Source organism: Helianthus annuus, chromosome 5, assembly GCF_002127325.2.
Source record: "Helianthus annuus cultivar XRQ/B chromosome 5, HanXRQr2.0-SUNRISE, whole genome shotgun sequence".
Lineage (NCBI taxonomy): Eukaryota > Viridiplantae > Streptophyta > Magnoliopsida > Asterales > Asteraceae > Helianthus > Helianthus annuus.
In genome coordinates, this window is record NC_035437.2 from 76,813,846 (window position 1) to 76,885,934 (window position 72,089).

The following is a 72,089-nucleotide window of genomic DNA, read 5'->3' on the forward strand; positions in this document are numbered from 1 at the left end:
GTAGTCAAACTTTCGTAAAAGAGAACATCTGCTGATGATGAAACAACTGTGTATGCTATCCACTGTTTGATTTACCACTGTTGACTAAATGAATAAATTTTAATAGTAATAATCTTTGTTGTTGCATATTCATTTTATTTATTTCAATCATTCCTATTGGTTAACAGATGTTAACGAACAACAGATGATATTCAATCTTAAAATGCTTAACAGAGGAGTTGATACTAACAATGGTTGGACTAATGATGAATAACTATTATTATACAAGGTCTGCTATAAGTATTATTATATAATTTTGTATGTCAATAACAGTTTTTTGGAAGAATTTACGGTATATTTTGCTGTTATAAAAGGTGTGTTGTAGCTAAGGTCTGACAAAAGAGAGCATATGCTGTTATAAAAGGTATGTTTTCAATCTTAAAATGTTTAACAGAGGATTTGATACTAACAGTGGTTGGGCTAATAGTAGATGTTAGACTTACGACTGTTGAGTTACACCGATTGAAAACAACTGTTTTTGAAACTTATCCTTGCCTAAAAATACATCCACTGCTAAATGGTACCGTCTGTTGACATAATTTCTGTTTATCCTAATGATTGTTGATTTACTATACTGCTGACTGTCATCAATTATGACAACAGAGGTTCTGAAGTGGACAGATGTTAGCTAAAAATAAAACAACTGTTGAAAGTTATCATCTGTTCTCATAACTTCTGTTTATCTAACGACTGTTTGACTCACACTGTTCCCAACGACCAATAGAGGTTATGTGTAAATATGTGTTATGCAAGGTTTTCAATGTAAATGTAAATAACAAATTCAATAAGGGGTGTATGTGTAAATATTTTTCATCTGTTGAAAAATATGGGAAAACGAAAATACAACCGTCATTATTTTTTAGCATCATTACACATCAAACATCTATCATCTGACTTCTTTCAAAAATCTCTTCTTCCCAGTCATTTTCTAGGGTTTCAACTTTCTTATTCTTCGTCTTCTACATTTCAATTTCTGGAGGTTTTATTGTTTTTTCTTCAGCAACTGGTATGTACATTCATATTGTAATGAACTTTATATTGTTTAACCGATTTTAATTTAAATTCTATCAAGAAGGGTTTAGTTAGGTGTTTGAATCATTTGTTGAGAATATAATAAAATAGTAAAATTTTAACTCATACTCTGTTTCTATATTAATTTCGGTAGATACTCTGTTAATACAAAAAGTTAATGCTCATCTTCGAAGCCAACTTTTTAATTTCAATCTTTTAACATCTTTACTGATTCAGGTTTATCATGTATACTACATTTGTCAAGTTTCTTGATAACCCAGAATCTTTGAAACTAGTATGACATGTTTTTATATACATAATTTATTTTTATTGAGATATATATTTAACAGTTGTTATGGTTTATATTTTCTTACACTACTTAAAAATTATATACAAGATGTACCTATAGCCTTTGCTAATCAAAAGTGGGGAGATTGTTGGCAAAAAAATAAGTTGCGAATCTATCAGGAGTCTGGTAAAAAATGGGTTATTAGGGTCAGAACAGAAAATTCAACACCAATAATAACTGACGGTTAGGACAATGTTGTTGAAGATCTCAATCTGCCGAGGGATACTTTGTTGGTTTTCAAAGCGTTAGGTGATTTTGGGTTTGAACTTTCATGTTTTGTTGATGGGATGTGTGGTGAATCTTATTTCACGTTTAATCGTTATGCAAGATTTGGTTTTACGGTATGACTATTGATCTTAACTTCAATCCTTTTGCATCTTAAACATGTCAACACTTATTTTCATAAGTTACATACTTCACGTATAGTATTCATTATTTTTAATTTTATGCGGGTAATCGAAGACTGCTTAATTAAACAATTTTATGTAAACAGCCCACCAAGTGGCAAATTTCAAATCTGTTATAAGGGTTCCTATTGGAATGTTGAGGTGTCTAAGGTTGATACAAACTTTGTATTTGCTAGAGGATGGCCTGAAATGTGCAAGGATGTTGGGATACTTGAGGATGATTAACTTGTGTTTAGCAGAATTGATGATGTTGTTTTTGAGGTAGTAGTTTATAGAGATGAGATTGAGATTTGCTTTTCGAAGAAAGGTGAATCTGACGATGATAGTGTACTTGAGATATCGAAGGCTGATTATGTTGAGAATGCATTCAAGGTACGTATGTATTTAGCATTAGCAGTAAAAGTTTTAATTATTTTAGCATTATATTAATTATTTCATTAATGTTGACCAGGACATCTATGAGGATGAAGAAGTTGTGTCTGTAGGTGAAGGAAGAACCATTACTCAGGTACTTACTAAATTATTAAAATTATTTATATTTTTTTAATTTAACACATATAAGAATTTAATGTTTTTACAACTATTAGTAATGCTGTTTACTGATGTTACATTTATCCAATAATGTATTATTTAGAAGAAGTTATCAACAAATGTCGAATGCACGTCGAAGAGACGCATGTCTTCATGATTGAATAAAATACAAGATGTAAGCTTGCCATCTTAAAGATTGTTATATTACTATGGTTATTACAGTTACTCTATGACAACAGGTTAAGAAGAAAGGTAAAGTTACTTCTGAGAGGAAGGAGACGGTCAAGAATAGGACTAAGGGAAATGCTGACTTAGCTGTCGACACAAGTGACCATATTGGATGTTCTTCATCTGCTCACAAAGTTAAGGTATCTATACGCGCCACTTAATTAGTATATCTTATATAAACTTTTTTTTTTGTGCATATATTCAACATTCCTTTAATTTACATGTATATTTTTACCTTTTCATCAAGGGGAAGAGAGCCGCCAACGTTCAGAAAAAGCTTAACTGTAGAAATAAGATTACGAAGACTGCAAAAAAACATTTTGGACATCTTCTCGACCCTGAGTTCTTTCATTTTGATCACAAAGGAGACTATAGGCTGGTATACCATTTTTATAATAAACTAATGATTTATGTTTATTTGTATGACTATTATTTTTTTCTACACAATACATGTAGCGTCTTCCTGTTGAAGTTCCAGACGAGCAGGTCTTTCTGTTGATCTTCATCCTTTGAAAGTTCAAAACATGGTTGGAGTTGTGGAGGTTTCTGATATTAAATCGGAGTTAAATGAATTGAAGCCACGTTATGCGTTGGACGGTTGGCGAAAGTTTATGGCTGAGAATAACTTGAGGTTTGGTGATATGTTGCACTTCACATATGTGTCTTCGCAACAGAAGATCGTATTAAATCAAGTTACCTCACTTTAACAACGACATTTAAGTATGTTCTGATATCAGATATTATAACTATGAATTTTTTTTATGGTGATGTTGTATGTTTTTTTTAATTATTAACTTGTTGTTTTGTTGCTATGTATAGCTAACATGATAAACATTGTTATTATCTCTTTATGTTTTATATATAGATGATATCATGCTTCTTTTTGCTAATAGTAACTGCAATTAGTAGAAACTTAGTTTATTAATCGCAAATGTGACATTCTTCTGCATTTATTGGTTTATGAATTTAGAATAATGGATGGATATGTATGACTGTATTTGGCATGATGATGTTGTGTTTCATGTTTAAAAACCAGGGAATTGTCAGATACTAGATTTCTTTACCCGATTAGATTATGTGTTAAATTATAGATCTTTAAGTCATTGTTTCGTTTTCTTGAATTTTATGTAATTTTGTAAAGAAGTACAATAACAAATAGTGATTTGAACCCATATTTGCCTTTTGGTCAATAGTTAATGGAAACCCATGTTAGGTTCAACAGTGTTTTGAAGAGGAAAATAGTGTGAGAAGACAGTAGATCTGATTAAGTTAAACATCTGTTCAGACTTAAACAGATGTTTGGCCTTAAACAGTTATTTGGCTTTTATATCAGAGGTTTGGACTTAAACAGTTGTTTGATCTTAAACAGATTTTTGGCCATAAACAGATGTTTCAGCTTAAACACATGTTTTGCCTTAAACAGATGTTTAGCCTTCTATATCAGATATTTGGACTTAAACAGATGTTTTAGTTTAAACAGATGTTTGGCCATAAACAGATGTTTGGCTTTAAATTAAACATCTGTTTAAGGTCAACATCTGTTTGACTATTGGTCAACATCTGATTGACTTTTGGTCAACATCTGTTTGAATTTTGGTCAACATCTCATTTAGTATTCAACAGAACTTTGAATAACTCAACATCTATTTAATTCGTTATTTCATTTTCTTGAATTCTATGTAATTTTGTAAAGTAGTACAAAAACAAACGTTTTTACAAAATCCCAAATCACCCTATCATTTAAGTTCATTGAAGTAAAAGTGGAAATGATGTTATTTATGTGGTCCTGTTGTGCTTTTGTTTGACCTCTAATATGGGTTCATGATCTAATGCGGTGATTTGAAGACATTGTTGTTGAATCGAATGAGATGCATGATGTAATGTGGTCCTATTAATAACAAATAGTAATTAATATAATAAGTTTCCCGAGCCCGGGAAACAATCTCGGGTAATAACCTAGCTAAATAATATATTATAAGGAGCATTAAATAAACCTATTGATCATTAATTTATATCAATTTTGTAAGTCTGCAGTAATTATTTTTTTATTCTCTGTCAATATGTGTTATGCATGGTTTTCTAAGAAACGACTCGTGTTTGCACACGGGTCATACCGCTAGTACTATATAATTAAAGAAACCACTTTGGGGACACATGTCGCTTTATGAGATGGTTTCAGTTAAAATTTGTAGAAGAGATTTGAAGATAAAGATAAAGATAAAGATAGGTGATAACCATATATTAATTATTAAAATTAAAAGATGATAAGAATAAGGATAACTGATAACCATATATTAATTAATAAAATTAAAAATTATATATTAACGTTTTTATTATTTACAAAGTTAAAGATAGTTTTAATTGTTCATATAAAAGTTTATAATCTTTATATTTATTTACTATGTAATAACCGATGGGTAATGAAAATTCAAAAAAATAACATTGTTTTCTTTTAATGTTTTCTTTTACTTTTTCTGCTTATTAATACTATTTAATTTAAAATTTCATCGATTTAACCATGTGTAATACTCAAGTTTCTAACTTATTAATAAATAAATAAAAAATAAAGTAAAATGTTAGCTTGTGTAATACACAAGTTTCTAACCTAATAGTAAATAAATAAAAAAACAAAGTAAAATGTTATAATTCATCAAAGTTCATTTGTTTTTCAAAAACATATCTTGACGACCATATGTGTTAAGCGATTATATTATATTTAATCAACACGTGTAATACATGTGTTTATTCAACCCATGCAATACACATTTTTAAAGATGTAACTTTTTTATTATCTATAATAAGGAAAATGTCACACAATAGTAACCAAGTTTTAAAAGTATTTTAATTAGGTCATTCATATCGTTTTTGTCCCAATTAGATAACTTAACATTCAAATCAAGTCATCTCCTTTTTTCCATGTGTCAAGAAAAAAATAGAGCATAAGATGTTGGCTCCGATTATTTTAATATATAAAATTATATTTATTAAAAATAAAAACACTTTAATTACATTAAAAATTAAAAAAAAGAAAACAAGTTACAATCCACGTCATTCGAGTTAGCATCAAATAAAAGGGAAAAAAGAGATAAAAATCTATATCACCATGGTTACCTATGAAATAGATGAAAATACCCTTAATTTAATGAAAAATAAATGTTGAGTGATCTGATTGGAACACTTTTGAAACTTAAGTAACCTAACTGGAACAAAAAAAAATAAGAAACTTGAGTGACCTAACTGGAACACTTTTATTCAACCCGTGTAATACACGGGGTTATAACCTAGTATAATCATGGTTGCAAAAGTCGCTAGGCGCTCCCTAGTCGGTCGACCAGGGAGTTGAGAGTACTCGGTCTACGCGGAGAGTACTCGGGGAATACTCGGACACGTTGAATTATAAAAAATTACTTTTTGGAGATTAAATATATGTCAAATAACATAAATTTACTAATATTTATAACAAAATACGTCAAAATGATATCCATTCTTTAATATGATAGGCATAGATGTTATGTTTTATTATTATTTAGGTCAAACTAGGCTCGAGTTGACCTACTAGATCCAATTCTGGCCGAGGTTGACCGCGTTTGACCGACTCCGAGTAATTAGGCGGAGTTAAAGAAAGTCGCCTCGGCAACTTGCCTTGTAGCGACTACTCGGCCTTGGAAACCTTGTTTTACAACCATGAGTATAATAATAAGAATAAATAAAAAATATTCTTTAACTTTTAATTCATTTTAACTAACTTCCAGAACAAGCCTGGACTTGCATTAAAAAAAAAGAAAACACAGCAACGAAAAAGAAGAGGCCGGGACTCGAAACTGGGCGCTGTTTGTTGGAACACCTTAGCTTTAACCACCACACTGAAACACTGAACTTGCTAACATTTGAAATTAAATATACTTAACCAGTAACTTGTCTGTCATCATCTTCACATTTTAACCCAAACCCCATCCCCCTTTCAACATACAATTAAACACATCACAGTGAAATCAAGGCAATAATCATGCGGCTTTTGCTCTACGGTGAAAAACGAAGAGATTGGTGTGAGTTGCGCCTTCATGTTGTGCAAGGAAGAGGAGATAGATGAATCTCCGACGAGATCCGATAATCCGACCACTTGTAGGTTTTCCGACGCGGGTTTACTGGTTTATAGGGGTTTGTGTAGCGACTGAGGACGGCTGTAAAGTTTTGGGTTTGGCTTGGCACATCGTTATATTTTCAAATTCAGATAAAAAATTTACCGAGCCTTGATTGAACGATTTTCCGATTAAAAGACGCGGAATTATATCCCAGCTGTTTATGACGCGTTTTTGTATAAGCGGAATCACGTCCAGGTTCATTATAGTTGAGTACGGTAATTTTCATCATTAGAAATCAACATCAATAAAATCGAAATAGGAAACACAACCTATGTTCTTGCTGTTATCTGTTTTTTGGGCGGCAAATTTCAGTTTTTAAAGGAGTGTGTGTTTAAGGATTTTCGAAATGGAAAAGGTAACAAAGGTTTGATGTGGTGGAGTGACTCAGGTGGTTTGTTTGTTTGTTAGTTAGACCCGGGTTCGAATCCCTGGTCCACTGTTTCAAACTTCCTTTTAAATTTAAAGTTTTGAAATGTTACAAATCAGCCCCCTTAACTCTACTAACCGAACTAACTTGACTACTAACTCATATTACCTTAAAACTCACTTTAACACCTTACAAAACTAAATAGATTTTAAGAATAATTTTAATCGTGATATTAAATAAACAAATAACTAAATCGATAAATGAATTTAAATTAAAGAGTAAAATCTTTCAACGGTTATTTATTTCTCAAAAATTTTCGAGGTTCAACAGTTAGGATCCGGAGTTCAAACTGCTCACAACACATGGTACTAAAGTTTCATAATATTACATTGTTTTACACAGAATACAAGTAATTGGTTTTAATTTAACGAAGTCTAAGGTCCGAGTCCGTTCCTATGTGTAGCATGTGGCACCCAACTATTTAGAGCTGCACCGTACATATGTAACACGTGTCATGAATAAATAAAAGGCTATATTTTATTGATATTGATGTTTATGTGTGTTATTTGATGTGTTGGTAAATCTAAACTTGGTTAAAAATTATGTTGGCAATAATAAGATAAACGCTTATCGCGTAATGAACAAAATGCGAAACGAACGTCGGTGACCGCCCGATTAATGTTAAAATCCTAAAAATATTACAGTATGATTAAAATAGTATTTTTAATCATGTTCGGAAGGAAAAATAAACTATAATGCTAAGAAACTCTATTTTTCGAGTTTAAGCGCGTACTGCGCGTATCTGACAAAATATTGTCAACGCAGCTAGTCAAGGCAACTGATAATTATTTCACTAATAATTTGGCGAGTTTATTTTTATAAAGTGATAAAAATAATTTAAAACGCCATAAAACGGATTAAAACGCTAGATAAAATTCTCGGTGATCAATAAAATACCAGTTTTTAAGCTTATATATATATATATATATATATATATATATATATATATATATATATATATATATAGAAAGTATAATGTACTTCAAGGCTTAACCTACATTAACATACATGACAAAAAATATAACGTGCGTTATTATCATAGAACGTGCGTGATTATAGTCCCATGCGTGATTATGTGGTCCCATGCGTGATTATGTGGTCCCATGTGTGATTATGTGGTCCCATGCGTGATTATACACCTGATCCAACGGTTACCATTGTCTCCTACGTGATGTATGATAAGGCTTTTTGTATGTTAACCTTACTCTCTATATATATATATATATTATGTATGTATAAGTGATGTATGTGTGAGAGGGCCAAGGTGGCGGCTAGGGGGAGTTCTCTCTCTCCTCTCTCTTACACTTGTTAACATTGGAGAATGCACATGATGATTAACCTTTTGCCATGTCTTCTAATATCTTGCAAAATCCAAGAAACAAATCACAAACCAAATCAATCTCTCTCTCCCTCTCTCTCTCTCTCTCTCTCTCTCTCTCTCTCTCTCTTACTAAGCTTCGGGCGAACACCCCTTTTCTGTGACAACTGGCATTTTTCATGTAATTCCGTACGATGTGAACAGTAATTTTGAGAAATGATTTTTAAACTAATAAAAAGTTAAAAACAGAAAATAAAATAAAAATAGATAGACAGGAAGAATCACTTGGATCCGACTTATCTTTCATGTACCCTTTTGATGATTTCCGTACTTTGGGCATTTTAAGAGATTATCTTGGTTATAGTAGTAGGCCCATCTTTTGAAGGCTACTTTACCCTCAACCTAGTGCTTTGAGTCAGCAAGGATACAATCCCACTAGGTCGGAATATTGAAAGATAATTAAGTAAGTTATTAATGCAAAATGTGGTGGGCCCCCTTCCAGGCAGCGGTCACCCTCAACCCGTTGCTCTGAGTCAGTAGGGATACAGTCTTCGCAGGGTTGGTTTAAAGTTTTAATAGTAGTTTGTAAGTAAGGGGTTCAAGCGGTTTCTTACTCTCAGTCAAGCCAGTCATTCCCGGCCAATCCATGGAGTAGTACTAAACTTGAACCTGGTTCTCATAGGATCTATACACTAAACGAGACATAGAATTACCCAACCACCCTTCTAACCCCTTTTCAAGTAGTTAACATGTTTTATATAGACCGTAAAGACATGAATATGTGAATAAACGACATATGAAGTGTGACATCTGTGCCCCTACGACCATCATACGAATACAAAACCAATGAAATCTTGTGTTTCATACTTGGGATTTTTATAAATATGTGTATCATTTGCACGTATCAATTCTTGTTCAATTTGGAGCTTTAAATCGCTTTCTAGAAAGTTATACGCGAACTAATGAGTGAACGTAATCAGTTTAATGCGACAAACACTCCGAAACAGTGACATAGGCTTATCATACCTTAAATAACCTTTACATAACTTAGAAATAAGTTTTGGAGGGTTTGGTGTGTCGAAAACAAGTTTATTCTATCGCATGGACTATTTACGACAAACTGCGAAAGTATGTCGATTTGTAAAGTAACGAACATTCCGGAACTTGATAATAAGCTAAACATACCCTAAATATCCTTTACATAGCTTAGAAATAGGATTTGAAGGGTTCGTTATGTGAATATACACTTATTTGATCAATAGGGACTAAAAGCGTCAAAAAGTGCATAAGTTTGCATTTACGCGCATATCTTACGTTCTGAACATATCTGGACAACCAAAAACTTTTTTAATCATTAAAATATTTTATTTTAGTGATTGGAATGCAAAAATACCATTCGTCGTGTAATTTGGATCGTTTTCGCGTCCGTTTGAGTTTTCGTCGTAATGAACCGAATAACGCAACCGTACGACCAAACGAACCAACATCCGAGATGTTTTCAAGCATATTTATGTTCCCTATGCTTTAACTTCATTGTAGAGCCTTGAAATGGGGTTAACGGGGGTTAACGGGGCTTAAAAACGTCAGAAACTGAGTTTTACACATACAGGGGTCAAAAGTGTCATTCTGTCAAACTTCTTTGGCCACGTCGCGTAAGACCATGTGTGGGTCTACGCGGGGCGCGACAGAATACCAGACCAGAAACATTGAATCTGGCTTCAGCAGCTGATTTCTGGCAATTCTAACATGGTTTTGGGATACCATTTGATTGTTTTTGAGTTCCCATTGTGTAATAAACTATGTGCCACAAGTGTATGGTTGAGATCATGCTTTGATTTGCTCAAAAACACTTGTAAAGATCTTCTAAACTCAAGACTTCTTGTAAATACCCATCATGTTCAACCTTCATTCTTTGCTCAAATTGATCAAATCTGCTCTAAGTTGAAGCTAAGACTTCATACCTGAGTATTTTAGATCAATTCTTCCTAGCTTGGACCTTTTGTAAGCTTCTTTCATGCTTGTTTATGCTTTTCAAGCATGAAAGTCAAACAGTGTTTGACTTTCTACTTTAACCACGATTTGGTCAAGTCAAAGTTCAATCGAACTTTGCAACGTGAGCGTAATCACGATGGTTATAGTCCCTTGTGACTACACCTACTGATTACCACGTCGATTATTCGAAGTGACGAGTCAAAGTTTCGGTCAAAATACGTGTTTATGCGTATTTTGCGACGAAGCTATTTTTGGGTATCAAAACACTATGTTTTGATATCAAACTTGTTTTCTAACTTAGTTAAACATGTTTTAACATGTTTAACTCGTCACTTTTAGTATAGTGCTTGTATAGGGTCGTAAGTCAAGCGGTCTTGACAACCGCTTAGACTTTCGAACCCAACCCGTTTGGTCGATCGTTAGGATCTGACCAAGCATATTTTGTGACCATAGTTGTATAAGGAATAACCTTCCAAGGTTATACCTTATGGTCACTTAGTTTAGTTAGTTGTATGATAGGTAGTTTATATGCCTTAGGTAAATGACCAAAATGCCCTTTTCATGCATAATTTGATTTTAAGCATATGTAACTTATTTTTTGTCACTTAAGCTGATTATGCGACATATTTAAACATGTTAGGGCATATAATACTTCTCATAGGACTAGTTAGGCGTCTCGAAAGCGCTTTCGCGCGTACGACGCGTTAAAGAAGCGTAGACTACCTTAACGGGTCGTAACGGGTCGTAAGCACTTAGGATAGGTTCCGATTTAGAATGTAGGCTTTGTTAAACCATATCATATGAGTTCCAATACTCATTTGGTTTACGAGACCTCATTCTACCCGATCTCCCGATTTAGGTGTGGATTTATTAACTTAGCGATCCGATTACTAGGTACCACTTGATTTCCTTGGTTTGTCTGAGCTTTGTTAAGTTCATTTAATCAAGGATACTTTGCATTCAAAGTGAGTATATATTCCCCTCGTTTACTGTTTTCGAATGTTTTGGGGTGATTCATATGTGCTAAACGGTTTTCGAGCTTTCGAAACAAATGCTATGGTTTATATTAAACGTAATGATTTCTATAATATGAACAAACTTGTTGGGGCGTCGGTCGAAAGACATTGAATGACATTCATTAACTATTTTTAAGCCGACCAGTAGTATGTTATGGTACCATAGGATATTATGATACCATAGGATCTGATAAACCCCGTTATCATACTTTCACCATGGTTATGGGGGTAATGTGGGTAACGACAGAACTTGATAATTGTTAACTTACCCTTTGGTGGTTTGTTAATACGAGTTGAACGATTAGGACGAGTCACACAGGTTTGAATGTATTCAATAAAACGACCAAAAGTTAGTTTTCACTATTTAAACATGAACCACTGAAACTATTGAACTATGTGAACTATTTGAACTACTTGAACCACTGGAACTATCTAAACTATGTGAACTATTTGAACTACTTGAACCACTGGAACTATCTAAACTATGTGAACTATTTGAACTACTTGAACCACTGGAACTATCTGAACTATGTGAACGATTTGAACTATTTGAACCATTGGAACTATTTGATCAATGTTCACTATTCTAAACTATTTGAACGATTGGAACTAATTAAACTATTGAATGATTGGGTCATGTTAAGTGATTAGGTAATGGGGCGGGTGTAATGTGATAAAAGCATGCTGGATACGCCGTTGGTACTTCCTATATATAAGTGCTTTTAACATGTTACATGTTGTTGCGTTATCTAGATCACTTGGACGAATTTTTTCAAAACGAAATTACACTACAAGGTTTTCTTAACGATCTAAACCATACAATGTTTACTTTCAACAACGATTTACTACTTTGTTTACAAAGACAAATGTTTTCAGTTAAGATTCATGGCTACAATGGTTTTGGTTTACACATATATCAACTTGTAAAGGTTGATAGAAACATACTGCAATATCAAACTCTTTTATTTTCAAGGTATACACTCGACAACTCTCGTAGTTAGACGAGGTATTGCAATATGAACTCAAGGCCATGAATCTGACACACTCACAAAACCTATGTACTCGCCGGTATTTTTATGCTGACGTATTTTCACATATGTTTCAGGTACCATAGTTGATGATGTTTGATGATGATTATGATGCATGCTCACATAGGGATGGACGAGGCCTTAGTGACTCAATAACAATGAAAGACAATTTGTTCATGTTCTGCTTCTGATTTCAATACAATGTAATAAACTTAATTCAATAAAACAAAACTTAAATCCATGTGTTGTGAAACAATGATTCTGTTACGACACTCCCCGACGTTTCCGCCGCGGTTTGTTGTTTAAACATGGTCGGGGTGTGACAGAAGAGTTGGTATAAGAGCTCATGGTTATAGGGAATTAGGTTATTAGTAATGCTTTAACCTAGACTATAACCTTCCTAGGACCCTAACACAAGTTATCTTGTGTTTAGTCTTAAAACAATACCCTTGCCTATCTTTAGGTAACAACTACAACAAGAACACGAATTTCGAATCCGACTTGAAAACTAATCATCTCTTCTTAGATGATTTATTATAAGGTTTTGAACCTTCAAAGTTTTCAAAATCTCGTCAAAGTTTGGGTCTTATTAAGGTGAACACGTGCAATCTGGAAGAGTGGGTGCCTGTATCCCGAGTTTTCTGTCTAAGGCTAGTGCGTTCGTACAAATCCACATAATCGGACCAGTCACTCTTACCTGGGAACTCTTGGGATGAGTGTCCACTTATAGGCTAAAGCCTGTCTTCGCGATACATTATAAGAACCTGTTTACTTTGTTCAGCTTTTGTACGTCGTTTGTTTGTTCGAGGTAACGAACAAATGATCGCCTTCCTATTGTTTTGTCGATATCTTCGATACCTCGTTTGTCCTTAAAAATGTCAACCTCACTCGTTTCTCATGTTTTCTTGTTCTTTTTAGAAAATGCCTCCTAGACGCGATCAAACTGAGAATGTTGCCCTCACAACCACAATCGTTCAGCAGATGGCTATTGTGATTCCGAACCTCATTACTCAGATAAACCAGGCGAATAACAATAACAATAATAACAATGCTTAGTGTGACTTCAAAACGTTCAATTCAGCTAAGCCATCGAAATTTTCTAGGTCTCAAGGAGCAACTGCACTCCTACAATGGTTCGAGAGTCTAGAAAGCACATTCAGACATGTTCAGTGTCCAAATGAGCGAAAGGTTGAATTCGCATCTAATGTTTTTGAGAAACGAGCTTTAACATGGTGGAATGGCGTGATGAGAGATAGGGGTGCCAATGTGGCACTTGCTCAAACATGGGAAGAGCTTCGAGCTCTAATGATGAAGGAATTCGGTCCTCGTCATGAAATCAGGGCATTGGAAAGGGAATTCGACGATCTTAAGCAAGATAGTGGTGAGCATCGAGCCTACATGGACCGATATGAGGAGCTAAGTCTATTATGCCCGACCATGGTTACGCCTTTGGATAAGGCAATTGAAAAGTATATTGATGGCCTCCCCGACTCAGTTCAAGACATTGTTACTGGTAGCAACCGTACTACAGTTAGACAGGCCATCGAACTATCCGCTACCCTGACTGAATCTCAGATCATGAAGGGTAAACTTTTTCGAAAAGGCGACCAGAAACCAATCGATGAAGCAAAACGAAAGGATAAGCAGACCGAATCCTCCAAGAAGTCAAAGAAGCGTAAGGCTTCTCAGAACTTCGCCGTGGTTGCTCAAAACAATCCAGCTGTCCCTAACCAACTAGCTTAACCCCCTACTAAGAAGCCATACAACGGAACTGCACCTCTGTGCAACCAATGTAACCTTCATCATCATGATAGTGTGCAATGCCGCAAATGCCTAAATTGTGGACTTGCTGGTCATACAGCTATGGTTTGCCGAGCTGCAACTACATAAAATCAAGTTGACAATAACCCTGCTCAAGCTCGTTTTCCACCAGGTTCTTGCTTCAACTGTGGCGAGATAGGCCATTTCAGAAACAATTGCCCAAAGCTTGCTAATGCAAATCCAGCACGTGGATGAGCATTCAACTGACTGGAAGACGATGTTGTTTTAAAACAATCGAACTTTATGTATTATTTTCTTTTGTTATCCAAGTCTATGAAACAGTTATTTTGGTTTATAAATAAATCTTTATTTACATTACGATGTACAAATGTGATTACATATCCCCTACAATACCGACGATCAAGGAACCGTGTTCCTTGTAAAACAAACTACTCTCGTAGTTCTTCCATTCTTGTGATCGCTCGTGATCTCTGTGAAAATCCTAAGTACTCGTTTCTTCTAAAGAAATGAAGTACAAGGTGCAAGTTACAACTCTGGACGAATACCCAAAGTACTACTTTAAATCCTTAAAAGGATACCCAAGGGTACTTCCGTAAGCCCTTGATTGGTCTTACGTATCATATCTTCCCAACTTCATGATATTTTACAACAACATATGATTTCAAAAGATTATGCATGTTTTCAAAAACCTCATACATGTATTCAAAATCATCTCACATGGTTTTAAAACATTTCATAAAAATGTTTACCTAATATACTTAGTATATGATTTCAAAAACATTTACAAAAGGTTTTCAAAAACATATTTCTAACGATTCCAAGCATAGCTTTCAAAAAACAATCTGCTCGTATGTTGCCCTAGCATACGTGATACGCGATTTTCAAGAACACCCTGCTTTGTATGCTGACTTAGCATGCTTAGCGTAATGATTTCCAGGATCCATTTGTTTCATATGTTGTCTTAGCATATCTAGCACCTTGATTTCATAAACACTATACTTAGTATGTGGTCTTAGCATACCTAGTACAAAGTTCCTAAACTTTTTCCGCTATACAAATTCCAAATCCTTATAGGATCTTCTTCATAGTTAGATCCTTGTAGATGTTTAAAGTGCAAAATCAAAGTCCTTAATTGGTTTCTTTGTGTGCTTAAATACGAATATTCCGATTCTTTGAGAACGAAATCGAATCCTTATAAGATCATCTTATCTTTACAGATGGATTCTTGAGGATGTTTAAAGTGCTAGTTGAAGTCCATTGATTGGATTCCTAGTGTACTTTGAATGCACACGTACAAATCGAAAACAAGTGAATAACAAGCTAATAACGAATTAATAACCAAGTGGACAATTGTGTGACTATTATGTGCTTACGTGTTTATGTGTTGACCTAATCAAAGTTATCACAAAGTTGTTTGACCGATTCTATTCCCTACACATTATAAAATAAACTGCGCGGACCGTGCAAGGAATTACGTAATTATGGATGCATATATAATTATGGAATTCAGTGCACAGAAACCACATCAAGTTTTGTCATGTGCCAACCTAAACAAGAAACAAAAGTAAACTATATTCAATTCCATTTCTGATGAAGTACCCACTGAGGAAAAATGAACTGGCTATTCATTTTTCGCTTCTGAAAGAAATATCCGCTGAGGGAAATGAATAATCTATACATGAATCGTGTTCATTTTCGGTTCTTTTGAATTACCCACTGAGGAAAATGAATTATCGATTCATTTTCACTTCTGAGAAATATCCACTGAGGAAAATGAACAGATTCATTTTCGTTTCTGATAAAGTAACCACTTAGGAAAATAAACAATACGTTCATTTTCACTTTTGAAGAAATAACCACCGAGGAAAATGAATAAATTCGTTCCATTTTTGGTGAAGTATCCACTGAGGAAAATGAATGGATCATTCATTTTCACTTCTAAAGAAATGCCTTCTGAGGGAATGAATATGTTGGTGCACTGAATGTTTGTTTACTACGTCTTTATCGAGTCTTAGGTCTAGATAGGTTAGATTGGAGCATGGAAATCAAGTTTAGGGTTTTAGAGTGTAATTCCGCTCCAAATGACATTCATGTCATTTGAAGCGAAATCAGGTGAACATGTTAATTCCTCTCCTGATGTAAATGAGTGATTCCGCTCCTAGGGTATCTAGGTGATTCCGCTCCAAACATAATAGGTGATTCCGCCCCTGTTGATCACATGGGGTTTCGCTCATAACGTTTCCAGCGGAATCAGCTCGACTATATAAAGCTGTTGTGTGATCTCATTCTGTATCTGTTAGAGCGGAATTAGAGTCGAGGTGCTGCTTAAATCTTGTCAGAAATCATTGTAATTGACTCGGAAAGTGTTAATAGAAAGGAAATTAAGAGGATAAAGCTGCGTGACTTCATTTACTTTGATTCCGCCTCTGTATATGAAGATGAACTGCCTTACACTAACTGTTTAGGGTCATAACACGGTCCAACAAGTGGTATCAGAGCTCAGGACGAGGAGTTCATACCATAGCAGCTTGATTCTACCGGATTTTCTCATTTCTACTCTCTTCTTCTCATACTTTTCTGATTTGAGCTAGTTCCAACGGTTGAAATGGACTGAATTTCGAGTATATTGTGTAAAACATAGTATTAACAAACCCTAGAAAGAAACAGGTTAAAATTCGAAGTAAAAATGGTAAAAGTAACCTAAAAACCTGATTTCGCTCGAAAAGTTCTTCGAAGGTTTCGCTCTAAAAAGCTAATTCCGCTCCAAACACACTTGGTCATTAGGAGCGAAATAGCTGATTTCGCTCGAAGAGACATAAATTTTCTAATTCCGCTCGAAATCAGAACAAGTCTGATTCCACCTGAAAGATACATCTGATTCCGCTCGAAATCAGACTTTTTCTGATTTCGCTCCAAGCTTATTACCTAATTCCGCTCGAAATCAGTTTATTTTTTATTTCGCTCGAACACACTTTGTTGATTTCGCTCGAAATCTGATTTCTCTCGAAATCTGATTTCGCTCGAAATCTGATTTCTCTCGAAATCTGATTTCGCTCGAAATTACTGTTTTTCAAAACTTTGAAAATTTTCTAAGTGTTTGCTGATTTTTTCAGGAACGTTCAAGATGGATGATATTTTCATGAACCCGTTTAGCGACATGTATGCGTTTGCTGGAAATTCTAGAGACGATACTTCTTCTAGCAACACAAATGAGAATCCTCCGAATGCCAAGAAAAAGTTATCGGATGCTTTGGAAGTTGAAAGCGCGTTTGGAACCTATAACAAACCCCCGAAGTTAATGGCTATCGAAGAATACAATCGGTGGCAAAGAAGTTCGAAGATTGGTTGATGGCTTTTGCTTTTCCCAGCTGGAAGAGTCTCAAAAATGGATACGATAATGGAGGCAAACGTGGCGAAAGCTTAACATCATCTGATGAGATAGAATTGTTTGTTGCTGAGCAGAAATGTGTTGCGTTACTGTTTCAATCAGTTCGAGAAGATATAATTTCTTTGATCGAATACTCTAGTGCTAAAGATCTTTGGGATAAGTTGAAAAACAAATGTGTAGGAAGTACAGAAATCATGAAAAACAAAAAGAAACTGCTTAGAAAAGAGTTTGACATGTTTGGATGTTTAAAGAATGAATCAGTTTGTCAAATGATTGAGAGGTTTTGGCACCTGAAGCTAGAATTGGCGAGACATGGAATTTCTTATTCTCGAGAAGAGCTAGTCAACAAATTATTTGATGCTTTGCCAGATGAGATGGATTGGCAATACTATGCCTTAATGCTGAAAAATACTATCAAGCCACCAGAAGAGTTGACTGTAGATTTGCTGATTGAGAGACTCGAGAGTCACGAGTTGGAGTTAAAGAAGACATACAAAGTTAATCACTCATCGTACCAGCAAAACTTGGATTTGTATTATCCAAAAAGCATGATGCCAAAGAATACATCTCCCAAAACTGCATTTTCTGCTGAGAATTCAAATTCATCAAGCAAAGAAACTCAAAGCAGTGGATTTCATAGTGGATCTTCATCATCTGCAAATCATTCAGATGCAAAGAATCTTTTTCAATGCAACATCGCTGTAGACTTAAAGAACGCTCAGAATTTTAGCGAGGAGTCTGCTAAACAACAGATGGTTTTCCTAGCATCTGTGTTAGAATCTTATGAAAGTCTTGTAGCAGGGAAGATAGGCAACACCAACCAGACGAAGGAAGATTATGATCAGATTGATCCTGAGGAAATGGAACTGATCGACATACGGTGGTGTATGGCCAGTGCAGTTCGTCGAGCACAACGTTTTATGGAGATCATGGGGAGGAAGTCAATTGGTGGACCATCTACCAAGTTGGGGTTTGACAAGTCCAAGGTGACGTGCTTCAAGTGCAAGCAGAAAGGTCACTTTAAACGTGAATGCCGGAATGCGTATGCTGATGAGTCTGAGAATCCATTCAGAGAAGATTACTACAAGAAGGCGATTTATCATCAGAATAAATCTGAGCCGCCAAGATTGAAGCAGCTTGAGGAGAACAAAGAGAAGTCTAGAGCTCTTGCTGTAATTCACGACGATGAAGGTTACAACTGGAGTGAGTTGTTACCTGAAGAAGATGCGGTTGGATATGCTTTCATGGCAAAATCTGAACCTATTCCTTGGAAAGACAACAGAACTGAAGAACAGAAGTATAATTACAGAAAGTTGTTGGCTACGAACAGATTGATCAGAATATCTGGTATCTATTCAGAAGCAAAAAGAGAAAAGAGATGGGATCCAGACAGAGAATGTTATCTTGAGCCATATGGAAACATTGCTATTGATCATAACACTCTGGATTTGGAAACCATAATCAAAGAGCTTAAAGATGATGATGATTATTAGCAGAAGAAATGGTGGGGAAGCGGAGAAGAGAAAGAGAAAGAAGAGAAGGAGGAAGAAGAGAAAGAGAAGTCAAAGAAGATTGACACTGGAATCATTGACACGACACAGGAGTTGAATGCTGAAAACATGGGAAAGATGACTGACAAGGTGTTGGCTGCTAAGGCGCTTGAGGTAGATTCTAAATCCGTTTCTGAGTCTAAAAGCCAGGTCAGTTCAAATGCGTCAACGACTGAGTCAGGTAAGAAAGTCAATGGTGATGTTGACTGCAAAAATTGCATCAAGGAATGCAAAGTTTGTAGCACAGTCACTTATCTCAACGGTAAGAAGGTTGAAGATCTGACTGCTAAAGTCAGAAATGTTGAGGATCAAATTCTTGATCATGATAAAATGGTAAAAGCTTCAACTGAACGGTTAAAAGAATTAACTAACAAAATTGAAAATGATAAAATTGACCATGAAAAGGTTAGGAAAGAAAATGAAAGGTTAGTACTTGAAAATCGTCAGATCACTGAAAAGTTTGAGAAGCTTAAAAGCACAATGAAAGATAATGATGACAGAAATGGTAAAACATATAAAGAAAATGTTCAACTAACAACAGTGCTTCGATTGAAAGAAGAATTAATTAATCAACAATTGGATGAAATCGCAAAATTAAAGCTTAAATTTCAAGAGGCTGAAATTGAAAATGAGCGAATCCAGTTGAAGCTTAAGAGTTACAACTCCGCAAGCTTTGTTTTGCAACACATTGTTCCCAAACCCATCGGGAAAAACAAAGCAGGCGAAGATGTTTACTCAGATGGAACCGGAGTGGGTTTTCATCAAGTTCCACCACCAGTTCTTGACAATTATTCGAAAAAGCAATCTGGGTTGGTTGAAATTGAAGAAGAAAATGAAGTGAAACTTCCAGATACAATTAATGTCACGTTCACATCTTCCGATGACGATAGTGTCCAAACTGATGTTGTAAAAAGTGTTGTTGAAAATGTTCTGAAACGGACAGTGACACTACTGAGGAAGATGGATGTTTCTTGGACAAATACATTCTGAAACAAAAGTCCAAGAACAACTTAAATGATGAACCTACTTTTGTCATGTACAAGATGTCAGGATCTGATAAGTTGTTTTCGGATTTTGAGTTTCCCATTGAGAATGTAAATGTGAAAAAGATAACAAATGTTTTCAAATTGGTTGAAGTTGAGTTGTCAGAAGTGAACAGTTTGAATCAAACAAAGAGACAAATGAATTTTGAGAAAGATAAAGCTTACTACAAGAAACCTATTGTTTCACCACGTTTTTATAATAACAATCGAAACAACTGGTCAGGTGGTTATCAGGGTGGTAAGAGTTATCAAAAGAGAAATGTTCAAAACAAGAAGTTTGTTGAAAAGAAGGTGTTTGTAAACAGTTCAAGTTCACTGTCTGATGAAGAGGCAAAGATTTTTTTTCGAAATCGAATGAAAAATTCTTTGAAAAGAAAGTTTCACAGCCTCAGTCTGAAGGCACAAGTCGAGTAGCTGACACTCGAACATGCTTCAGATGCAATCAGGTTGGACATATTCTTCGAAATTGTACCAACTTGAAGCCTAAGTCTGACGTTGTGAAGTTTCAGAAAAAGAAAATTGATGCTAAGGGCAAAGCTCCATTGGTTGTTGAGAAAAAGGTTTTGAAAAACAATAACATCAAAATCAAAACTGAACCTGTTAAGAAAATGGTGACAAAAAATGACAAATTTTATAAACGGGTCGCGTCAACTCAACAAACATGGAAGCCAAAAGTTGCTGAAAAGAAAGCAAGTGGTTCAAAACCAAAGGTTTCTGAGACTGAAAAACAATCATCTTCTACCACACCGGTGAAGATGGATGTACCTTTGGATTATTATGAAAAACTTGAAAAATCCATGATTTTTGAAAAGAAAAATGTTCAAAAGAAAGACCAACCATCTGGTCAGCCACAAAAAGATGAATTTTTCTTATATAAAAAGGTTGAGTTTGGGTCTGAAGAAAGTTTGAAAATGAATGATAAGAATTTTCCGCCACTTTACACCACAAAATCTCACATTCCAATTGAGTTACCTGAGTCAAAACAGGCTTGGGTAGCTTCCAAATCTAAATAAGTGTGTGTAGTGTTTGCCGGAGCTTCCTTGATCGTGAAGCATGAATCGGCATCCTTATTAAAGTTTTTAAGTCAATTTGTGATATGTGTAGGATCTTCCAAAACTCGTTTCGAGATGGATCATGGACAGTGGAGCTTCTTGGCATATGACAGGGAAGACTGCATTGTTGTATGATGTGAAGAATATCAATGGAGGTTATGTTGGTTTCGCGGGTAATCAAGGTGGTAGGATTATTGGTGAAGGAACGTTATCCAATGGGATTGTAACATTTGAAAGAGTTAATTACATTGCTGAGCTGGAGAACAATCTGTTGAGTATCTCGCAGATCTGTGACAGGATGTATACCACTCACTTCACTGATAAAGAATGTTTGATCTTGAAGCCAGGATTTGTTATCCCTTAGGAATGGATTATCATGAGAGCACCAAGAGTTAATGATCTGTACGTGTTAGACATGAGCGTAGCTACTACAACCACGGGTCAGGCTCATTGTTTTGTGTCCAGAGCAACTGAGAAAGAATCGAGATTGTTGCACCGCAAGATGGGGCATATACATATAAGAAAAATGAATCATCTGGTTCATAACGATTTAGTATTGGGTGTTCACGTCAAAGGTTTTCATCTAGAAGGGGAGTGCATTAGCTGTGTTAAAGGCAAGCAGAAGAAAAAGTCACACCCTACAAAGCAAGTTAATTCAGTTTCAAGACCTCTGGAAAGACTTCACATGGACTTGTTTGGTCATGTGAATGTCAAAAGTATTATAGGAGACTACTACTGTTTGGTCGTACTGATGATTATTCCAGATTTTCGTGGGTAATGTTTTTGAAGTCAAAAGATGAAACTTATGACAGTTTGATGGCATTGTTCAAGAAGATTGAGAATCTGTACCAGTGGCATATCAAAAGAATCAGAAGTGATAATGGTACTGAATTCAAGAACAGCAAGATGGAAGAATTTTGTGATGAAAGAGGTATATTGCATGAGTTTAGTGCTCCGTACACTCCGCAGCAGAATGGAGTTGCAGAACGCAAAAACCGGACGCTAATCGAGACGGCTAGAACAATGCTCGCAGATTCAAAGTTACCAATAAATTTTTGGGCTGAAGCTGTTTCCGCCGCATGCTATATGCTCAACAGAGTTCTCACTGTCAAGAAGTTCAACAAAACATGCTTTGAATTGATCAATAACCGCAAACCTAATTTGAAGTATCTAGAACCGTTCGGGTCACCCTGTACTGTTATAGAGCCTCATGGAAATTTGGTCCGAAGTGCATTGAGGGTATATTTGTTGGTTATGCAAGCCCTATGCGACATGTCTTCGTTCCAAGTGAGAAGCAGATTATTGAAGCTGCAAATGTTGAATGTCAAGGTTATACAATGCCGCCCAGAATCCAGGAGATTCATGGCGCTATCATTATGACAAATTGTGGGATTCGTTTGACATGAGGGAAGAATCAGAGGAAGAAGAAGATTTCTTTGATGAGTTGGATATTTTGCGAGAGTACGAGTCGCAGCAAAGGTTCCCAGCTGAGTATTCTAGAAGACCACGGGAAACTTCAAATGACAATGAAGCAGGTCCTAGACATACTAGTGAACACGATGATGTCCAACAAAATGAAGTTGCTCAAGATAATCAGACGGTTCAGAATGATAATCAAGAATCTGAAAACATGCCGATATTTGACCATGGTGATACAGATTCTGAGGGGGAGCAGATTCAGGATTCAAGTCAAACAAACCAAATTAGTTAACAAGGTGCAAATCAACATGTTACTAATCTGGAAGGCGATGTGGATGTTCTAAGCGAAGTAATGCCACGAACTCTTTCATACCATCCAGAGGAGTTGATCATTGGAGAATTGCAATCGGGCGTTCGCACGAGACGTCAAATTGACCAGGGCCTTACATGTTTTTACTCTACAGTAGCACCTTTACAAACTTAATTTTCATTGAGTTGTTTTATTTCGCAGATCGAACCAAGAACTTACAAAGAGGCGCGTACTGAAGATTCTTGGGTCAACGCGATGCAAGAAGAGTTGAGTCAGTTTGAAAAGTTAGGAGTGTGGAAGCTAGTGGATTTGCCGGATGGTCACAGGAAAATCAATACGAAATGGGTATTTAAATGTAAGAGAGACGACAGAGGAGTTGTTGTACGGAACAAAGCTCGACTCGTTGTTCAGGGCTTTAGTCAACAGGAGGGGATTGATTTTACTGAAGTCTATGCTCCTGTGGCACGACTAGAAGCAATCAGAATTTTCCTGGCATTTGCATCTTGGAAGAATTTCAAATTATACCAGCTAGATGTAAAATCGGGGTTTCTTTATGGGAATGTTAAAGAGGAGGTTTATGTCGGACAACCGTCGGGCTTCACCGACCCAATCCACAAAAACAAGGTCTACTTGTTGGACAAAGCGCTGTATGGTTTACACCAGGCCCCAAGAGCTTGGTACGAGACTTTGTCTCAACACCTACTAGCCAACAGCTTTATTCGTGGAAAAGTGGATGCCACTCTCTTCACTAAAGAGGTCGACAGACATCTTCTGATCGTACAGATTTATGTAGATGATATAATTTTTGGGTTAATGAATGAGAATCTATGCAAAGATTTCGAATCAGTGATGAAGTAAAAATTCGAAATGTCATCAATGGGGGAGATGAAATTCTTTTTGGGGCTACAAGTTGAACAACTACCTGAGGGAATTTTCATTCACCTGACGAAGTACGTTGATGATATTCTAGAGAGATTTGGGATGTCAAGTTCTACTTCAGCTGCTACCCCACTTGAAACAAATCATGGGATTCACCCAGATCTCACCAGAGACAGGGCTGATGAAACGTTCAATCGTTCCATGATAGGTTCATTGATGTACTTAACTGCTTCACGTCCTGATATCATGTACCCAACGTGCCTCGCAGCAAAATATCAATCTAACCCGAGAGCTTCGCACATGATTATCGTGAAGAGGATATTACGCTAGCTGAAGGGAACTCCTACTTTGGGGTTGTGGTATCCTAGAAAAGGCGATTTTACGCTCGAAGGGTATTCCGACTCGGATTTCAGATGCTGCAAAGTCAATGCAAAATCAACAACTGCAGGATGCCAGTTCTTTGGACCTCGCTTGGTTACCTGGCAGTGTAAGAAACAAACGTCTGTGGCGCTATCTACATGTGAAGCGGAGTACGTGTCTTCTAGCAGTTGCTGCTCTCAGATCCTGTGGATACAGCAACAGATGCGCGACTACGGTTTGCAGTTTCTTAACACACCTCTTTTTGTTGATAATGAGGCCGCATTAAATATAACAAAGAATCCAGTACATCACGCTAAAACTAAACATATAGAAATTCGACATCACTTCATCCGAGATTGCTTCGAGAAGAAATTGATTCGAATTGAGAAAATCCACACTGACGAACAGAAAGCTGATTTACATACCAAAGCTTTTGATAAAACACGGTTTAAATATCTTTTACAACTGAACGGTATGAAGCTTCTTTCGGTGTCGGATGGCATTATTGGCGTTGATGAGAGTACTGTTGTAAATGAAGATGAGAAACAATCTGCAATGGTTTGTCGAATTTTTACTTGTTTTGGTATTTAGGGGGAGTAGATGTAACTCAAAAATACAAAAACAATAAAAAATTCAAAAATACAAAAAATATGATAAAATTTCAAAATCCAAAAACATTAAAAAAACTGAAAAAGAGCTTGTGTAAAAAAGGGAAAATGATAGTACATCGGCTTGACAGTTACAGTATGCTAAAGATTTGTAAAGTTTAAAAAGGTTAAACAGTCTCGCTGATGATGTGTCGATAGGTTTTCGCACATTTAGTAGATTTGTTCGGGATATAAACCTTAATTTCAAAACGAAACTTATTTCATGGGGAACACTACTTGGATATATAGGTAACCCCTGAAATCTCGTTTGAAAGGTCCCTTATTATGAGATACTAGGTCTTTATACTCAGTGATATCTGGGGTATTATTCCGGGACTTCTGCTGAATGGAAGTTCTGACCTAGTCCCCGAATAATACTTTCCGCAAATGCTTGAAACACAGCATCACCCTCAGAAAATTGATTAAACAATAAAATTGATAATCATTGCTGTTGAAACAAAAGATCCTCTAAAGGGGACACACTGAAAAGACGAAGCCGTCATCTTTCTGCGTATATGGAAGTATCGACCTGAGCTCTCACGGCCCTCGCATTTAATCCCTTACAGATATCATCTGTGGTATACTCACCTGTAAGATTGAATATTGGGATTCTGGATACGGGAGTATATTCAAGAGGTAGGACACATGAATGAGTTAAGTTCCTAAAATATCTAAATCGTATCCTGAGTAAATTGAAATTTGTGTGAGAATTTAAAGTGGACCAGTATATCGATAATCTACGTGAATTGTTTAATTCTGAATATGAAATTGAAGCTTAACGGACTAGTAATTTGTCTGATAAGCTGATATGATTACCTGACACGCTCACCAAAAATATGTTTGTAAATAGTTTACATTCTGCAATTGAAGTTTCTGTATTTCATTTCCTAGTTTAGAAACTTTATTAAAATCCAAAAAGATTTTGTTTCTGCTTTATTTCCGACAAACCAAAGTGGAGAGTTGATCGTTGGATTCTTGAAAGATGACGCAGATGCAGGAAAAGTTCTGGACTGGAGAATGAGGAGAGCTTATCTTGATGAAAGTATGTTTGTCAAAAGATCAACCAAGGTCATTAAATTGGACTTGGTAGATTAATTGAGTAATCAGGGTCATTAATCTGATAAGAGTTTGTGATTTATTGTTGAAAATCAATAGTTTGTAATGTTATTTGGTTGAGTAACAGGTTGTGGATTTCATTATCCCCATGGCTCATAAAGTCAAAGTTTGAACCAGACCAAGATCCTAGATCCCAGCATACCGAGAGGGGGAGTCTAGAGAACTGGATCAACAATTCAAAGGGGAGATTGAAGATGGAGCTAGGTTGAGTTCCTGAACTTGTGAAGATAGAGCTTTTGCAATGAGAAGACAGAGTTGGAGAAAAGACCAAGACTGAAGACTCGACGCCGAAGACTTCGTCAACATCCAAGGGGGAGTCTGTTGGTGCACTGAATGTCTGTTTACTGCGTCTTTATCGAGTCTTAGGTCTAGATAGGTTAGATTGGAGCACGAAAATCAAGTTTAGGGTTTTAGAGTGTAATTCTGCTCCAAATGACATTCATGTCATTTGAAGCAAAATTAGGTGAACATGTTAATTCCGCTCCTGATGTAAATGAGTGATTCCGCTCCTAGGGTATCTAGGTGATTCCGCTCCAAACATAATAGGTGATTCCACTCCTGTTGATCACATGGGGGTTCGCTCGTAACGTTTCGAGTGGAATCAGCTCGACTATATAAAGCTGTTGTGTGATCTCATTCTGTATCTGTTGGAGCGGAATTAGAGTCGAGGTGCTGCCGAAATCTTGTCAGAAATCATTGTAATTGACTCGGAAAGTGTTAATAGAAAGGAAATTAAGAGGATAAAGCTGTGTGACTTCATTTACTTTGATTCCGCCTCTGTATATGAAGATGAACTGCCTTACACTGACTGTTTAGGGTCATAACACGGTCCAACAGAATAATCCTGCATTAATTTTGTAATTTCCGTTTCTAATGAAGTACCTACTGAGGAACATGAACCATCCGTTCATTTTCGCTTCTGAAGAAATATCCACTGAGGATAATAAATAAATCCATTCCACTTCTGACGAAGTATCCACTGAGGAAAATGAATTATCCATTCATTTTCACTTCTAAAGAAAAATCCATTGGGGAATGAATAATCTTGTATCGATTCCTTCATTTCCACTTCTGACGAAGTACCCACTGAGGAAAATGAATTACCCATTCATTTTCACTTCTGAAGAAATATCCATCGGGGAAATGAATACCCTTTTCAATAATCTTTCATTTCCACTTCTGACGAAGTACCCACTGAGGAAAATGAATCATCCATTCATTTTCCCTTCTGAAGAAAAATCCATCTGGGAAATGAATATTCTTTGTGACAATCCTTCATTTCTACTTCTGACGAAGTATCCACTGCGGAAAATGAATCATCCATTCTTTTCCGCTTTTGAAGAAATACCCATTGGAAATGAATGATCTATTCATCTTTCATATCCATATCTGACGAAGAATCCATTCGAGAAAATGAATCATCCATTCATTTTCGCTTCTGAAGAATATCTTCTGGAGATATTAAATACAAATCCTTACAGGATCTTTCTGTCTTAATAGTTAGATTCTTAAGGGATACCCACAAAACTACTGGTTAGTTTGATCTTTATCATTAATCAAATCACTCGTTCCACTTCCTACCTTATTTAAGAAAGCACCCACTAGGGAACGATAAAGTTATGCCTTATATGGAAATCCTTGATGGGTTACTCTATGCAAATAGATAACGCCCTAGATTCCCTGCAAGACGATTGTTTAACACAACTATACAGACAGACTCCTTCGAATAAATTTCGAGACGAAATTTCCTAAAGTAGGGGAGACTGTGATATCTGTACCTCTACGACCATCATACGAATACAAAACCAATGAAATCTTGTGTTTCATACTTGGGATTTGTATAAATATGTGTATCATTTGCACGTATCAATTCTTGTTCAATTTCGAGCTTTAAATCACTTTCTAGAAAGTTATACGCGAACTGATGCGTGAACGTAATCAGTTTAACGCGACAAACACTCCGGAATAGTGACATAGGCTTAACATACCTTAAATAACCTTTACATAACTTAGAAATAAGTTTTGGAGGGTTTGGTGTGTCGAAAACAAGTTTATTCAATCGCAGGGACTATTTACGACAAACTGCGAAAGTATGTCGATTCGTATAGTAACGAACATTCTAGAACTTGACCATAAGCTAAACATACCCTAAATATCCTTTACATACCTTAGAAATAGTCTTTGAAGGGTTCGTTATGCGAAAATACGCTTATTTGATCAATAGGGACTAAAAGCGGCATATCTTACGATCTGAACATATCCGGACATCCAAAAATTTTTGTAACCATTAAAATATTTCATTTTGGTGATTGGAATGCAAAAATACCATTCGTCGCGTAATTTGGATCGTTTTCGCGTCCGTTCGAGTTTTCGTCGTAATTAACCGCATAACGTAACCGTACGACCAAACGAACTGATATCCGAGATGTTTTCAAGCATATTTTATGTTCCATATGCTTTAACTTCATTGTAGAGCCTTGAAATGGGGTTAACGGGGCTTAAAAACACCAAAAACTGAGTTTTACACATGCAGGGGTCAAAAGTGTCATTTTGTCAAACTTCTTTGGCGGGTCGCGTAAGACCATGTGTTGGTCTACGCGGGGCGCGACAGACTTCCAGAACAGAAACATTGAATATGGCTTCAGCAGCTGATTTCAGGCAATTCTAACATGGTTTTGGGATACCATTTGATTGTTTTTGAGTTCCCATTTTATTATAAACTATGTGCCACAAGTGTATGGTTGAGATCATGCTTTGATTTGCTCAAAAAACACTTGTAAAGATCTTGTAAACTCAAGACTTCCTATAAATACCCATCATGTTCAACCTACAAATCCTTGCTCAAATTGATCAAATTTGCTCTAAGGTGAAGCTAAGGCTTCATACCTGAGTATTTTAGATCAATTCTTCCTAGCTTGGACCTTTTGTAAGCTTCTTTCATGCTTGTTTATGCTTTTCAAGCATGAAAGTCAAACAGTGTTTGACTTTCTGCTTTAACCACGATTTGGTCAAGTCAAAGTTCAATCGAACTTTGCAACGTGAGCGTAATCACGATGGTTATAGTCCCTTGTGACTATACCTACTGATTACCACGTTGATTAGTCGAAGTGACGAGTCAAAGTTTCGGTCAAAATACATGTTTATGCGTATTTTGCGACGAAGCTATTTTTGGGTATCAAAACACTATGTTTTGATATCATACTTGTTTTCTAACTTAGTTAAACATGTTTTAACATGTTTAATTCGTCACTTTTAGTATAGTGCTTGCATAGGGTCGTAAGTCAAGTGGTCTTGACAACCGCTTAGACTTTCGAACCCGACCCGTTTGGTTGATCGTTAGGATCCGACCAAGCATATTTTGTGACCATAGTTGTATAGGGAATAACCTTCCGAGGTTATACCTTATAGTCACTTAGTTTAATTAGTTGTATGATAAGTAGTTTATATGCCTTAGGTAAATGACCAAAATGCCCTTTTCATGCATAATTTGATTTTAAGCATATCTAACTTAATTTTTTTCACTTAACCTGATTATGCGACATATTTAAACATGTTTGGGCATATAATACTTGTCATAGAACTAGTTAGGCGTCTCGAACGAGCTTTCGCGCGAACGACGCGTTAAAGTAGCGTAGGCTACCTTAACGGGTCGTAAGCACTTAGGATAGGTTCCGATTTAAAATGTAGGCTTTGTTAAACCATATCATATGAGTTCCAATACTCATTTGGTTTACGAGACGTCATTCTACCTGATCTCCCGATTTAGGTGTCGATTTATTAACTTAGCGATCCGATTACTAGGTACCACTTGATTTCCTTGGTTTGTCCGAGCTTTGTTAAGTTCATTTAATCAAGGATACTTTGCATTCAAAGTGAGTACATAGTTCATCTCTTTTACTATTTTCAAATGTTTTGGGGTGATTCATATGTGCTAAACGATTTTCGAGCTTTCGAAATAAATGCTATGGTTTATATTAAACGTAATGATTTCTGTAATATGAACGAACTTGTTGGGGCGTTGGTCGAAAGACATAGAATGACATTCATTAACTATTTTTAAGCCGATCAGTAGTATGCTATGATACCATAGGATATTATTATACCATAGGATCTGACAAATCCTGTTATCAGACTTTCGCCATGGTTATGGGGGTAATGTGGGTAACGACAAAACCTGATAATTGTTAACTTACCCTTTGGTGGTTTGTTAATACGAGTTGAACGATTAGGACGAGTCACACAGGTTTGAATGTATTCAATAAAACGACCAAAAGTTAGTTTTCACTATTTAAACATGAACCACTTGTAGGATCGTTCTCGGACCTGTTTGAGTCGTTCAGAGAAGTTCGTATCCGAATTAAGAGGCAGAAACTAATAATTCGGTGCTATTGAAGCTGTATTCACTTTAATATTGCTGTTTTATTGATCTTCAACTCGATTACAAGGATTGACAGCACTTCGGCAGCACTTCGTGGCTCAACCGGAAAATTACACCGTTAACTATGTGTTTTCTGATCGCTCATAGGACCTGTATATAGACTTCCTGGTCCGCTCATACGTACATGTACGTATGAACGGTCCTACATTGACAGAAAAGCGGTCCAACAACATTCCATATGAGCGATCCTGAACAAAACTGACACATAAGCGGACCTAGCCTAGTGACAAATAAGTGATCCTATACAAAACTGCTATTTCTAGGTTTCTGTGCCATGTTTGATCAGTTCAACTTCAAGACTCGATGGAAGACGTAGTCAGCAGACGTAAGTGCACCAACAAACTCCCCCTCGGATGTTGACGGAGTCTTCATAGAGTCTTCGCACAAGTCAATCTACAGTCTTCATCAGTCGACAGTCTGCCTCTGAAATATCTGTCGTTCCAAGAATCCTCGTTGTCTATCTTCATCATCAACAAACTCTTCTCTTTTGAATGTTGACTCGGTGTCTTCAGACTCCCCCTCTCACACAGCTGGGATCGTAGTCTGGAATTCAAACTTTCACTGGTTCTAAGATCGTTAACAGGCTCCCATCAAGTTTCAGATCGATACCTGGCTCCATTCTCTCTTAGGATCAATATCTGGCTCAAGTCCTGCACAATCTCTACCTAACCATAAGTTTCTACAAAGATTAAAACTTTTCAACAATTTAGAAACTATGTTAAACCAATACAGTAATAATTTTGCATTCAAGAGTTTATAACTGGTTCTTATCAAAACAACTTTACCATCTAGTTCTTTCAAGTTTAGCACTTTGAATTTTGAAAATCAATATCTCAACACCAGTTGTCGAAAATCTTTTTGATTTTTCAAAATTTATACTAAAACACACCAAAAATTTTTTTGAATTTTCTGAATAAAAAAATAAATGCAGAAATGAAATATTTACAGACAATATTTTTGTGAGTTTGTGCAAGAGGATCATATCAGTTATGAAACATATCACAAACACCGTTAAGCTTGATTACATATTTAGTTCTAAACAATTTACCTAGATTGTCAGTATGTTTGTCCACTTAAATTTTCACACAGATTTCAATTGATTCGAGATACGATATTAATGTTTTAGAGACTTAAACTTAATTGAGTATCACTCCACTTGAATATACTCCCGTATCTAGATCCCAAATATTCAGTCTTACAGGTGAGTATACCACAGATGATATCTGTAAAGGGGTAGATGCGAAACCGTGAGAGCTCAGGTCAGAACTTCCGTTCAGCAGAGAGATGACGGCTCGACTTTTGGTGGGTCCCCTTTAGAGGATCTTTTATTACAACAGGAAAGATTATCAATTTTATTGTTTAATCAGATTGCTGAGGGCGAGCTTATGTTTCAAAGCAGAAAGTATTATTCGGGGACTAGGTCAGTATTTCCATACAGCAGAAGTCCCGGAATAATACCCCAGATATCACTGAACATAAAGACCTAGTATCTCAGAATACGGGACCTTTCAAACAAGATTTCGGGGGTTACCCATATATCCAAGAATAGTTACCCACGAATTAAGTAAGTTTGATTTAGGTTTATATCTCGTTTCAGTTTACTAAATGTGCAAAAATCTACTGACACATCCGCAGTAAGATTGTTTATCACATTTTGGCTTTACAAATCTTTAGCATGCTGTGATAGTTCACTGATGTACTATCATTTCCTCTTTTATGCAACAAAAACTCATTTTTCAATTTTATCATGTTTTTGGCTTTTTCAGATTTTCTGATGTTTTTGAATTTTCTAAAAATTCTTACTCCCCCTAAAATACAAATACATCTAAAGAAACTAATAATTCGGTGCTATTGAAGCTGTATTCACTTTAATATTGTTGTTTTATTGATCTTCAACTCGATTACAAGGATTGACAGCACTTCGGCAGCACTTCGTGGCTCAACCGGAAAATTACACCGCTTTTCTGATCGCTCATAGGACCTATATATAGACTTTCTGGTCCGCTCATACGTACATGTACGTATGAGCGGTCCTACATTGACAGAAAAGCGGTCCAACAACATTCCATATGAGCGATCCTGACCAAAACTGACACATAAGCGGACCTAGCCTAGTGACAAATAAGCGATCCTATACAAAACTGCTATTTCTAGGTTTCTGTGCCATGTTTGATCTGTTCAACTTCAAGACTCGATGGAAGACGTAGTCAGCAGACGTAAGTGCACCAACAAACTCCCCCTCGGATGTTGACGGAGTCTTCATAGAGTCTTCGCACAAGTCAATCTACAGTCTTCATCAGTCGACAATCTGCCTCTGAAATATCTGTCGTTCCAAGAATCCTCGTTCTCTATCTTCATCATCAACAAACTCTTCTCTTTTGAATGTTGACTCGGTGTCTTCAGACTCCCCCTCTCACACAGCTGGGATCGTAGTCTGGAATTCAAACTTTCACTGGTTCTAAGATCGTTAACAGGCTCCCATCAAGTTTCAGATCGATACCTGGCTCCATTCTCTCTTAGGATCAATATCTGGCTCAAGTCCTGCACAATCTCTACCTAACCATAAGTTTCTACAAAGATTAAAACTTTTCAACAATTTAGAAACTATGTTAAACCAATACAGTAATAATTTTGCATTCAAGAGTTTATAACTGGTTCTTATCAAAACAACTTTACCATCTAGTTCTTTCAAGTTTAGCACTTTGAATTTTGAAAATCAATATCTCAACACCAGTTGTCGAAAATCTTTTTGATTTTTCAAAATTTATACTAAAACACACCAAAAATCTTTTTGAATTTTCTGAATAAAAAAATAAATGCAGAAATGAAATATTTACAGACAATATTTTTGTGAGTTTGTGCAAGAGGATCATATCATTTATGAAACTTATCACAAACACCGTTAAGCTTGATTACATATTTAGTTCTAAACAATTTACCTAGATTGTCAGTATGTTTGTCCACTTAAATTTTCACACAGATTTCAATTGATTCGAGATACGATATTAATGTTTTAGAGACTTAAACTTAGTTGAGTATCACTCCACTTGAATATACTCCCGTATCCAGATCCCAAATATTCAGTCTTACAGGTGAGTATACCACAGATGATATCTGTAAAGGGGTAGGTGCGAAACCGTGAGAGCTCAGGTCAGAACTTCCGTTCAGCAGAGAGATGACGGCTTCGACTTTTGGTGGGTCCCCTTTAGAGGATCTTTTATTACAACAGCAAAGATTATCAATTTTATTGTTTAATCAGATTGCTGAGGGCGAGCTTATGTTTCAAAGCTTTTAGCAGAAAGTATTATTCGGGGACTAGGTCAGTATTTCCATACAGCAGAAGTCCCGGAATAATACCCCAGATATCACTGAACATAAAGACCTAGTATCTCAGAATACGGGACCTTTCAAACAAGATTTCGGGGGTTACCCATATATCCAAGAATAGTTACCCACGAATTAAGTAAGTTTGATTTAGGTTTATATCTCGTTTCAGTTTACTAAATGTGCAAAAATTTACTGACACATCCGCAGTAAGATTGTTTATCACATTTTGGCTTTACAAATCTTTAGCATGCTGTGATAGTTCACTGATGTACTATCATTTCCTCTTTTATGCAACAAAAACTCATTTTTCAATTTTATCATGTTTTTGGCTTTTTCAGATTTTCTGATGTTTTTGAATTTTCTAAAAATTCTTACTCCCCCTAAAATTCAAATATATCTTAAAGAAAATTGAAAACAAACTGTACAGAACATGACAACTGATATCGAAACACTTCAATTCTCCATCCGTTTGGCTTAAACAATCAGAACTCCCCCTCACAACAAACTATTTTCCCATAATGATTTCAAAACACTTAAGTTTGTTTTAATCAGAATAGTTTTTCCGGAAAATAAGTTTAGTTGCTTTTACCTTTTGTAAAAATGGGGCAAAATCATCACATTGTTTACCAATTTCATGAATGATAATTAAATCAAGTTCAATTTAATGACCTTGATTTAACCACTTGTGAGATCAACTATTAAACTTTTCAAACCTGTTTTTCAACCAATTACCATCTTTTGGTTGAATTCTCAAAGTGCCGATTCCTACTCCTCGCTTATAAACCTGGGAGTTCCGGCAAATCCTGCAAAAATCCTCACAAACAGATTTAGAAAGATGCCGATTCATGATCCACAATACCATCTTGGGATCTCCGGCATGTCAGGTTTTTATTCTTGGAAAAATATATCCACCCAAGCCTGACCTTCCTTGGGTGTAACCTCATCGTTTTCATTGTTCCTTTCAACCGACTTGTAAACCCATCCTTTGGAAGCATAAAAATCCTTAATGCTTTGGGCCTCACCACTGACCATTTTTCCAAAGATGCGTTTTACATTTCCGTTAAAAGTTTTTTCAACATCAATTTTCTTCTTGTCAGAATAAAATTGATTTGAAATTTCAAAATTTTTAGCATTCAGTGGCGGAAAATTCACATCGTCCACTTTCGGAACTTTCTTTTCAACCTTTTTCGCAACACGTGGCTCCTCTGATTTTATGGAATCAGATTCATCACCAAACTTTTTACCTGAACCTTTTACAACCCATTTCTGATTTGTAGCATTGTCTATTCTTTTGGAAGCACTCTTTGAACATTCTCCTTTTTCATAAATTGAATTCTCAAAACCTGTGAACTTCCGGGTTGACAGTTCAGTTTTCTCAACAATTTTTTCTTTCATTTTTCTTGAGACTTCTTGTTTTGGTCGAAATGTCTTTGGACAATCTTTCGCAACATGACCCATAGCTTTACACTAAAAAGAAGATCTTTTTTCAACCTTCTTTGGTTCTTCCTTCTTCTTCATGTCCTCCTGCTTTTTAGCAAGGAATTCTTGATTCGTCTGATTTCTGAATAATTTTTCTTTTTCAGCATCTGTAGTTTTTCCTGCAACAAACATTGTTTTTGGTTTATAAACTTTTTCATTTTTATAGTTTTTTTGTGGAACAAAACCAAGACCTTTCTTTTTGAAATTACGATTATGGCTTGGTTTCTGTCGGAAACTATAACCATAATTGTAACCCATTTTCTTGTTGATTCTCTGTTGATCTCTTGAAGTGTATTGTTTAGATTTTCCATTAAGATTAAAATCTTTTATTTCAGAAATATTAATTTCTGTTATTTTGAAAACCTTTTGAATCATTTCAAGTCTGACACTTCTTATTGGAAAACTCTCATCTGAATATAATTTGTCAGAACCTTTCAAAGTATATGCCACTTTGACCGACTCATCATTCAAATTAGACTTTGAAAGAAAAAATTCTTTATCATAAACCCGTTTGTCCTTTTTGACTGTTGGCTTTGACATACTGGACCCAGACTTTGACTCGGGTTTTGACTTCGGTTTTGACCCCTCATTGTCATCGCTGTCTAACACCTGATCGACCATACTTTTTATCAACTTTGACTCATGATCAGTATCTGATGACGTATATGTGACATCAATACTTTCCGGTAAGTTATCCGACAATCCAGACTCCCATTTCAAATTGATTGCTTTATTGACTCTTTCAGAATTCGGAATTCGAGGCATAAATCCATATTCGACCGGGGGTGGACATCTATTGTAGGATACACTCGGTTTCTTACCAGAAGTTTTCACTTTTTCTTCATCTTCAGTCACAATTTTCTCTTCTTCAGACATCTTCACTTCTTCAAAAGTTTTCAAATTTTCTACCACTGGATAAATCCTGTCAACAACAAAAGATGAACATGAGTAACTGTCTAACAACTTTTTAACTTACTCAGTCTCTATCTTCTGTGTTACCAACTCCAACTCTAAATCAGCACACTTTTTGATATGAAAGTTAGCATCATCAAGCTGTCTAAGATATGCTACTTTCAATGTGTTCATCGCCACTGCTTGTTCACCACTCGAATCAGTATATTTGTTAATCTCTCTGTTCATTGTATCATATGATTCTTTCAACTTGTGAATGTTGTGCAACAACTCATTGTTTTATTTGATTAACGAATCACAGTTTAAGCACTTTTCAGAAACTTCAACTCGTTCTGCATCAATCTTCACTTCAAATTCTGGAACTTCTTTGACATTTCTGCTCGGTTGTAAAAACTCAGCTCTTCTCATCTTTTCAGCTTTAGCTTCTTCCTTCAATCTCTCTTCCTCTTCTGCCTCTTCTCTGATCCTTCTTCGTTTTTCTTCAGCAGCTTCCATGACTTTTCTGCACCTTTCTGCACATTTCAAATCATAAGCATTAGCAAAGAAAGCATGAGAAGTGTTTTTAGACATCTCTTTGGCCATAAGATTTTGGTCTGGACAAAAATCATCCCAAGTAAAACCTTCAGCCAACTTCTCGTCATCTTGTTCAGCCAAACACACTTTGCTGTCTTTCGGAAGCTACCTTTCCCAGGTAAAATTATCATATTTTCCCTGACTAACAACACATGCTCTTTTCGAATTATCCATCACATCTCTCCCATGAGCTGTTTGTGCCTGCTGCTGTGCTGGTGGTGTGATTTGATGATAAATGGCCTTCTTGTGATAGTCGTTGTTTCCGAAAGGATTCTGGGCACCGGTAGCTTCACGGTTTTTGCATTCTCTCTTGAAATGCCCCTTCTCTCTACAACGAAAACACGTAACTTTAGATTTATCAAAACCTAAAGCTGAAACGTTTGCATCACGAAAATCATCACGGCCGGTAATTTGTTTAAACTTTTCAGCACGTCTCATCACACTAGCCATACACCATTTAATGTCCATCAATTCCATTTCCTCAGCATCAATTTGATCGTAATCCTCTTTCGTGAGCATTGGATTTCCGATCTTTCCTGCAACAAAACAACTATAAGACTCTAAAATCATCCCTAACAAAGACATTTGATTTTTAGCAATCTCTTCAGTGTAGTCTTGATCATTTTCAAGGCTTAATACAATATTACACTGAAGTTTTCTACCATTCTTTATTACATAGATGTTAGGATCGAAAGATGAAAATCTTGTGCTGTTGCTTGATCCTTGAGATGCCGTCTTCTCAGAAGAATCTTTAACACTGTAAGCAGTTTCGATCTTAGGAGAAAACTTTGTTGAATCAGTAACACCATGCTTGTAGTACAGACTGATGTCCTGTTCTCCATCGTAGTTCTTCATCCTAGCAATCTTTCTCTGCTCCATCTCTTGAGCTTCCAGATGCCTTATGAAGTCTCCTAGCTTCATCTTTTTATATTCTGCTTTGTTGGATTTCAGCATCATCAAAAATGTTCCCCATGTTTCATATGGAAGTGCATCTGCAAGTTTTTCAATTAATTCATCAGTATCTTTCTTAATACCAAGTTTCGTCATATTTCTAACCAAGTTACAATATCTATCAATAATTTGCTTGGTATTTTCATTTTTCAATCCCCGAAACAAATCAAATTCTTTCTTCATGAGAGACATTTTGTTCTTTAACATATCATCACTTCCCGTAAACTTTGCTTCCAATTCTGTCCACATTGAATATGCAGTTCCGTCATGTTGAAGCAGTATCAAAATATCTTCTTTTATCGCTTGCTGAAGTAAACTCACCATCAATTTCTCATCTCGATATTTCTTTTTATCAACTGTACTCATCTCTCTAAGTGATAGCGGAATACCGTTCACAACATCGTTCTTTGTGGGTTTAACATATGGTTCCTCGGTGTGTTCCCACGCATCGAGATGATAAGCTTCGACCCAGTTACCAAAACGTTCAGACCACACATTATAATCATCAATATCCATGAGTTTCGGTGGTTTTTGAGACGTTCCGGTTTTGTTTTCAATCAAAGCACTCTGAGTAATCCAGGTCGGGGTAGCAAAAGCATTATAAAATTCAGTATCCATCGTTCACAATTGTTCACAAATTCACAACAATTTCAAATCTTATATAACTGTTCAAAAGAGCGAACTGTCACAAAAGTGATACCAAACAATGTCGTAAAAACGAACTATAACCAACTGTTTTATGAGCGAACCAGGTGGATCTGATCAAATACGCGAACCAACTATGTCGTTGGAGCGGACCAAACACAATGTCCGTTCGAGCAGACCGACCAATAAGCGAACCAAACACTTTGACCTGATGAGCGAACCAAACAATATCCGTTCGAGCGGACCAGAAGCTATTCGATCGAGCGTACCAGTCAGATTGTACCAATGAGCGGTCCAGAAAACTGTCAAATGAGCGATCCAAGCTTAAATTTCGAGCGAACCTAACCCAAAAATGATCCTTGGAGCGGTCCAGACAAGTAATTTGGAGCGGTCCTGATGCTTACGTCACCTTTTGCGCGAATCTGTATGAACGAACCTCCTAAAAAACAGCTTTCTAGGTCGATTTTAATTCTGAAAACTTCAAGGGTTTGTTAATTCATGATTCCGAGTGCACTGTTTGATTTTGAGCTTGTTTTACCGTGAAAAATTTTGAAAAAGTGAAGAAAGTGTAGAAAATCAGAAGAATTTCAGCTAAAATGGCAAGAACTCCTCCTCCTGAGCTCTGATACCAATTGTAGGATCGTTCTCGGACCTGTTTGAGTCGTTCAGAGAAGTTCGTATCCGAATTAAGAGGCGGAAACTAATAATTCGGCGCTATTGAAGCTGTATTCACTTTAATATTGTTGTTTTATTGATCTTCAACTCGATTACAAGGATTGACAGCACTTCGGCAACATTTCGTGGCTCAACCGGAAAATTACACCGTTAACTATGTGTTTTCTGATCGCTCATAGGACCTATATATAGACTTTCTGGTCCGCTCATACGTACATGTACGTATGAGCGGTCCTACATTGACAGAAAAGCGGTCCAACAACATTCCATATGAGCGATCCTGACCAAAACTGACACATAAGCGGACCTAGCCTAGTGACAAATAAGCGATCCTATACAAAACTGCTATTTCTAGGTTTCTGTGCCATGTTTGATCTGTTCAACTTCAAGACTCGATGGAAGACGTAGTCAGCAGACGTAAGTGCACCAACACCACTGGAACTATTGAACTATGTGAACTATTTGAACTACTTGAACCACTGGAACTATCTGAACTATGTGAACTATTTGAACTACTTTAACCACTTGAACTATCTGAACTATGGTGAACGATTTGAACTATTTGAACCATTGGAACTATTTGATCTATGTGAACTATTCTAAACTATTTGAACGATTGGAACTAATTGAACTATTGAACGATTGGGTTATGGTAAGTGATTAGGTAAGGGGCGGGTGTAATGTGATAAAAGCATGGTGGATACGCCGTTGGTACTTCCTATATATAAGTACTTTTAACATGTTACATGTCGTTGCGTTATCTAGATCACTTGGACGAATGTTTTCAAAACGAAGTTACACTACAAGGTTTTCTTAACGATATAAACCATACAATGTTTACTTTCAACAACGATTTACTACTAGGTTTACAAAGACAAATGTTTTCAGTTAAGATTCATGGCTACAATGGTTTTAGTTTACACATATATCAACATGTAAAGGTTGATAGAAATATACTGCAATATTAAACTCTTTTGTTTTCAAGGTATACACTCGACAACTCTCGTAGTTAGACGAGGTATTGCAATATGAACTCAAGGCCATGAATCTGACACACTCACAAAACCTATGTACTCGTTGTCATTTTTATGCTGGCGTATTTTCACATATGTTTCAGGTACCATATGTCACACCCCGGCCGCGTATAACATGCAACCGCGGCGGAAACGCCGGGGAGTGTTGGGACAGAATTAATTGTTTCAAATCCATGGCAATTGAAGTTTCGTTTTATTAATCAAACATGAAAGTTTACATTGTTTAAACAAGAACCAAAGAGTACATAACATAAATTAACTAGTTCTTGTCTCGTTTTAAGTCACTAAGGCACAGGTCCGCCTAAGTATGTCTTGATAAGTCCTATGCATCATCTCCTGAAAACATATGTGAAAATAGGTATGTCAGCATAAAAATGCCTGTGAGATACATTGGTTTTGTGAAAACGGAATTCATGACTTATGTTTGAGAAAATGTTTAGTCATGTACCTTGTAATTTGCTTTGTCTTGTAAATCATTTGAAAAACGATAAGATCAGATGATATGTATAAATAAGAGAACACTGTATGGTTAAACGGATAACCATGTAAAATGAGTTTGCATAAGATAAGTTCTTTGTAAATCAACGTCTCGTGAAAAGTGTGTTATTTGTATAAAATGTTATATGTCTCAAATTGAAATGATTCAAATAACACTGCAATATGCAATACCATACAAACACTTATATATAGGAAGTACCAGCGGCGTATCCACCATGCTTGTATCATATTACACATGCCTCGTTACTTAGATCACTCTCTCAAACCAAACCATCAAGATGAAATGTTTAACAACGGTAGAAATATTTATGTATAGTCAAATATCTATTGTCAACTGTAAATCATGTCAACGGATACAACTGGTTTACACGGTTCAATGGTTACAAACGGTTCATATAGTCGAAGGGTTAAGACGGTTCACATAGTCAAGTGGTTACAACGGTTCAAAATGTAGTATAATGTGTTCATATGCTGGATGAGCATATGCAACAGAAATACAATGTAAAACAATGTACTAAGTACGCACACAATGGGCATACATAGCATGTAATGTAAAGCAATGTACTAAGTACGCACACAATGGGCATACATAGCATGAAATGTAAAGCAATGTACTAAGTACGCACATAATGGGCATACATAGCATAAAATGTAAAGCAATGTACTAAGTACGCACACAATGGGCATACATAGCATAAAATATGTTGTAATGTGATATGCTAAGTATGCACACAATGGACATACATAGCATAAACACAATGAAATCATGTACTATATATGTACTATCGAACATAGCAAGTATATGATGTGAAAAAACCGAAAGGCATGAAAGTAACAAGTAGGCACATGTGTTTCACCCCAAAACAGTTTGGAAAACAGTAAAAGAGGGGTTCAATGTACTCACCTGAGATTGCTTTGAAGTAATTGTATAACAACGAAATAAAGCTAGGGATCACGGGATATCAAACGGCACCTAATAGGTAGCTATATTAATATACCGGACCAAATCAGAAGGATCGGATAGTATGCGGGTTCGTAAACCAAACGAGTATGGAGACTCATGAAATATGGTTTAACAAAGCCTACATACTAAAATGAAACCTAACCTAAGTGCTTACGATCCATTACGACCCGTTTAGGTAGCTTATGCTACCTTAACGCGTCGTTCGCATAGAACGCGTTTGGAACGCCTAACATCGTGGCCACAAGGCATAACCTCGGAAGGTTATAGCTATGGTCACCTAATGTGTTTGGTCGGATCCTAATGATCGACCAAATGGGTCGGGTTCGAAAGTATAAGCGATTGTTTAGATCGCTTACCTTACGACCCTATATAAGCACTATACTAAAAGTGACGAGCTAAGCATGTTAGAACATGCTTACCTAAGTTTAGAAAACAGGTTTGACATCAAAACAAACGGCTTTGATGCTCACGAGTAGTTTGGTTACAAAATACGCAAGAATGCGCATTTTGGCCGAAACTACGACTCGTCACTGAGCCTAGATAATGTGGTAATCAGTAGGTATAGTCACTACGGACTACAACCATCGTGATCACGCTCACGTGATGAAGTTCCATGAACTTCGTGTTGACCATAGGCTGGTCAATGCAGAAAGTCAACAAAATGTTGACTTTCGGACTCGAAAAGTGAATAAAAGAACGAAAGAATACTTACAGAGGGTCCCCGAATGCTAATCTAGATCAAAGAGCTCAGGTATGAAGCAATGGCATCAACTTAGAGCATTTTGACCAGATTTGTGTGGGTTTTACATCAAAAGGGGGGGGGGGTATTTATAGGAAAAGTAGAGCCGTTAGGATCGTTTCTTGAATATCGTGCCACGATCCAAGCCGTACTCTTGTCACAAAGTTGTGGTGGCTTAATGTGACCCTTGGCTCCTGATTTGGAGAAAGGGCATTGCCCTTTAGGTTGTTTGAAAGGCCAAGTTGTGCAAGAAAGACAAAATTTTGTTACTGAAGTGGCCATGCGGCCCGCTTCAGGATGTGCACAAAACCCAGGCTGGCCGCCTGGAGGTGTAGATCAGGCTACAAGTTTCAGAATTTATAGTTTTAGTCCCTATTGCATATTTAAGCCATTTCCGACACTTCTAAGGCCCGTAAAGCCATCTTTAAGGCCCTAAAATGATGCCTAAACTTTGTGGACATCAAACATGCTCAAAAATATGTCGGATGTTGGTTCGTTTGGCCGTATGAATGTGATGTTCGGTTAATTACGACGGAATGCGCATAAGCGCGAAAAACGATCCAAAATGCGCGACGAATGGATTTTTCTCATGCCAAACACTAAGGCATAATATAAGGATGCTTACATAAATTTTTGGATGTCCGGATGTATTCAGAACGTAAGTTATGCGCGAAGGTGCAAACTTGTGCACTTTTTGACACTTTTAGTCCCTGAATGACCCAAAAGTTTATTTTAGCATACCAAACCCCTCAAAGCCTATTTCTAAGCTATGTAAAGGATATTTATGGTATGTTTAGCTTATGGACATGTTCCGGAATGTTCGTTATAGTTCAAATTGGCATACTTTCGCAGTTTGTCAAGTTTAGTCCCTGTAAGCGAATTAACTTGTTTTTGCCATACCAAAGCCTTCAAAACTTTTTTCTACGTTATGTAAAGGTTATTTAAGGTATGTTAAGTATATGTTGATGTCCCGGAGTATTTGTCGCATTAAACTGAGTACGTTTACGCACCGGTTTGCGTATAGTTCTCTAGAAAGCGTTGTAGAGTTTGAAATTGAACAAGAATTGATATGTGCAATAGATACACATATTTATACAAGATCCCAAGTATGAAATACGATATTTCATCGGCTTGGTGTTCGTTTGATGGTCGCGGTGACACAGGTGTCACAGTCTCCCCTACTTTAGGAAATTTCGTCCCGAAATTTATTCGTAGGAGTCCATTAGTGACTTTGCCAAATAACCATCAGCGATATGCAAAGTAATGTCCTGTCATTTCCTTAACGGTCATTCTTCAGAAACGAAATGAACAGACGGAGTCATTTTCAACGGTTGCTTCATCAGAAATGGAAATGAAGGATTACACAACGGATATTCATTTCCTCAACAGATAAATCTTCAGAAACGAAAATGAACTAACGGAGTCATTTTCAATGGTTGCTTCTTCAGAGTTGGAAATGAGGGATTACACAACGGATATTCATTTCCTCAACGGGTAAATCTTCAGGAACGAAAATGAACTAACGGAGTCATTTTCAACGGTTGCTTCCTCAGAGTTGGAAATGAAGGATTACACAACGGATATTCATTTCCCCAACGGATAAATCTTCAGAAACGAAAATGAACTAACGGAGTCATTTTCAACGGTTGCTTCATCAGAGTTGGAAATGAAGGATTACACAACGGATATTCATTTCCCCAACGGATAAATCGTCAGAAACGAAAATGAATTAACGGAGTCATTTTCAACGGTTGCTTCATCAGAGTTGGAGATGAAGGATTACACAATGGATATTCATTTCCCCAACGGATAAATCGTCAGAAATGAAAATGAATTAACGGAGTCATTTTCAACGGTTGCTTCATCAGAGTTGGAAATGAAGGATTACACAACGGATATTCATTTCCCCAACGGATAAATCGTTAGAAACGAAAATGAACTAACGGAGTCATTTTCAACGGTTGCTTCATCAGAGTTGGAAATGAATAGAGTTAACTCTAGACACATGACAGAACTTGCTGTGGTTTCTGTGCACTAAATTCCATAATTATGTATACATCCATAATTACGTAATCCCTTGCACAATCCGCACAGTTTGTTTTGTAATGTTTTGGGGAAGGATATCAAACTTGTGACAAGGGTGACTAGACTTCCATCGGTTCCTTTTAATTAGATCGACAAGGGATCTTCTTGGTTAGGCCACCAAGGAGTCCTTTCAGCTATATCATCACATGATATCCCTAACCAGATTTTTGGATGAATCTGTTTAACTAGACCACTCAAGGGGTCTAATTATGAAGTAGTACTTTATAATCCAAGGGACTTAACTATAACGTAGAAGTCTATTGAGGATTTTAAGTATTACCTTTGGGTATCCTACTATGAATCTCTTGTACAAGGATATGTGAGATCCTACGAAGATTTGGATAACATAATAACACATAAGGGAACACATAAGCACAAAGTCACATAATTGTTTAACTTGATTATAATTTGTTATTAACTTGTTATTGATTGAATACGGATATGGAAACCAATCGACGGGTCTCAATGTTCACTGGAATCTATCTGAGAAGATAGAAAGATCTCCCAAAATTCGATTTTTGATTACAAGGAATCACCACATTCGAATGAAGGTATACATCAATTAAAGACTTACGGGAAATCCTTAGGCACCCTATTAAGGATTTATAGTGGTACTTTGGGTATTCGTCTTGTGTTGTAACCTGCGCCTTGTACTTTGTTTCCTTAGAATAAACAGGTACTTAGGAATTTTGTGGAAGACGCAAGTGATTATAGAATGGGAAAATTTTGGGGGTAGTTTGTTCTTCAAGGAATACGGTTTCTTGATTGTCGGTATTGTAAGGGATATGTCGTTTATACATGCAACCACAGATAATACATTGCAATGTAAAAAGATTTATTTATAAACAACGATAACAACTGTTTCTTGGACCTTGACAACAAAAGAAAATAATACATAAGACGTGATTATTTCTAAACGACGTTGTCTTCTAGTCAGTCAGATGCTCATCCATGTGCTGGATTTGCATTAGCAAGCTTTGGGCAATTTCTTCGGAAATGACCCATCTCGCCACGGTTGAAACAAGAGCCTGGTAGAAAATGACCTTGAGCAGGATTGTTGCCAGCTTGGTTTGGCGCAGCTGCAGCTGGGCAGACTCTTGCTGTGTGGCCTATAAGTCCACAAGTTTGGCATTTGCGGCACTATACATTGGCGTGATGATGGAGGCTACATTGGTTGCACAAGGGTGCAGTTCCATTGTATGGTTTTCTAGCAGGGGGTTGAGCTGGTTGGTTGGGGACGGCTTGACCATTGTGAGCGACCACGACGAAGTTCTGAGAAGCCTTTCGCTTCTTTGACTTCTTAGGGGATTCAGTCTGTTCATCCATGGTCTTTGATTCCTCGATTGGGTTCGATTCCCCGACCGGTTTCTTGTCACCTTTTCGGAAAAGTTTACCTTTCCTGATCTTTGATTCAGTCAAGGTTGCAGATAGCTCAATGGCCTGTCTAACTGTAGTAGGGTTGCTACCAGTCACAATGTCTTGTATTGAGTCAGGGAGGCCATCAATGTACTTTTCGATTGCCTTATCCAAAGGTGTAACCATATCCGGGCATAACAAACTTAACTCCTCATAACGGTCCGTGTAGGCTCGATGCTCACCGCTAACTTGTTTAAGATCGTCAAACTCTGTTTCCAAGGCCCTGATCTCGTGACGAGGACAGAATTCCTTCATCATCAGAGCTCGAAGCTCTTGCCATGTTTAAGATCGGCACCCCTATCTCTCATCACACCATTCCACCATGTCAAAGCTCGTTTCTCAAAGACACTAGATGCGAATTCTACCTTTCGCTCGTTTGGACATTGGACATGTCTGAAGGTGTTCTCTGAACTCTCGAACCATTGTAGAAGTACAGTCGCTCCTTGAGACCCAGAAAATTTTGATGGCTTAGCTGAGTTGAACGTCTTGAAGTTACAGGGGGCATTATGGTTGTTGTTGGCTTGGTTCCATTGAGCAAAGAGGTTTGGGAATTGAGCAGCCATTTGCTGTGCAATGATCTTTGCCAGTTCGGCAATCGCTATCTGGTTTTCGCGTCGAGCAGGCATTCTAATTGAGAGACAAGAAAGAAAACAAATGAAATGGAATTGGGTAAGAATAGGATGTTATAATTACCGGCCATAATCATGGTTGATGGTCATTTGTTTGAATCCACGAAGCACACAAACAACACCAAGGCTGAGTCAAAGCAAATAGATCCTCATAGTGTATCGCGAAGACATGCTCGCCTATAAGTGGACACTAACCCCAAGAGTTCCCAGGTAAGAGTGACTGGTCCGATTATGTGGATTTGTACGAACACTCTAACCTTAGACAGAAATCCCAGGGTACAGGCATTCACTCTTCCAGTTCGCACGTGTTCACACTATTTAGGACCCAAAACTTTGACGAGAGTTTTGAAAATTCAAAGGGGTTCAAAACCTTATAACAGAGGGTTCAAAACCTAGTAATAGATCATCCTAGAACAGATGATTAGTTTTCAAAGCGGTTTTGAAATTTATGTTCTTGTTGTGGTCGTCGCCTAAGGATAGGTGACGGTATTGTTTTGTGACTAAACGCAAGTAAACTCACGTTAGTCCTAGGAAGGTTATAGACTAGGTCAAAGCATTACTAATAACCTAATTCCCTATAACCATTGGCTCTGATACCAACTTTTCTGTCACACCCCGGCCGCGTATAACATGCAACCGCGGCGGAAACGCCGGGGAGTGTTGTGACAGAATTAATTGTTTCAAATCCATGGCAATTGAAGTTTCATTTTATTAATCAAACATGAAAGTTTACATTGTTTAAACAATAACCAAAGATTACATAACATAAAATAACTAGTTCTTGTCTCGTTTTAAGTCACTAAGGCACAGGTCCGCCTAAGTATGTCTTGATAAGTCCTATGCATCATCTCTTGAAAACATATGTGAAAATAGGTACGTCAGCATAAAAATGCCTGTGAGATACATTGGTTTTGTGAAAACGGAATTCATGACTTATGTTTGAGAAAATGTTTAGTTATGAACCTTGTAATTTGCTTTGTCTTGTAAATCATTTGAAAAACGATAAGATCAGATGATGTGTATAAATAAGAGAACACTGTATGGTTAAACGGATAACCATGTAAAATGAGTTTGCATAAGATAAGTTCTTTGTAAATCAATGTCTCGTGAAAAGTGTGTTATTTGTATAAAATGTTATATGTCTCAAATTGAAATGATTCAAATAACGCTGCAATATGTAATACCATACAAACACTTATATATAGGAAGTACCAGCGGCGTATCCACCATGAGTGTATCATATTACACATGCCTCGTTACTTAGATCACTCGCTCAAACCAAACCATCAAGATGAAATGTTTAACAACGGTAGAAATGTTTATGTATAGTCAAATATCTATTGTCAACTGTAAATCATGTCAACGGATACAACTGGTTTACACGGTTCAATGGTTACAAACGGTTCATATAGTCGAAGGGTTAAGACGGTTCACATAGTCAAGTGGTTACAACGGTTCAAAATGTAGTATAATGTGTTCATATGCTGGATAAGCATATGCAACAGAAATACAATGTAAAACAATGTACTAAGTACGTACACAATGGGCATACATAGCATGTAATGTAAAGCAATGTACTAAGTACGCACACAATGGGCATACATAGCATGAAATGTAAAGCAATGTACTAAGTACGCACACAATGGGCATACATAGCATAAAATGTAAAGCAATGTACTAAGTACGCACACAATGGGCGTACATAGCATAAAATGTGTTGTAATGTGATATGCTAAGTATGCACACAATGGACATACATAGCATAAACACAATGAAATCATGTACTATATATGTACTATCGAACATAGCAAGTATATGATGTGAAAAATCGAAAAGCATGAAAGTAACAAGTAGGCACATGTGTTTCACCCCAAAACAGTTTGGAAAACAGTAAAAGAGGGGTTCAGTGTACTCACCTGAGATTGCTTTGAAGTACTTGTATAACAACGAAATAATGCTGGGGATCACGGGATATCGAACGGCACCTAATAGGTAGCTATATTAATATACCGGACCAAATCGGAAGGATCGGATAGTATGCGGGTTCGTAAACCAAACGAGTATGGAGACTCGTGAAATATGGTTTAACAAAGCCTACATACTAAAATGAAAAGTAACCTAAGTGCTTACGATCCATTACGACCCGTTTAGGTAGCTTATGCTACCTTAACGCGTCGTTCGCGTAGAACGCGTTTGGAACGCCTAACATCGTGGCCATAAGGCATAACCTCGGAAGGTTATAGCTATAGTCACCTAATGTGTTTGGTCGGATCCTAATGATCGACCAAATGGGTCGGGTTCGAAAGTATAAGCGATTGTTTAGATCGCTTACCTTACGACCCTATATAAGCACTATACTAAAAGTGACGAGCTAAGCATGTTAGAACATGCTTAACTAAGTTTAGAAAACAGGTTTGGCATCAAAACAAACGGCTTTGATGTTCACGAGTAGTTTGGTTAGAAAATACGCAAGAATGCGCATTTTGGCCGAAACTACGACTCGTCACTGAGCCTAGATAACGTGGTAATCAGTAGGTATAGTCACTACGGACTATAACCATCGTGATCACGCTCACGTTATGAAGTTCCATGAACTTCGTGTTGACCATAGGCTAATCTAGATCACGATAATCACAAAACGTTGACTTTCGGACTCGAAAAGCGAATAAAAGAACGAAAGAATACTTACGGAAGGTCCCCGAATGCTAATCTAGATCAAAGAGCTCAGGTATGAAGCAATGGCATCAACTTAGAGCATTTTGATCAGATTTGTGTGGGTTTTACATCAAAGGGGGGGGGGGGTATTTATAGGAAAAGTAGAGCCGTTAGGATCGTTTCTTGAATATCGTGCCACGATCCAAGCCGTACACTTGTCACAAAGTTGTGGTGGCTTAATGTGACCCTTGGCTCCTGATTTGGAGAAAGGGCATTGCCCTTTGGGTTGTTTGAAAGGCCAAGTTGTGCAAGAAAGACAAAATTTTGTTACTGAAGGGGCCATGCGGCTCGCTTCAGGATGTGCACAAAACCCAGGCGGGCCGCCTGGAGGTGCAGATCAGGCTATAAGTTTCAGAATTTACAGTTTTAGTCCCTGTTGCATATTTAAGCCATTTCCGACACATCTAAGGCCCGTAAAGCCACTTTAAAGGCCCTAAAATGATGCCTAAACATTGTGGACATGAAACATGCTCAAAAATATGTCAGATGTTGGTTCGTTTGGCCGTACGAATGCGATGTTCGGTTAATTACGACGGAATGCGCATAAGCGCGAAAAACGATCCAAAATGCGCGACGAATGGATTTTTCTCATGCCAAACACTAAGGAATAATATAAGGATGCTTACATAAATTTTTAGATGTCCGGATGTATTCAGAACGTAAGTTATGCGCGAAGGTGCAAACTTGTGCACTTTTTGACACTTTTAGTCCCTGAATGACCCAAAAGTTTATTTTAGCATACCAAACCCCTCAAAGCCTATTTCTAAGCTATGTAAAGGATATTTATGGTATGTTTAGCTTATTGACATGTTCCGGAATGTTCGTTATAGTTCAAATTGGCATACTTTCGTAGTTTGTCAAGTTTAGTCCCTGTAAGTGAATTAACTTGTTTTTGCCATACCAAAGCCTTCAAAACTTATTTCTAAGTTATGTAAAGGTTATTTAAGGTATGTTAAGTATATGTTGATGTCCCAGAGTATTTGTCGCATTAAACTGAGTACGTTTACGCACCAGTTTGCGTATAATTCTCCAGAAAGCGTTGTAGAGTTTGAAATTGAACAAGAATTGATATGTGCAATAGATACACATATTTATACAAGATCCCAAGTATGAAATACGATATTTCATCGGCTTGGTATTCGTTTGATGGTCGCGGTGACACAGGTGTCACACCATAGTTGATGATGTTTGATGATGATTATGATGCAAGCTCACATAGGGATGGACGAGGCCTTAGTGACTCAATAACAATGAAAGACAATTTGTTCATGTTTTGCTTCTGATTTCAATACAATGTAATAAACTTAATTCAATAAAACGAAACTTAAATCCATGTGTTGTGAAAAAATAATTCTGTTACGATACTCCCCGACGTTTCCGCCACGGTTTGTTGTTTTAACGCGGTCGGGGTGTGACAGAAGAGTTGGTATCAGAGCTCATGGTTATAGGGAATTAGGTTATTAGTGATGCTTTGACCTAGACTATAACCTTCCTAGGACCCTAACACAAGTTATCTTGTGTTTAGTCTTAAAACAATATCGTTGCCTATCTTTAGGTAACAACCACAACAAGAACATGAATTTCGAATCCGACTTGAAAACTAATAATCTCTTCTTAGATGATTTATTATAAGGTTTTGAACCTTCAAAGTTTTCAAAATCTCGTCAAAGTTTGGGTCTGATTAATGTGAACACGTGCAATCTGGAAGGGTGGGTGCCTGTATCCCGAGTTTTCTGTCTAAGGCTAGAGTGTTCGTACAAATCCACATAATCGGAACAGTCACTCTTACCTGGGAACTCTTGGTATGAGTGTCCACTTATAGGCTAAGGCATGTCTTCGCAATACATTATAAGAACCTGTTTACTTTGTTCAGCTTCTATACGTCGTTTGTTTGTTCGAGGTAACGAACAAATGATCGCCTTCCTATTGTTTCGACGATATCTTCGGTACCTCTTTTGTCCTTACAAATGTCAATCTCACTCATTTCTCATGTTTTTTTTTGTTCTTTTTAGAAAACGCCTCCTAGACGCGATCAAACTGAGAATGCTGCCCTCGCAGCCACAATCGTTCAGCAGATGGCTGCTGTGATTCCGAAACTCATTACTCAGATAAACCAGGCAAATAACAATAACAATAATAACAATGCTCAGTGTGACTTCAAAACGTTCAATTCAGCTAAGCCATCGAAATTTTCTGGGTCTCAAGGAGCAACTGCACTCCTATAATGGTTCGAGAGTCTAGAAAGCACATTTAGACATGTTCAGTGTCCAGATGAGCGAAAGGTTGAATTCGCATCTAGTGTTTTTGAGAAACGAGATTTAACATGGTGGAATGGCGTGATGAGAGATAGGGGTGCCAATGTGGCACTGGCTCAAACATGGGAAGAGCTTCGAGCTCTAATGATGAAGGAATTCTGTCCTCGTCATGAAATCAGGGCATTGGAAAGGGAATTTGACGATCTTAAGCAAGATAGCGGTGAGTATCGAGCCTACCCGAACCGATATGAGGAGCTAAGTCTATTATGCTCGACCATGGTTACGCCTTTGGATAAGGCAATTAAAAAGTATATTAATGGCCTCCCTGACTCAGTTCAAGACATTGTTACTGGTAGCAACCCTACTACAGTTCGATAGGCCATCGAACTATCCGCTACCCTGACCGAATCTCAGATCAGGAAGGGTAAACTTTTTCGAAAAGGCGACAAGAAACCAACCGATGAAGTAAAACCAAAGGATAAGCAGACTGAATCCTCCAAGAAGTCAAAGAAGCGTAAGGCTTCTCAGAACTTCGTCGTGGTTGCTCAAAACAAGAATCTTACTAAACCATTCCCTTAACCCCCGACCAGGTAGCCAAAATATCTCTATATAGACCGTAGAGATATGAATGGTGTAAATCTTTTATTTTATATAGACAGTAAAATAACACCAAGACACCACGGATAAATGATAAGAAAGTTTCACCTTCAACATAAGAAACTAGTTATTAAAGTCATTAATACAAAACCAAATAAAAAGTGCGAAAAAATTAAAAATCAAAAGTATTACATTAAATGCTTGTCTTCACCAAGTGATGTAAGAGACTTTGGCAAACATGGCCTTGATTGTCAAGAACTCTTACTATCAATCTTGGATCCCGAGACTACTACACACACTCTAAGGTGGATGATGGATGATGGTGGTGGATGTGGGTGTTATAGTGGTGGTGGAGTGTGGGTGAAGTGGGAGAGAAGTGGTTTGCCAAGGGGATGCCTTTGAAGTGAACCAAGCACCCCTATTTATAGCCTGCACAGAAGCCCGGACACGGCCCCGTGTCCATTGGACACGCCCCCGTGTCCATCATCTCTCTCTCTCTCTCTCTCTCTCTCTCTCTCTCTCTCTCTCTTCCTCATTAACTGCTTGTCAGATCTTATACTAACACGACCCCGTGTGTCAACGACACGACCCGTAGCTAAAGTACTTGTTATACTATTGCAGATTCTGAAAATCTTAAAGTTGACCATGCCCCGTGTTGGCTCTTTTCTTCTGCACAACATCCATCTTCAGACACGACCCGTGTCTGATGGACACGACCCCGTGTCAAGTCTTCTGTTCTTGCTATTTTGTTGTTCAGATATGAATCGGGGCTTGGCGAGTTGCGGCAATTCCTCCTTCTTTACATTTATATTGGTTTTTGCTGTCTTTTTGCTCCTTTTACATATTTAAGCTCTTTTATCCCTGAAAATAAAAAAGAAACGAAAACACGAGCTTTTTCCAACATTAGTACTAAAAAAGGGTTGCTTTTACGCCGTATTTGATATAATTTATATGTTGTATTTTAAGCACATCAGTATACATACAATAAACTATAAACTAAGACTCGATACATGACGTAAGCTACAGACATATGCATTCACAAAAATCATGCGAAAAAATGAGAAATTGTATAAAGTTGAATCAGGGTTTTTCAGAGAACTGAAGAACAAGTTGATTAGTCAGAAATTGTATTATAGTTGACCCACCCTATTTCAAACAAAACTTCTATTAAAATGTAGATAAAATTAAGCACGTCACAACCCTATATTTGGAATTTTATATAGCATAACACTATATTATTAAAATAACAAAAAAGATAAACAACGTAGGTTTAGAAGAAAAAAAAAGCTAAATGCATGATAGCTTTGATAACAAAAACACTTTCAGTTATCATGTATGACAACTGAACAACTGCTACACCTACTGATCTCAGTTGGATAAGAAGTCATCATGATCATAAATACATACATAGTTTCGATGTTCTTAATCTGAATAACCCGTCCCAACGGACGAGTAAACTGCTAGTTATTATATAGCTAGGGGCCTAAAATCCTTTAAAAAATTTCCACCTCTCGAAATTTTTTTTGAATCCGCACTAAGAGGAAATAACTTTTAAATCATTTACAAATAAGCATTTTTTGCAAGAAGTAAACTTAGAAGGTTTTCTAAAACAACGTATTCACCCTAAATGTATGGATAAACATAAACAAATTGTTATTTCAAACACTTAAACTAAGTGTATATATAGAATACGCAATAAGTTGGTTAATTATATAGCCGGGTGTTGTTTCTTTTCTATAGTTTTGATGTAACTTAAATATCCTCTTCATATTTTGGCTTAGCATGGTTCGTTTCCTTAGGCGTTTCTCAAATAAGATTCCTTTTTTTTAATATATAAGAAGTCTCAGACACCTGAATCATAACTTGGTAATGCTTGGCTCAAATGGTTAAGCAATCGGGTTAACATTGGCTCTATCATGGGACGAACGAACTTTATGAGCCGGCTCATCTTGTTTATGCCTTTTGTAGTAGTGATCTTGGTTGTATGACGTTTGGCAAGAACATAAAGCTAAATGCGTGGATAACTAAGGAAAGTCGTCTTTTTGATGTTAACTAGGTTAAGCAATTAAAATAATACAAATGAAAGATCCCCCAACCCAACAATCTTATTCCACTATTTAAAGCGGCCCATGAATCTGTTGACACGTCAACTTCTTTTTTTTCAAAGAGACCACAAGATCTATATGATTTTTATGTCACCGATCCCTTTGAAATTTATGAATACGTACTTTGGCAGTTGGGTCAAACTAACTTTAAGACTAATAATAGGGTTGGGTAGTTTGGCTTAGACCATCGGGTGTGTGGGGGTCGTCCCCTCCCCGTCTCGGGTCGTCGGTCACGTCGCACACCGGCCCCTTTTGGGTCGTCGCGGCACTCCCGTCTTCACCAAGACGTTGGAGACGAGGCAATGATGTGGGCCCCTCTCTGACTTCTCTCTCCCCTTTATTAATATATTAATATTATATTAGAGATGAGGCAATGATGGGTAGTCATTCACACCCTTGGGTAGTCCCAAGGGGATGGTCCTCCACCCTTGATGAGGTGGGGCCTATGTGGTGGGTGGTCCCTTTGGGGACTAACCTCACCATACCCTATGGTCTTAACGCCCCCGGTCACCTTACTCTCTTTGGCGCTTTGATAAAAATGTTTTTAGCCCCTGACAAAATTTAAACCACATTAATATAGTAATAAAACTTTTAGATCAACAATAAACTTACATATTTTATGGGTTAAAAGATTAAATACATAGCTTGAAAACTATAAGGCTTTACTGATGTTATTGAATCATATGCAAATTGGCTTTACTTGGATTTGGAGCAATGACAAAGGAATTGGGAATTAGGAATTGAGTGGAATGAGAAACCCTTTTCCCCGTCTTTTCTACTTTTGCTTTTAATAGAAAATATATATGTGTTCGCACTTTGTCTCCTTTAAAAGATAACAATGTGAAACCAAAGTAAATTACTTTAGTTTAATGCAAAAGTAAAGAATGATAATATCAAGGTTACTTTCATTTGCTTGTATGGATCCATTGATGCAAAAAGTTATTAAAATTCACATCAACTAACATCTTTATCTCATTATAAGGTAATCAAAATTTATAATCTTTGTCACTTTATCTAATTATAAGGTAAAAAATTTATCGTCTTTTGTTTAATATAGAATAATTGCTTTATTTCTTACTTGTGATCGGTCTTGTCCATTGTCTACCCTAATAAACCGAGTGAGTGTGACAAGGATGAGGGTTAACAACTTTAATTTGATTGAAAAATCAGAAAATCACCCACAAGTGTTGACAACAAGACATGTGTATTGTTTGATAGCATGGGATTATATTTATTCCAATAAAAAGTAAGAATCACAGTAAAAAGTTTCAAAAACACCTAAAATATACTTAGTTAGCTGTCACATCATAAATAGATATATTTATTATTTTTACAAAATAGTCAATCTATATAAGTTATTTATACAATAACCCATGCAAAGGTGAAATGACAAGAATGTACTCATGTGCAAGGCACATGGTCATACTTAACCAAAAAAATTAACTAAGTTAGCGCTAAATATCTAAAGGTGCAAGATTTTGAAACATAAAGTACAAAACTTGCAAAGTTTTGCGCTAAATGACACCGCCTGAAAAATGGTATAAACATAAAGAACAAAATTTGTAATTTACTCTAAAAAATATATATATAAACAAGAATTGGACTTCATGTGTTTGAGCACCTTTAGTGATTGAGTGCAAAATAGGAAGTGGAGAGGAGAATTGACATAGCATGAGGTGATTGGTTAAATGAAAAGTTTACCACTCCCTATGCGTTTGAGCACCCTTTCCACACTTATGGGTTTAGGGTTAAGACTATTATTTTGTAAATTTGTAGGGTTGTTTGTTGGTTTTGATCGCGGCTTTGTGTTTAATGAAGTTTACTTTTCAAAAAAAAAAAAAAAAAAAAAAAATCCGCCATCGTCTCCTTCCGGAAGTCGCTGTACCTTCCTTTTTGATCCTATATTTCCTTTTCTAAACTATTACCTAAGAACTACTTAAGTGATTTGTTTACAAAACCATGTTTTTTTGTTTTGTTTATTAATTTTTTTTTAAAAAACAATTTCTCACATAAAACGCCATTAAAAAATAAAACGCCAAATAAATACAAAACGCCAATTTTATCACTACGTACTTTTTTCTATGTTTTTATTTAAGCTCTCTAGCTACAAAAACGCCAAAAAATATGAAACGTCATTATATATAACACCAAAGCTTACATCCGGATAAATGTTAATTACATTTTTTGTTATAAAAATAACATCCCGCCGAAACTACGCGCCAAAATAATTCTATAAATAGAAACGTCTCACCACCTTCCGTTTATCACACCAAAAAAACACACAGTGGTTGCTAAAAAAATTTACAACTCAATGTAAAACGCCAATAAATACGACGGCAAACATCTTTTCTTTGATCATCAGTAATGTTCTGCATGAAGCTTCATTGAATGATTTGTTACGTGAGTGTAGTAAGATTTTGCTGCATGAGATGGACAAAATTGAAAAAAGAGGGACTGATGACACCCATATGTCATACTGTCATCTTTATTCCTGAAGAATGTTTGGATGATAAGAAAAGACCTATACCATTGTAAATGCTACTTTAGCCTCGATGATTATAATGAAGACGACAGGCAGATAGCATCCACCCACACGGGGTCAATCTATGTCTCCAACATCCACAAAGACACTTCAACACATGAACAAAGAAAATAAACAACGTCAAACCCAAAACGCCATTTATTTGTCATATTTCTTGTAGTTTCAAACGAAAAAGAGACTAATGACACTGAAGATTTAAAATCATAAATTGCTCCTACTTTGTTTTTTTTAATTTTCTCTATCTATTGTTTGTTTTGTAATTTAAGTTAATAAACAACAAAAGAATATTAATGCTATAATGAAAAATATAATAAAACACCAAAATTAGCAAATGTGTGTAAAACGCCATAATGCCATAAAAACGCCCCCAAAAAACTACCAAACTATAATAAAATTAATTTGAACAACTAATATTATAAAAAAAGCGTGAAACAATGTACAAAGAATATAGAACAAAAAGAAGTCCAATAGTTATCTAACCGCCATTGGAAAACAAAACGCCATAATTACAGCCGTCAAAGATTTGACGTGTTACACCATAAAAACAGTTGAGTCTGAAAACAAAACACGGTATACTACAAAAAACAGTAAAATGAAACGACGGAAAACATAGTTACTAACATTTATTATATTTATTTATCTTTTTCAAAACGCTATAATTACCTGTCATACGCGGGAAAAAAAAGTCAATATAAAAGAAGACCATGAGAACCCAAGCTTAAATACGCCAAAAAATTTGACTAAAAAGCCACATATTGTCCAAAACGCCAAAAATTTAAAAATGGCTAAGGTTATTGCATGGAGGTTTGAAATAAAAGAGAAACGATTCATCATAAAGTTCTCTGATAGGAGAAGGGTAAAGGTAAGGACAATCAAAGCCATGCTTGGAATGAATGAAAAGGTTCGGAAGGATATCCTGGCTCTTGGGGTTCTAATAGACAACGATTGTGAAAGAACGAGAACTGTAATAAAAAGACTGAAGAGAAAATTTCCGGCAGAAGATGATGAAGATGATGATGATATTGAAGATACTCCTATACCAAAACTTAGCAGTTGGGTATTGCATGAGGAAGAAGGAACACTTGAAGTGACTTATAAAAACAGGGTGCAATATTCAAGGCCAATGGAAGAAATGTTGAAGACATGGTTGCTATCTATCATTGAACAAATCTGTGATTTAACACCTTCAAACGATCCAAAATCCAAGGATGCAGTGATATTCAAGAATAGGCTGCAGCAAAGAAGAGACGAGCTAATGGCGTTATACGCAAAAATGAAATTTGATGATGAAGAATCTGAAGAAAGTGATGAACAAAGCGATGGGTACATCTCTGATGTAATCCCACCTACAGAAGACTATTAGTTTATTTTGATTTTCGTGTTATTGTAGTTTTATAAAATATTAATCTATGGTAATCAATTATTAACAAAAAGATACAAAACGCCAAAAATGACATGGAAAAAGCCATAACGCCAAAAAATTAACTATGTGACACAAAAAAAAATTAATTCAACGAAAAGAAATATGAGAAAAAACAGTAAAACGCCAAATAATTAATAATTCTGCATAACGCCAGAATTATCTTGCACGCAAAAAATAAAACAGCATGTCAAACGCGGAAATCGTGAAAGGAGAAGAATACTAAAAAGACAAGAAAACCCCTCGGACCCTGATCATGCCCCACGCCACGTGTTCGACCAGGATGCGTTCTCACCGTTCTCACACTTTTTGCCGTTTTCTCCTGATCCCGTTTTATATACATACACACACACACACACACACACACACACACACACACATATATATATATATATAGGTAAAGTGTAATGTACAAATGCCCTTATCGTACATTACATACGCTATAATCTCAGCCGTCAGATCATCTTTCCGCATTTTAAAAATCGCATTTTGTTTTTTTATAACAATTTCGCATGTGATAATTTTTTATGAATTCGCATGTTGTTTTTTGTACCAATTTCACATGTGATAATTTTTGATAAAATAGCATGTTGTTTTTTTTATAACAATTTCGCATGTGATATTTTTTTATGAATTCGCATGTTGTTTTTTTGTACCAATTTCGCATGTGATAATTTTGATGAAATAGCATGTTGTTTTTTTGTAACAATTTCGCATGTGGTAATTTTGATGAAATCGCATGTTAAAAAACCAACATGCGAAATTGTTACAAAAAAAACAACATGCGAATTCAATGCGGGAAGATGATTGGACGGCTGAGATTGTAGCGTACGTAATGTACGATAAGGGCATTTGTACGTTAACCTAACCCTATATATATATATATATATATATATATATATATAGGGAGAAGATCACGCGAGAACCACCTCTTATTGCGAGAACCGCGAGAACCAATGTGAACACAACCAAAAATACCTAAAAATAGCTAAAAATCACACAAATTTTTTCTTAATATTTTTTATATAAAAATCGCTACTTTTCGAAGTCAAAAAAAAAAAAATTTAAAAAAAAAAATTTTTTTGGCCACTAAAAGTAGCGATTTGAGCATAAAAAATATTAAAAAAAATTTTTTTTTTAGATTTTTTTAGGTTTTTTGGGGGTTTAGTTTTTAGCATTTTAGCTTTGGGGGGTGGGGGGGTTTAGGTTTTTGGGGGGTGGGGGAGGGGGGTTTAGTTTTTTTTTTTTAGGGGGGGGGGGTTAGGTTTTTTGGGGGTTTTAGTTTTTAGCATTTAGCTTGGGGGGGGGGGGGGTTAGGTTTTTTTTCGGGGGGGGGTGGGGGTTAGGTTTTTTTAGGTTTTTTTTAGCTATTTTAGGTTGTGTTCACGTTGGTTCTCGCGGTTCTCACAATAAATGGAGTTCTCGCATGAGCCCCTCCCTATATATATACATATATACATATATATATATATATATACATATATACATATATATATATATATATAGGGTTAGGTTCAATTGTGAACACCCCCCTCATTTGTGAACTGTGTGAACAGATCTAGACCCTTGATTTTTATGATCTTGAGATTTAAATGAGTGGCATGATGGTAATTATTTGGTTAATTTTTTCCATTTAATTAAATAAAAAGGGTATATGTGTAATTACACAATCAAAATGAATTAAAACAGGAAACCTAAATTGTTTCTATTATATTAAAATCTAATCACACAAATCACCACAATCATCTCCCTCTTTGCGAAATTAGCCTTCAACATAGTGGTGTTTGGGGTGTCCGCCATGGTGGTGGCCGGCGTGGTGATGTCGAGGTGGCTGAAGTGGGGATGACGGCAGTAGTGGGGAGCCATCGGAGTTAGTGGCGGTGGCATCAGGTCTCATGGCGGTGGTGGCGGATCCGGCAGCAGTTATTGTGCGTGTTGTTTAAGAGCAGATCAATGAAGGGGGGGCAAGGTGGTGGTGCGACGTTGCAGCCGGCGGCGGCAACGGTGGTTGATGGTTAACGACGGTGATGGCGATTTCTATGAAGGCAGTTGCAGGTGGTTGGTGATGATAAACGATGGTTGTCGGAGATCGGTGAAGAACATGGTAATGGTACGGTCACCGGAGGGTGTCGGAGGTACGGAGATGGTTGATGAAAGTGTTTGGAAGATGATGATCGGAGACGATGACGGAACTGTTGGTGAGATGAAGAAGGTATGATGGAGACGACCGAAGATGATGATCGGAGACGATGGCCGGAGCGGATGGAAACGATGCTGAATATGTTAGGGTTTAGTTTCGTGTTTCAGGTCGGTGTACACATGTGTACTCTGCTTATGCAAATGGGTTTACACCTATGTATAGTAGTAGTTATGTGTTTCAAGTCGGTGTACACAAGTGTACTCTACTTATTCAAATGGGTATAAACTGTGTATACACCTGTGTAAATTGGGTGTACCCCTGTGTATACTGTCACACCCCGACCGCGTAAAACTACAAACCGCGACAGAAACGTCGGGGAGTGTCATAACAGAATTATTGTTTCACAACACATGGTGATTAAAGATTTGTTTTATTCCATTAATGAACTCATTGTCTTAATACAAACCAGATAAATACAAATAATTGTCTTTCAAGTTTTAAAGTCACTAAGGCACGGGTCCATCCTATGTGTAGCATGTATCAACAATCATCACATAGTAGTACCTGAAACATATGTGAAAATAAAACATCATCATAAAAATGCCTGTGAGTAACATAGGTGTTGTGAATTAGATTCATGGCTTTGGATAGCACAAGAAAATGATTTTTATGTTTAAAAAAATAGCCATGAATCCTTGTAAAAAGTTTGGTTTCTAAAATGCATTGTTTTAATAAAAGGTTTGCAGTATATACAAAAAATATACTTTGGTTTTGAAATAGTTAAATGGATAGTATATCAAAATATACTTTGGTTACTGAAATAATAGATTTGGTAGTATTTCACAAGTATACTTTGGTTTAAGAATAATAGCATCGGTAGTATATCAAATTATACTTTGGTTTGGTAAATAGCATCTCAAACTATGCTTTGGTTTGAAAATAGCATATCCACTATGCTTTGGTTTGAAAATATCATATCAACTATGCTTTGGTAGTATATCAACATATACTTTAGTTTATGAAATAATAAAGTTGGTAGTATATCAAACTATACTTTAATAAAACAGTATCACGTTGGTAGTATATTGAAATATACCTAAATCATGATTTGGTAGTATATTTGTAACGCCCTGCTTTTTCATACTTTCCATAATTAGAAAGCTCGCCTTGTAATGCTATTTTTGGAAATCTTGTATTATTGTAGTCGTCTTATCGTTGTAAAATCCGAGACTTGGATCATAATTAAAATTCGTATTTCTTTAAATTCACCATCTACATATTCATACATGTTCATACGTTCGAATTCATTGTACATCGAATCCTTATCTGTAATTTATACTTTTACGATACTTATTCACGATGCATGTCCATGCTTGTCCTTATATTGTTGATACCTAAAAACCCCTAATAATATGCTTATTTATACAACGGTTAATCATCTAATATGTGACATATACTTGTCACTTACAAACATGTTACATACCTGTGCATTACACTTTTTACCTAGTTAAATCATGTTTTATTTCCTATTTCACCTTGTTACAAGTTAGGGGAAACATTGTTGCATATTATTACACAACTTAATTAACAAAATTACTCATTACAATGTTCTAAAAATAAAAAAAAAATAAAGAAATATGGCAGCCCCAATTCAGCAAAATTCAGCCCCATATAGTTGGGTTTTGTGGGCTAGTTTCAAGGTGTAACCCCTTCTAAACACTTCCAAAGTCCAACCCATTGAAACCCTAATCCTTCCCCCTATAAATACCACTTATAACCAGCCTCCCTACCACTTTTGCAACACTAAAAACTCTCAAAACATCCTCCAAACCGTAGCTGAAAGCAAGGGTTCGAGCAGATTGACACCCCTTCACGAAAATGAGCATAACTCACTCAATTCTTATCCGATTCACTCGATTCTTTTTCCTACTACTTTGTATTGACCTTATCTACGTTTCCATGGGTTTTTCACAGTAAATAAGTCCCTGGAACTCCGGAAAAAAGGCTCCAAAGTCCACTGATTGTTTTTGTTTTCATGAAATCCTTGTTATTTCTTACCAAACTTGAGTCTATCTCATCTCAAACCTATGTCCTAATGCTTACAACACTTTAGTGGTTGGTTAGGCTTAAAAACAAGGTTGAGACACTTAAAAATCAGAGGATTAAACCTCATAAACTTTGTGTTTTGTTTAGGGTTTTTAACCCACAAGTCATGTCAAACTTTGTCTTTGATACATGAGTGATTATGGAACAACTTGGGTTGTCCAAACATAAAATCCCCACATGATTTGATGATTTCTCTTAGTTAGTGTGTATATTCTTATTCTTTATTGTATGTTCATGACCCTCCTTGGTTGTTTTTACATCAAGTGTAGTGGTGAACACATAGAGGTGCCTAAATGGAAGACTTGATCTTCCTACCTCCTACATGATTTCTATAACATTTAGAGGTACCAAAATGAAGATTTTAATCTTCTACCTCATGCTTGAACTATTGGACATATATTATATAACCTAAACATATTATTCGAATAATCGAATTTTTGATGATGAACTAGTGTTCATATGTCGGGGTACTAGATTACATCATCCTAGACTATGATAACTTGTCATGATTCTAATGGAACCTGGTTCCATGAAAACATCTAAACTCCTTCGAGTTTCCTAGTGTCAAGAACAAGCATCATATGTACTAAATGATTATTTTCCATGTTATTCTCATATCTTATTTTTATGTTGTTTTAAACACCGAATCTCGACTCTAAACATACTTGAACTTTAACCCTTATACATTCGGACTCTAAATCTCTACTCGTCAACAATTGGATAATCGGAAAGCATATGCAAGCCTTGTGAGTATACTCGTATTTCCCCTTTTTACTTTTATCAGTTTTGGGGTGTAACATTGTCACACCCCCAAAATCCACACGCGGAGTACCACCGCTTGGAGGCGTGACATGACCAGGATCAAGCCATCAATCATATCAAACATAGCATTTAATCGTAATGGAAGTAATTAATGTAATTCATCATGACAGGATTGATGTTCCAAAACCAAACATTGTTCAAGTAGCGGAAGCATAGTAATGTAAACTCAAAATAGTTATAAGTTCAATTAACGTTCATGATCCGTATCCCACAACGACCTGCTCCTCCCTGTGCAAGCTCCCATAAAGTACCTAAGGTCCTGCAAGGCATGCAGCAAATAATCAACAAACTAGTTGAGCGAGTTCACAGAAAGTAAGTTTATAACATAGTGCGTAAGTTTAGCTAGTGGGGGCTTCCCATACTAGTACGTACTAAAGGTGGGGGCTTCCCAAACCTTGTGTTTATATTACCGGTGGGGACTTCCCACGTTTATCCTTACTAATGAGGGCTTCTCATCAGTGGTACTTACTAGACTAACTTCCAACCATGTGTTATTCTTTACCCGAGAACAGGAATACGTACTGGGTCACGTAGGCTTTACGTGACGTGCCCTTCCCCGAGGACAGTGGTACGCGTTGGGGGCTACGTAGGCTTTACGTAGCGTGTCCTTCCGACCCGGAAGACAGTAGAAGGTATTGGGTTACGTAGGCTTTACGTAACGTGTCCTCCCGACCAGGGAGACAAATGGCAAATACGGGGTTACGTAGGCTTTACGTAACGTGTCCTGACTATCCTGAGGACGATGGTCTATAGTCTAGTGAATGCGTAAGTACGGGTAACTCTTTCAATATCAACATATCCAACCCAATTCCCAACCCGGGAATCCCATGCCTTGGCTGTGTGAACTCACCTTGGTTTGCTCGGCAGATACACAAAGAGTACAGGTAAGCTAGTAAATGGTCAACCACGTCCTATCATGGTTATAATACAAGTCAGGTTTTGACTTCACGTAATGCACGTATAAAACATACAAGTTAACATATTCGAGCACTTATAGAACATGGTAACACTTAGTAGTCAAGAGCATACTTGTGCGTTCTAATCTTGGCCCAACATAACCCGGCCCAATATATATACCGCATATTAAACTTGTGCGATCCAATGTCTAAGCCCAAAAGTCAATCAACCCAAATAACATTCAACCAATTCATATAACGGCCCAATCTAAACAGTCCAGATTCTCAATCGGCCCAAATAATCATAGCAGCCCAAACATCAATTGTGAAAACAGTCCAATTACTTGGCCCAATCTATTGGGCCCGTGATAGTGCAAGGTCCAAACAGTGTGTGTGCGGGCATAACAGGCCTCGAGTCGCAACTAATGATCTCGAGTCGCAACCGGGTTACGAGTCGCAACAGGTGGTCACGGCTCATCATGGTCTGGTTACGAGTCGCAACGGGACTCGCAACCATGGTTTCGGCTCGTGCTGTTATGGTCTCGAGTCGAGACTGTGGGTTCCCGACTCGCAATCTGGGTCACAACCAAGCGTGTAACAGCTTTCCTGATTTCATGCAATTCAGTTACAACATTTATGCAATTCAATTATCGTTGTCAGTTTCCAAAAATCAATCAACAACTAATAGTTTACCATTCAAGAAATCATCGATCAAACAGGGTTTTTAACACTAAATCCGTACGAACCCTAATTCACAACCACATGAACAACATATCAAAACCTTGAATAATTATCCTGATTTAACAACATGAAGCCGGTTTAAAACATCACAACAATCAAACATCATATCTAATTCAAGTGACAGAAGCATATTAGCCGATTAATATCTATTCGGTACTAATCGTCTAGTCTAAATCATTCCAGCCGAGAACATATACATTCGGTTCTAGTTAGGATCATAACATCATCACATAAAATCACTAACATACAATCAATAATATCACACGGATCATACATAACACCATCAAACATACTAACATCATACAAACAATCCGATAATCCATAATCAAAGCATCATTTAACAAGCAATTTAATAACAAACACTAACCGGATTACGAGTAGTAAGGATGATCCGAGTAGTGTGGATCTTGTGCCGTCGGGTTCCAAGTAAAACGAGAGAGAGAGCCTAGGGTTGTGTGTGTTATGTGTTTTGTAACAATAATGAGAATCAACCCTTACCAAAAGGTTTTGTGTTTGCGAGTGGGGAGTGGGCCGAGCCCACCCGGCTGCCTAATGGGTCCGTGAACAAGGTGTGGCCCAAAGGGCTTGTGCACTCGATTGTAGTGTTGTGCGATCGGACCAAGTTGTGCGGTTTGGGTTCGTGTAACATTCACATAACATACATACACATAAGGCACATAACATCATAACATTCAATTAATAACGTTCTCATAACCATGTATCGTTACACAAAGTAAGTCTAAAGTCCGAGTTGTCACATTATCCCCAACTAATTGGAAATTTCGTCCCGAAATTTGGTATGCACTCACTGAGGAAGCTAGGTAAGTTCAATCGTTCACTGGTTTTCCTGGGGTGTCACATCCTCCCCCCGTTGATCTGGAATTTCGTCCCGAAATTCCGAAGTAGTAGCTTCAGCCTCAGTAGTGGTAGCATTGGTTTCGAATAACTGGGGGTACTTTTCTGTCATCATGTCTTCGCGTTCCCAGGTGTACTCTGGGCCACGTTTGGAGTTCCAACGTACTCGAACAAGAGGGATTCTCTTGCTTTTGAGGACCTTCACATCCCGGTCCGTGATTTCAACTGGTTCCTCGATGAACTGCAACCGCTCGTCGATAGTGAGTTCCTTAAAAGGAATGATGAGGGTTTCATCTGATAGGCACTTCTTTAAGTTCGACACATGAAAGACATTGTGAACTGCCCCGAGTTCAGCTGGTAGGTTTAGCTTGTAGGCTACTTTGCCAATCTTTTCTACGATTTCGAACGGTCCGACGTACCGCGGATTTAGTTTGCCCCGTTTGCCAAAACGTACCACACCCTTCCAGGGTGAGACTTTTAGTAAAACCCGGTCCCCGACCTGAAATTCCAGAGGCTTTCTACGCTTGTCCGCGTAGGCTTTCTGACGGTTGCGTGCTGCCGCCATGCGTTGTCGTATCTGTGCAATCTTTTCCGTGGCGTCCACTACAATCTCTGGACCCGTAATCTGACTATCCCCCACCTCTGCCCAACAGAGAGGTGACCGGCATTTACGCCCGTACAATGCCTCAAATGGAGCGGCTTGAATGCTGGTGTGATAACTATTATTATACGAGAACTCCACCAATGGGAGGTGCTTTTCCCAGCCGTTGCCGAAGTCTATAACACATGCCCTAAGCATGTCTTCAAGTGTTTGGATCGTTCGCTCAGACTGCCCATCCGTCTGAGGGTGATATGCTGTGCTCATGTCTAATCGTGAGCCGAAAGATTTATGCATTGCTTGCCAAAGCTCTGACGTGAATCGTGCATCGCGATCCGAAATGATGGATGTGGGCACCCCGTGCCTCGAAACAACTTCTTTAAGGTAGACGTATGCGAGAGTGGAGAACTTATACGTTTCCTTTATAGGTAGGAAGTGTGCAGACTTGGTGAGTCGATCCACGATTACCCATATGGTATCATTCCCACGCTGGGATCTAGGTAGGCCTGTAACGAAATCCATGGAAATTTCTTCCCATTTCCACTGAGGTATCTTAGGCTGCTGAAGTAGGCCAGCTGGTTTCTGATATTCAACCTTGACTCTTGCACAGGTCAAGCATTTTCCAACATACGTAGCAATGTGGGCCTTCATACTAGGCCACCAATATGTAGTGCTGATGTCGTGGTACATTTTGTCCGACCCTGGATGTACCGAGTAGCGAGACTTGTGAGCTTCGTCCATCACAAGCTCTCGTAGACCGCCATAAAGTGGGACCCAAATACGCCCCGTTACATAGTAGGCGCCGTCTGCCTTCTGTTCCATTTGCTGTCGTGAGCCGCGTAAGGCTTCAGCCTTAATGTTTTCTGGTTTCAATGCTTCTACCTGAGCATTTCATATCTGTGTAGGGAGGCTAGACTGAATCGTAAGCTGTAGCGCTCGCACGCGCCGTGGTAAAGTGTCTTTCCGGCTGAGGGCATCAGCCACAACATTGGCCTTGCCTGGATGGTACTTGATAGCGCATTCGTAATCGTTTAGTAGTTCAACCCATCTTCGTTGACGCATGTTCAAATCCTTCTGCTTAAGGATATGCTCGAGACTCCTGTGATCGGTGTAAATCGTGCACCTGGTACCGTACAGGTAGTGTCGCCATATCTTAAGCGCGAAAACCACAGCTCCCAGCTCTAAATCGTGCGTCGTGTAGTTCCGTTCATGAACCTTTAGTTGACGAGAGGCGTAGGCAATAACTTTATCCCGCTGCATCAATACGCAACCCAGACCCTGTATTGATGCGTCACAATATACTACGAAGTCATCTGTGCCCTCTGGCAATGAGAGAATAGGTGCGCTGCAAAGCCTATCCTTTAGATACTGAAAAGCAGTTTCCTGCGTGTTGCCCCAACGGTAGGTGACACCCTTCTGTGTCAGTAGTGTAAGTGGTTGCGCGATCTTCGAGAAATCCTTGATAAACCGTCTGTAGTAACCCGCCAAACCCAAGAATTGGCGTATTTCTGTCGGTGTACGCGGTGCAGGCCAGTTTCTGATCGAATGTACCTTGGATGGATCGACATGGATCCCATCCCTGTTCACCACATGGCCTAAGAAGTGGACTTCACGAAGCCAGAAGTCGCATTTAGAAAGCTTGGCATACAGCTGTTCCTTCCGAAGGAGTTCCAATATAAGGCGAAGATGCTGCTCGTGTTCCTCCTGACTCTTGGAATAAATCAGAATGTCGTCGATGAAAACAATGACGAACTTGTCAAGATAGGGTTTGCACACCCTGTTCATAAGGTCCATAAATACGGCAGGCGCATTCGTCAACCCGAACGGCATGACAAGAAACTCGTAATGGCCGTAGCGAGTTCTGAATGCAGTTTTGGAGACGTCCTCATCCCGGACTCTCAGCTGATGGTCTCCCGACCTCAAATCTATCTTCGAATAGTAACACGACCCTTGCAACTGGTCGAATAAGTCATCTATGCGTGGAAGAGGATAACGGTTCTTCACCGTCACTTTGTTGAGTTCACGGTAGTCGATGCACATTCTGAACGTACCGTCCTTCTTTTTCACGAAAAGTACTGGAGCTCCCCAAGGCGAAGAGCTTGGACGAATGAAGCCCTTTTCCAAGAGCTCTTGTAGCTGCTTTGACAGTTCCTCCAATTCTGATGGAGCTAGGCGATACGGTGCGCGAGCTATGGGTGCTGCTCCTGGAGCGAGCTCGATCTGAAATTCAACCTGACGACGAGGCGGTAAGCCAGGTAAGTCTTCAGGAAATACCTGAGGAAAGTCACGTACGACTGGTATATCCTCCAGTCTCTTTTCTTTCGCCGATGCATCTGAAACAAGAGCCAAAATGGCTGTGTGACCCTTACGTAAGCATTTCTGAGCCTTCAAGAAAGAGATGATGCCATCCACTGCACCACTCTTGTCGCCTTGAACTTCGAGAGGTTCTTGACCAGAACGAGGAATGCGAATAATCTTCTCGCTGCATAAGATTTCTGCCTGGTGTTGAGATAACCAATCCATCCCAATCACGACGTCGAAGCTACCCAAAACTATGGGAATGAGATCGATAGAGAAAGCTTGACCAGCTAGGATAAGATTACAACCCTGAACTACGTGCGTGGCTTCTAGACTTTTACCGTTAGCTAACTCTACTACATGTTTGGTGGGTAAAAGTGTTGGTGCACGTTTTAGCAGTTGACACATTTTCACAGACATATAGCTTGTATCCGCACCCGAATCAAACAAAACAGTAACGTAAATATTGTCGAGGAGAAACTTACCCATAACCACATTGGGATCGTTCACTGCGTCGCCTCGACCTAGCACAAAAGCGCGTCCCCTAGCCTCGTTGCCATTATTGTTGTTGTTTCCCCCGTTGTTGTTATTCCCGTTGCCCTGATTGTTGTTGTTGCGGTTCTGATTCTGGTTCAACTGAGGGCAATCGCGTTTGAAGTGACCTTCAGCCCCACACTGGAAACATCCCCGGTTCCCACGCCGTGGCTGCTGCTGTTGCTGGTTCTGTGGAGCTGGTAGCTGAGGCTGCTGATTCTGATTCGCAGGCCGTGGACTCCTACAGTCTTTGGCCTCGTGACCCATCTTAAGGCACCTTTGACAACGACCCTTGTTACACGGGCCATTGTGATGTCTGTGGCAATTGTAACACTTAGGTTGGCTTCCCTGATATCTCCTCTGTCTGTGACCACCAGAGGATCGCTGACTGGGACTCTGATAGTGGTCAATCTTCTGCTGCTGAGCTTGTGGCTGAACAGTCGCTGAACCTTTACTAGAATCTCCATCCCATTTTCTTTTGCTTTCGCTAGTAGTAGCAGGAGTAGCTGAAAGAGTGACTGTAGCAGTAGCGTTGACACGCTTAGGCAGTTTATTCTGATCCACTGCCTGGTCGGTGATACGATGAGCGAGGCGTTGAATTTCCTGGATGTTGTCGAGATTAGCCGAGGTAACATGGCTCTGGATCTCTGGCGCCAAACCCCTGAGATACATCTCGATGCGCTTGTATGGAGGGTCCACCATAGTAGGACACAGAACGGCCAGCTCATTTGACCGTTTAGTATACGCTTCGATCTCTGATCCAACCATTTTCAAATTATACAGCTCGTCTTCCAACTTGTGAATATCTTCACGCGTACAATACTCCCTCTTGATAAATTCCTTAAAATCGTTCCAGGGTGTGGCGTTAGCAGCTGCCAACCCTAAGATCTGAACTTGGGCGTTCCACCAAGTCAGTGCTATTCCTTCCAAGGTGCCAGTGCAAACTTAACCTTGCGAACCTCAGGGCACTCGCACATTTCGAATACTGACTCTAGCTTTTCAAACCAGTGGAGGAGTCCCACTGCCCCCTCTGTGCCGCTGAAGGTACTTGGACGACAGTCCATGAAGTTCTTAAAAGTGCAAACTTGCTGCGCTGGTTGACCTATTGTGTACGAATAGGACGGGATTAAATACGAGAGTTAATGCAGGATCTAAGGATCCTAGTATGAATCTATACTACAGGGTATACTACCTGCTTGAGCAGCTGCAAGTGCCGCAGCAACTTGAGCTTGAACGAGAGCCTCTAGCTGGGCTTGTGTCATGTTAATTCTTCCAGACATGATCTTCATAGTAAAAAGTAACGTAAATGAAAGTGGTTCGCGAGTAGGGCGATGACAGAAAAGTGTAAGCACGTAGGGATTCTCATGCGATGACCAGGATCAAGCCATCAATCATATCAAACATAGCATTTAATCGTAATGGAAGTAATTAATGTAATTCATCATGACAGGATTGATGTTCCAAAACCAAACATTGTTCAAGTAGCGGAAGCATAGTAATGTAAACTCAAAATAGTTATAAGTTCAATTAACGTTCATGATCCGTATCCCACAACGACCTGCTCCTCCCTGTGCAAGCTCCCATAAAGTACCTAAGGTCCTGCAAGGCATGCAGCAAATAATCAACAAACTAGTTGAGCGAGTTCACAGAAAGTAAGTTTATAACATAGTGCGTAAGTTTAGCTAGTGGGGGCTTCCCATACTAGTACGTACTAAAGGTGGGGGCTTCCCAAACCTTGTGTTTATATTACCGGTGGGGACTTCCCACGTTTATCCTTACTAATGAGGGCTTCTCATCAGTGGTACTTACTAGACTAACTTCCAACCATGTGTTCTTCTTTACCCGAGAACAGGAATACGTACTGGGTCACGTAGGCTTTACGTGACGTGCCCTTCCCCGAGGACAGTGGTACGCGTTGGGGGCTACGTAGGCTTTACGCAGCGTGTCCTTCCGACCCGGAAGACAGTAGAAGGTATTGGGTTACGTAGGCTTTACGTAACGTGTCCTCCCGACCCGGGAGACAAATGGCAAATACGGGGTTACGTAGGCTTTACGTAACGTGTCCTGACTATCCTGAGGACGATGGTCTATAGTCTAGTGAATGCGTAAGTACGGGTAACTCTTTCAATATCAACATATCCAACCCAATTCCCAACCCGGGAATCCCATGCCTTGGCTGTGTGAACTCACCTTGGTTTGCTCGGCAGATACACAAAGAGTACAGGTAAGCTAGTAAATGGTCAACCACGTCCTATCATGGTTATAATACAAGTCAGGTTTTGACTTCACGTAATGCACGTATAAAACATACAAGTTAACATATTCGAGCACTTATAGAACATGGTAACACTTAGTAGTCAAGAGCATACTTGTGCGTTCTAATCTTGGCCCAACATAACCCGGCCCAATATATATACCGCATATTAAACTTGTGCGATCCAATGTCTAAGCCCAAAAGTCAATCAACCCAAATAACATTCAACCAATTCATATAACGGCCCAATCTAAACAGTCCAGATTCTCAATCGGCCCAAATAATCATAGCAGCCCAAACATCAATTGTGAAAACAGTCCAATTACTTGGCCCAATCTATTGGGCCCGTGATAGTGCAAGGTCCAAACAATGTGTGTGCGGGCATAACAGGCCTCGAGTCGCAACTAATGATCTCGAGTCGCAACCGGGTTACGAGTCGCAACAGGTGGTCACGGCTCATCATGGTCTGGTTACGAGTCGCAACGGGACTCGCAAACATGGTTTCGGCTCGTGCTGTTATGGTCTCGAGTCGAGACTGTGGGTTCCCGACTCGCAATCTGGGTCGCAACCAAGCGTGTAACAGCTTTCCTGATTTCATGCAATTCAGTTACAACATTTATGCAATTCAATTATCGTTGTCAGTTTCCAAAAATCAATCAACAACTAATAGTTTACCATTCAAGAAATCATCGATCAAACAGGGTTTTTAACACTAAATCCGTACGAACCCTCATTCACAACCACATGAACAACATATCAAAACCTTGAATAATTATCCTGATTTAACAACATGAAGCCGGTTTAAAACATCA